This window comes from Pogoniulus pusillus, chromosome 19 (assembly GCF_015220805.1).
Source record: "Pogoniulus pusillus isolate bPogPus1 chromosome 19, bPogPus1.pri, whole genome shotgun sequence".
Taxonomy (NCBI): Eukaryota; Metazoa; Chordata; class Aves; order Piciformes; family Lybiidae; genus Pogoniulus; species Pogoniulus pusillus.
The window spans coordinates 13,064,335-13,116,714 of NC_087282.1; the positions used below are offsets into that span (position 1 = coordinate 13,064,335).

The window sequence follows — 52,380 nt, forward strand, 5'->3', positions numbered from 1 at the left end:
AAACACATAGTTGTTTGAGCATTACATCTTCAAGGTGGTTTAGTGCTCTGAGGTGGCTGTGGTCTCCCTTGCTGGGGGTTTGGTGACATCCCCCAGCTCCAGCTCTCCAGTTTCACTGGTGACACATGCAAAGCTTGTCTCACCAGGGCCTCCAGTCGCCTTGGCAGGGTGAGGGGATTATTGGTCTCTTGTCTCAAGTGACAAGTGACACAGTGAGAGGAAGCAGCCTCAAATTGCAGCAGTGGGTATTTGACACAAGGCACAATTTCTTCCTCCCTTTTGGGCTGTCAAGCCCTGAAACAAGCTGCCCAGGGCAGTGATGGAGCCCCTATTCCTGCAGTGGCCTCAAAGCCATGGAGATGTAGTGATGAGGGGCACGGTTTAGTGGTGACATGGCAGTGCTGGGTTAAGAGTTGGACTCTATTACATTACAGGTCTTTTCCAGCCAAAATGATTCTATGACTGAAGCACTTCTTGCCCACCACCATCTCCACAGTTGCAGAGACCAAGGCATCCGTAGCCCCATTTCAGCACAACCCAGCTTTGCAGTGACCCTGAGGGAGGCCTAGACCGATAGAGTCTCGCAGACTCCGACTCTCCGGGGTGGAGAAGAGCTCCGCGGCGAGGGAGGAGTGCTCGGAGCCAGCGGGCTCGAAGGCAGGAGGAACTCCGCAGCACTCATCGCGGCGCGCAGCCGGCGCCATTTGCGCACTGCACCGCCGTCGCCCGGCCCCATTTGGCCGCTGCGCCACCTGCGGCTCCGGCTGCCGCTGTCAGTTGGGCGGCTGCGTCCCAACATGGCGCCGGCGGCAGCGGGGGCGGCCGCGGGGCGCGGGGCCGCGTCGGGCGGATGGAAGTACTGATGACGGTCCGGAGACTCGCCTCCATCTGTACCATGGTGAGAGCAGCCTCCAGCCGGGCGCACCCGTGCCGGAGCCCCGGAGGCAAGGGGACGGACTGACCGGTGAGGGGCCCCGCTGGCGGGAGCGGCCCCGGCCCCGTGCTCAGGGGTGAGGAGGGCCCGCAGCGGCCGGGTGCAGGAGGAATTAGTAAAGTAATTAAAAGTGGAGGTTTGCGGGAGGCATCGCTGCTTGTCCGGTAGGAGTGTGTCTGCGGGAGGTAGCGGGACGCCCGCACTCCGCTGAGGGCAGGCATTGCCGGGCCGCCGCTGGGAGCCGGGCGAAGAGGCGGCAGCAGGGAGTCGCGGCGGGAGTGGCTGTGCCAGGCAAGGGGCGCAGAGGAGGGGCAGTAGGTGGAGGGAGGCTGAGCGTGAGGACCAGCCCGACTGCTCTGCGCCGGTGTTTGGAGGGGTTTGAAGGAATTTGGGCCTAATCCGGATGGGGAAAGGTGGCTGGGGGAGCAGAGAGCCCTCTGCGGAAAGCAGGACTGGCTGCCGTCGGGTGGGTGTGTCAGCTGCCGGCTGCTCGCAGAGATGTGTCAGGGGCAGGTGGATGCTTCCTTACAGAGGAACTAAGGGAGTTATCGAACAGTATTGTTTTATCTAGCACGGATCGCAGTCAGTTGTTGACAGCTAAACACAGTGTAATGGTTGTTCAGCTAATGTATGACAGCTCTGTAATCATTTCACATGAATACACATAACAGGGTATATCACCCATCAGAACCTAGCAAGGGGAAGGCTGGCAATTGCATGATTGGGCAGAATTTTTAATGAGGTTACATTGCTGCCTAAATAGAGGCCAGCAAGTGGTTTGTCTAGCACTGAAACACGGCTGACTCATAACAAAATAGCGCATCTTAGTGACACGCCACCAAGAACATTTCACAGACCTGTCTGCTCTGAGGAGATTCATCAATAGAAGTGATAGCAGGGGCTAAAATTGCCAGAATCCAATGTCAAATCAAACTGAGGGGATTCAGGGTTAGTATTTTGTTTTTTACAGCCCCATATTGTAATTGCTTCAAGTGGTCGAGATGCAGTTTTAAGTCTCATTTGAAACAGGAGCAGTCTTAAAAGGGGCTCTTGTATACCAGCTTAGAGGGATTGGTTTCATGGGTGTGTGAAGGGTGCAGAGTTTTTCTGCTTGTTTTCTGTGTAGGTACTAACTACCAGTTTCAATTAACTTCAGATTTAATTGAAGTGAACTACAGTGGTGCTGTGCAAAGCCAAGTGTTTGGAATCTCATACTGATACCCTTAACACGAGGGATTCATTCTTATTTTTAAATTTGTGGCAGTGGTTCCCTCATCTTAAAACTTTTGAAGTGCCACAGAAGATTTCCCAGAACTCCATTCTTCAGTAATCTCAACATGATTTATATTTTTAATTGCCCATCATCAACACAGGTGAAATTAAGGTCAGGAGAGGTGACTGAATCATGGTTTTGCTGTGGAGCTCTGCACCCCAGAGGCAAGCGATTGACTCAGTCCCAGATAATATTTTGGATACATTCCTGACATCAGATGAATGAGCCTCAGATTAAGAGGGCAAATGTAAGGCAGTGCTTTTTCTAGGAGTTTGTAGCCAGACCTGCACACAGCCATTCCAGCATCTGTGATTTGGTTTTAGAGACTTTGGCTATGCATACCAATTATGTCAGTCATGGATTCATTTTTGTTTCTGTGTTTACCTTGATTTTGCTTGGGGTGGTAGCAGAATGTGGAGCCAAATACAGGTCCTAATGTCCCTTCTGAAGTCCTGTGTCTGTTTTATTTTGCTTTTCCTAAGATTTATTATAGCTTTGGAGAAGCAGGTTCTCCTTAACTTTTTTTTTTGTTGTTGTTTCAAGAGAACCTTCTGTTTTGTTTCTCTGCAGAAAATTTTGAGCTGTGCTGCTGGCACTAAATGATTGTTTGAAACTTACTTCCTTCTTTCTATATATCTGTTTAGTCAAATGCTGTGTAGTTTTTCAGCATCACCGGTTTAGGTAATTTACCTAAACTTGCTGTTAATCTCACTTCTATTTTTCTTCCCCCCCCACCTTCATCTAGCCCAGGAAAATTAAGATCTGGTTGCTGTGTTTTATGATTGAATCAGTTTATTTGCATCTACTTCAGTTAATGTCCAGAGAATACAAATGCTGTGTGCTTTGTAGTAGTCTGAGTGTGAAAAACCTCAGCCTTCTTTATAAAAACATGTAATTATGTTAACAAAGTCCCTTTGGGAAATTGCTTTCTTCTGCATTATGCTACTATGTAGTGATGCCTTACTTCTGCTTAGTAAAATACACAGCTTTTGCAGCACTTCTAGTCATTACTTCAGGCTGGAAGCTGAAACACAGGTTTGTGGCATTCCCAGACCCCTCATCACAGTTAGTCACCATCACAGGGACTTGTGCTTCTGATTTTCCATCTCAGGCACTCCACTCTTCTGCAGTTTCTCTTTACAAATTAAATTCAATAGCAGTAATGTAGTTATAACTTCAATCGTATCCCCCTGCTTAAAGTAACTGGCAAGTTTTTGCACTGTGGGTCACCAATCCTGTGTCTCATGATCATCACATTTCATTTATGTGAGCACCATACCTTTTTCAGCAATTGCATAACTTTCATGTTATTAGATTAGAAACGGGGAGGAAAATTCTTGTGCATTTGACTATGATTCATTGCTTGGTAAGGCTGCTGACACCATATGGCAAGACACATCCATAGCCAAGAGCTGTTGACTAGAGCTCTGGTTCTGTGCTGTTCCCTTGACTTTATTTTGTCTCCCAGCCCTTACCTTTACCAAGGATTCTAGGTTTTGTTTTCTTTTTGCAAGCAACTTCAAAATCACCCTGCAGAGTGAAACAAAACACTTTGCTGCCCTTCATGAATAATATGTAACTCCTGTTTCAAAAATGTTTTGAAGTACTATCTTTGCAGTTCTGTGATTGTGGACAGTTGTGAAATCTCTCTTGTCAGCCTCTCTCTTGAGCAAGGAGAGCTGAATTTCCATGAGTCTGACTGCATCATTTTATCTAGGATCTGCCTGATGTGTTTCAATGGGACAAGACACTTGGCTGTAAACTGAGTTTTTGAGTTGAGAGTCAGAGGCTTTTTCTTGTACTGGCAATAAAGCACAGATCTGATCTTTCCCACTCTGGAAGCTGATTTTGTGAGAAGTCTGTAGTAAGCTGTTAGCAGAAATTATTGGTCTTCCTTGATCAACTAATTAGGGACACTTCCCCTACATCATGTGTAGTGGTTTGCTAAACCAGTAAGACATGCCTGAAGATCTCAAATCCAGTCTACAAATTGATGGTAGCCTTATTCTACTCTGAATCAGCGTGGTGTGGGTATAATTGTTAACTCCAGCGCTGGAGAAGAGATGACTGAGTCATTTGTAAGTAATACATTTCCATTTGCCAACTGAATAATTTACACATCTCAGTTCTAGCAGGGCTTTCATGTCCCTGGTGTGTAATGTTTGGCTTGCTGCTGTGTCACCTTGCTTGTAGCACTTTTTTTTTAGCATTATCAGAGAAATAGCATTTGTATCTGGGAAGGTATCATTGAGAGAGTGGAGGGGGGGAAAGTAGAGCTAGCTAAGGAGACTTCTGTTTCCAGCAGTACTTGATTGACCTAAGCTGAAGGACACAAATACTTCCCCTGGCACAACTTGAGGCCATTTCCTCTCATCCTGTTGGTTGCTACTTTGGAGAACAAAACACCACCCACCTCCCTCCAGCTTCCTTTGAGGGAGTTGTAAAGAAGTGTACTTCTTCCTCTTGATGCAGCATCCTTTCCATACATTTTTAGCTGGAGCCTAGTTTTACTATGTAATTTTAAGCAGTGTAAAATGACAGAATTTCATGAGTGTCTGCGACTTACTTTACCCTTATGAGATGCAAATCCTGTGGACCTTGCAAGACCAGCTCCTACTTGACTAAGCATTTACACAAAGCAGTTTACAAAGCATTCTCTATTAATTTATTTAAAAACACTAATGAAGACTGCAGATTTTGAACGCTTCCATAAGAGTAAACAGATTTTGAAATACAGCATTTTCTAATCTCGCTGTGAACTCCATGATACTGCTCCAAGAACAGGCAGAGCCAGCCTTTCCTCTTTGTGATTAAGAAGATGGTTCTGTAGTATTTGTTATTGTGGAGTCTTGAAAAGTCTGTGCCACTGTTACACCTGCTCCTTTCAAGATTATGAGTTTGTTTTACCTTCATAAGCGCTCAAAGTGCTGGAATCCAAAGTTCAATTTGCTGTCATTGGTTATGCCTCAAAGGGGAGCCTTCCTGGGTGCCTGAAAAGGGATCATTTATTGATGACCTGGACGAGGGGATTGAGTCCAGCATCAGTAAGTTTGCAGATGACACCAAGCTGGGAGCAGGTGTTGATCTGTTGGAAGGTAGGAGAGCCCTGCAGAGGGACCTGGACAGGCTGGATGGGTGGGCAGAGGCCAATGGGATGAGATTGAACAAGGCCAAGTGCAGGGTTCTGCAGTTTGGCCACAACAACCCCAAGCAGCGCTATAGGCTGGGGACTGAGTGGCTGGAGAGCAGCCAGGAGGAAAGGGACCTGGAGGTACTGATAGATAGTAGGCTGAAGATGACCCAGCAGTGTGCCCAGATGGCTAAGAGAACCAATGGCATCCTGGCCTGCATCAGGAACAGTGTGGCCAGTAGGTCAAGGGAGGTTATTCTTCCCCTGTACTCAACACTGGTCAGGCCACACCTTGAGTACTGTGTCCAGTTCTGGGCCACTCAATTCAAGAAAGATGTTGAGGTGCTGGAACATGTCCAGAGAAGGGCAACAAAGCTGGTGAAGGGCCTGGAACACAAAGCCTATGAGGAGAGACTGAGGGAGCTGGGCCTGTTTAGCCTGGAGAAGAGGAGGCTCAGGGGTGATCTTATTACTGTCTACAACTACCTGAAGGGACATTGTAGCCAGGTGGGGGGTGGCCTCTTCTCCCAGGCAACCACCAATAGAACAAGGGGACACAGCCTCAAGTTGTGCCAGGGTAGGTCTAGGCTGGATGTTAGGAGGAAGTTCTTCACAGAGAGAGTGATTTCCCATTGGAATGGGCTGCCCAGGGAGGTGGTGGAGGCACCATCCCTGGAGGTCTTCAAGAAAAGACTGGACGAGGCACTTAGTGCCATGGTCTGGTTGACTGGCTAGGGCTGGGTGCTAGGTTGGACTGGATGATCTTGGAAGTCTCTTCCAACTAGGTTGATTCTATGATTCTATGAAAACCATGAATCACAGAGTGATAGCTGAGCTGACAACTCTTTTTATCTGGTTTTGGTGCTCCACAACGCAGGAGTTTTTAAAGGATGGGGAAGCAACACCCAGTTCTCTGTTTAGAAAAAGCATGGCAGCATGTTCTGTAAATTTCAGCAATATACAACCCCAGTTCCTCTCCTTTCTGCACTCTCCAATGGGGTAATTTTAGTAGTTCTGAAGCTGAAACTATTATCACAGTCAATCCAACAGAGTGAGTGCCGGCAGGCTGCGTGGAATGCATCATCTGCAGCTTTTTTTCCTGGAAGGGTTTAAGTAGCTCTGGCTTGGCCAGCTTGTTCTTTCTCACTTTTTTGGTGTGGTTTGTTTTGTTTGTTCAGTCATTGAAAATCACCCTTCGGTCATGCTGCGTGTTTAAACAACTTTTCTAATCATGGGGACTGCTTCACTGGAGTGAAAACTGGCTTCTGGCCAGGCCCAAAAAGTGGTCAGGAATGGAGCTAAATCCAATTGGTGGCTGGTCACGAGTGGTGTTCCCCTGGGATCAGTACTGGCATCAGTTCTCTTTAATATCTTTCTTGAAGATCTGGGTGAGAGGATCAAGGGCACCCTCAGTAAGTTGCAGATGACACTAAGTTGGGTGGGAGTGTTGATCTGCTTGTGGATAGGGAGGCTCTGCGGAGGGATCTGGACAGGCTGGGTGAGTGGGCCAAGGTCAGTGGTATGACCTTCAACAAGGCCAAGTGCAGAGTCCTGCACCTGGGTCACAACAACCACGTGAATGCTCCAGCTTGGAACAGTGTGGCTGTAAATTGCCCAACAGAAAAGGACCTGGGGTGCTGGTTGACAGCAGATGAAGATAAACCAGCAATGTGGTCAGGAGGGCCACCAATATCCTTGCTTGGATCAGCAGTAGTGTGGACATCAGGATCAGGGCAGGGATCATGCCCGTGTATTCAGCACTGACGAGAACACAACTTGAATCTTGGGTTCGATTTTGAACCCCTCACTTCAAGGACATTGAGGTGCTGAAGTGTGTCCAGAGAAGGGCAACAAAGCTGATGAAGGTTGTAAAGCACAGGTCTTGTGAGGAGTGGCTGAGAGTACTGGGGTTGTTCAGCGTGGAGGAAAAGAAGCTTGGGGAAGACCTTGTGTTTCTCTACAACTTTGTGATAGGAGGTTGGAGCTAGGTAGGGTTGATCTCATCTCTCAAGAAATAGAGTTACAGGATGATAAAAAACAGCCTCAAGTTGCACCAGAGGCAGTTTAGGGTGGACATTAGGATTTTTTTTTCCCAGAAAAGGCTGTCAAGCTCTGGATGAGGCTGCCCAGTGCAATGATGGAGTCCCCAGCAGGATTTAAAAGATGTGCAGACATGCTGCTGCTGGACATGGTTTAGTGGTGGACTTGGTGATCTTAAAGGTGGGATCTCCATTACTGGAGACATTCAAAACCATCTGCTTGCCATCCTGTGCAACCTGCTCTGGGTCAACCTGCCTTGGCAGGGGGCTTGGACTAGATGACTTCCAGAGGTACTTTCCAACTCCTATCTTTCTGTGACTCGGTGAATTTTGGAAGTTATTATCCTTTTTGGAAGTTCTTATCCTTTTTCTTGTACTTTTCATCTTTGTTATCTTAAAAAGCCAAATAGCATTGTTTTGCCACATGTTCTATCTCTTGAGGTCTCTAAATGTTCATGTCCTCCTAAAAAAATAAACAAATCTTGAGTATCTTGTCTCATTCAGTTGAGCTAGTGGTGAATGGTTATAGAATGGTTATGAATCCATTGATAATCTGCTGCTGCATGGATTTTCCTGTATAATTAGAGTAAAATGCTGCTTGCACTGCAGCCAACTTTAATGATTATTTTAATGGCTGTAATTTTGTCTGTAGCTTCACCACTTCTTCTTCCATCATGAGGTTCTTGAGTTTTCTTTTTTACATTACTTCTTCCTGTCTTCCAGCCTGTCCCATGAAGATGTTCCATTTCCACCTCAATAGTTCAGTTGCTAATAGCTAGTGGGTTTTGCTAATGTGAGACACTGCAGTGGTCAATCAAAGCAGATGTGAAACCAGCACCCCCCAAGGCTTGCAGGACAGCTGCCTGACTTGAGCCCTCCTTGTGTCCTGGCTTTAATCCTTGTTAGAATTAGAGCTTAGCAACAGTAAATGTCATAAACTTCTTGGCTTCCCATTGCCAAATCCCAAGGTTGTTGAGGGAGCATAGTGGGATCTTCCTGCTTGTAACCCTTTCCCATCATCTGCTTTGTGATTTTTCCCCCCTTCATTTTATAGCTTCGTTGCCTCTCTGCTCACTGTTTCCTTAAGCTGCAGTACAGCATTGACCTGATTATTTTTGACAAGTGCTCTGAATAACATTGAGGACACTGACCCAATGTTGTGCTGATTTTGAGCCTTTTCATGCTGAAGCAGTAGCTGTTTCATGCTCAGAAGGTCTACTTGCATGCTTATCATGATAGTTCCACATTGCTTTTATAACTGTTCCCATGTCCACAAAACTACCTTCATCAAAACAAAACCTAGATACTTGTAAATGGTAGTGTGAATTCCTCCCAAGCATGAGAGCGTGTTAGCTCAGGATAAAAATTGGTGACTGGTAGTGTTGGTTAGTCTGTCATGGGGTCACATCACCCCATTAATGCTCCAGGCTTGGGGCAAAGTGAGTGGAAACTGCCCAGCAGGGAAAGACCTGAGGGTATTGGTCCACAGCAGCTGAAGATGAGCCAATGTGTGCCTGGATGGCCAAGAAGACCACCAGCATTCTGGCTTGAATCAGCAATAATTTGGCCAGCAGGACCAGAGTCCCCTATACTGAGCACTGATGAGGCTGCACCTTGGATGGCAGGCTTGGTTTTGGGCCCCTCGTGCCAAGGAGGACATTGAGGTACTGGAACAGGTTCAGAGAAGGGCAGCAATGCTGGGAAAGGATCTGGAGAACAGGAGGCTCCCCTGAGGGAACTGGGGTTGTTCAGCCTGGAGAAGAGGAGGCTGATGGGAGACCTTGTAGCTCTCTACAACTCACTGAAAGAAGGTTGGAGTGAGGTGGGGGTTGGTCTCTTCTCCCAGGTAACAAGGGCAAACAGCCTCAAGCTGCACCAGGGGAGGTAGTCCACTTAACCAGGTTTTGCAGAGTCAGGATTTCACTAAAACTCAGTAAAATTCATAGTGCTAAAAAGGGTAGAAGTGCTAAGTTGAGGCAAGAACCATGGGGATGCTGGGCATGGATTTCTCATTAGCTGACTGCAGGTCATGTTCTGATCTGCACAGTTGCTATTAATCATTTGTTCTTCTTTTCATCAATAGCTTCAGAAGAACTCTTCAGCTCTGAGCCTTATTATCCTTTCTACCCTAATGATATTTCTGTGTAGTGACTTTCCCTCATCTTCCAGCAGTAATTTCTTCTCCTGATTCTTGTCAGATAAGTGGATACAATGTATGAGCTCTTTGTCTATAAGAGCAATTACAAATTCTAACACGTTTAAGGGTGTAGAAGTATTTAAGCTCCTAGAAACTTGATAGATTTCCAGTTTCTGAAATCAATTAGTGCTAGACCAGGCAAAATGCTCCTTGGGTTTGCAGGAGTAGTGACATATGGTTTGTAGAGCTCCTAAGAGACCATAATGCCTAAGCATACTTCTTTCTTGTCTTGTTTTGGTGGTCCAGTGAGTTAAGAGAGTAATCTGGTTAAGTTGGAAGGCTGTTACTACTTTTTTCCACTTGAATGGTGTAATGAACTGGAAATAAGTCTTTAAGTCTTTTCTACTGGGCAAAAAGGACTCACACTTAGGTGCTGGAGAAATTGTTTTTCAGTTAAACTTCATCTGTACTGTGGGATCGTCTCCTCTAGGGTGACTTGGCTAAATGGCTGCCTCAAGTAAGAGTGTTGAAACTGATCTTTTCACATCCCTTTTCATTTTATCACCTTTTTATTTTATCAAACTCAGCAAAACTTGCATTGGAGACCTGGCTAAAGAATGATTTTGCTCAGTCTTGTCTGCCATATATATCTACTGTTGGTGTTATGGCCCTGGCTGAGTTGGAAGGAAACATGGAGGAAAGCTTGGATGTTAACAATTCCCTGTCTCTGTCAGATGCTTTAAACTCGAGTATATGGGATTTTTCTTTCAAAGGGTGTTCTTTGTCTTTTCTGGTGGAATTCAGTGAGCATAAATGTTCTTTGAATCACAGAATCATTAAGTCCTTTTGTTTGTAAAAGGCCTTCAAGGTCATCAAGTTCAACCATTACCTAACTCTACCGAGTGTGGTGCTAAATGGTGGCCCTCAACACCACCTTTCTGTGTCTTTTAAACAGGTCCAGGGATGTGGATTCAGTCTCCTCCCTTGGGAGACTGATTCAGTGTTTGAGAATCCTTTCCACAAAGAAGTTTCTTTTAATGTCTAACCTAAACTTCCCCTGGTGGAACTTGAGGCCATTTTCTCTTGTCCTGTCACCTGTTACTAGGAGGAAGAGACCAATACCTATCTGTCTCCAACCTCCTTTCAGAGAGCTGTAGAGAGCCCGAATGTCTCCCCTCAACCTCCTTTACTTGAGACCAAACAACCACAGTTGCATCAGCTGCTCCTCACAGGGCTTGTGCTCTAGACCCTTCACCAGCTTTGTTGCTCTTCTCTAGACCCACTCCAGCTCCTCAGCATCCTTGGAGTGAGTGGCTTAAAATTGAACCCCGTGTCTGGGGTACTAATAGAATAACTTACACTAAAGTACAGCTAAATATCAAGCTTAATACATGAGATAAGAATTGACTTCTCATTGCTAGCCCAAGTAAATCTATCCTATAAAAACCTCAGGGGTACATCCTTGAGACTCCTAGGAGGCCCACGAAAGTGCTCTCAAGGAACCACTGTGCTACTCCATTTCAGGAATAGATGATCAAGCTTTCTGCTCACGACTGCATGAGCAGGAAGCAAACACAGATTTATTCAACCAACACATAATTACCCAGGGAGGGAGTCATCCCCCCAGTTTAAAGTGGCAATACTGGTTTACTTACATAATTAAGACTCCCTGAGAGCTGTGGATTTCACACTTCCGTATTGGTGGGGGAGGTGACAACTCAAGTTTCAGCAAACTTCTAATCAGGATTTGTAATTTTCTAGAAATTACTGTGGCTTAAAATGTCCTCTCAGAGGTTGGGTGCACATTGCAAGAGCTTCTCTGTCATTTTCATTCTAAATGTCTGCTGTTTGGAGAAATTTAAACTGAATTTACAAACCTGTGGATTTTACAGTTACTTCTTTCTTAATCTTGAAACATGCAGCAGTTCTTTCTTGCAGATAGCTCTTCTGTGTCTAGGTCTGGTTTGGGATTTTGGAGGGAGAGATAGTGGAGGGAAAACAAAGAGGTACCTAGAAGCAGGGGATGGATGTAGAGAAACGAGAGGAGCTGTCTGAACTGGCACTGATGCCTCAAAAATTTCTGTGTAATTGCTGCTTGCAGAGTCTTGCTTGTAAATCTGTCAGCATCTAGTCAATGTTGCTGTGATTTGTATAGACTCTAGTTTTGAGCCTTCCTTGTTTTCTGTCTTTTTTGATATATGTAATTCACTGTAACTCTGATGTGGGAGATCAAACTACAGGTTTCCATTACTCATTTTCAGCTATTTTTTTTTTGTTTCTTGCCTGTTTCTCAGGAAAAAAAGAAAGCTGTTTCTTTATTGAAGATCATTAGATGCTTGAGTGTGTCCAGAGAAGGGCGACGAGGCTGGTGAGAGGCCTTGAGCACAGCCCTACAAGGAGAGGCTGAGGGAGCTGGGATTGGTTAGCCTGGAGAAGAGGAGGCTCAGGGGAGACCTTATTGCTGTCTACAACTATCTGAGGTGTGGTTGTGGCCAGGAGGAGGTTGCTCTCTTCTCTCAGGTGGCCAGCACCAGAACAAGAGGACACAGCCTCAAGCTACGTCAGGGGAAATTTAGGCTTGAGGTGAGGAGAAAGTTCTTCACTGAGAGAGTCATTGGACACTGGAATGGGCTGCCCGGGGAGGTGGTGGAGTCGCTGTCCCTGGGGCTGTTCAAGGCAAGGTTGGATGTGGCACTTGGTGCCATGGTCTAGCCTTGAGCTCTGTGGTAAAGGGTTGGACTTGATGATCTGTGAGGTGTTTTCCAACCTTGTTGATACTGTGATCATCCAGATGGAACTTTCTACAGGCTCTGTTTGTCTGTGGTTTGTAGCAGTGGCAGAGTGCTAAGGGAATGATGGAAATATTTGCTCAGCAATTAAAAAAGCATTAATAGCTTCAGGGAATTAGATGGATTGAGTTTTGCTGGACTGTAATTTTGGGTTGTTTAGTGCTTTTCTGAGGTGTTATAAGATGGCTCACTTTTGATTAAGGGTTTCTGTTCTATTTACACAAGATTGTAGGTAGGGTGACCTAGGTAACCTTGCTTTAGAAAGGGGGTTGAACTAAATCATCTCCAGAGGTCACTTCCCCCTCCTTGCCATAGAATCATAGAATGGTTTGGGTTGGAAGGAAGCTTTAAAGATCATCTAGTTCTAACCCCCTGCCATGGGCAGAGTCACCTCCTAAAAGACCAGGTTGCTCAAGGCCCCCTCCAAACTGGCTTTGAACACTGCCAGGGTTGGAACCTCCACAGATTCTCGACGCACGGTTCCAGTGTTTCACCACCCTATGGGGAAGAATTTCTTCCTAATGTCTAATTGAAATTCATCGTCTTCTAGTTGAAAGCCATCATCTCTCCTCCTGTGAGTCTGTGTGACTTGGATATTTAAAACAGAAGTCAGGAATCCATGGTGCTTGGATTTTGCACTGAATAACAGTAACTCCTTAGATAACCATGGATGCAGCTTAGGGCTGTTGGAAGATCAGCAAGAAACAACAGAGAACGAGTTGAAGTGATGTGAGAGAAGGTACTAAATCTCAAGTGAGAGCTCAGCTATAAGGTGTTGGTAGAATTAAAAAAAAAAAAAAAAAGGAAAATTAGAAAGAGATTTATCAATCATTTAGGAGTGGATGAAGTTAAAATTGAAACAACTGTTGGTATGCTCTAGTTCTTGGTTTATGTGACAAACAAGACCACATGGATGTGCAGTGGTATTTTTCAGTTGTATCTAAAATAGTAACTTCTGTTCTCATTATACTGTTGGAGACTCAAGGATGTAGGAAGCTGCATGGTAAGCTTCTTGCATTGTGCCTCAGTGAAAGGTAAAAAAGCCAAGGAAGGTCTAGATGGGTGATCTGAGTTTGAGAAATAGCTGAGACAATTCTTCTTTCCATTATTTTTTGTAGTCATGCTGTAGAGAAATTAAGTTAGAAGATTATATTATTTCTAATATAGAATGTTAGTGAAGGTTAAGACCTTATCAAGAATTCTGCATATGAGATGCAAACAATAAGCAGGCACCTCAAACCTTTTGTGCAGTCCCCACCACAAGATGGTTTTTCTTCTAAGGGACTTGTAGCCCACACATTTTTTTTGTCCTCTAGGTTTAGAACTTCCCTCTGATATTTTTTGCAGTGTGTTCTTGGCTAAATTTAAATTGGTGCTTCTAGGTCACTGTGACTAACTTGAAGTCTTGTTAACTTCAATTTCTTGTTAACTTGCAAATGAATTCAGATGCCACAAACCTTTCTGTTAGTTCAGACGGCTCTTAATTCTAGCTGGTGAAGTTGAGTTTAAGTGAGACCACAATTTCTTTTACACTAAAAAAGCATCATCTTGATTTCATTTTGAACCCCACAGCAATCACTAGACACTAGTTCTCAATACAAGTGAACTTGTTTTCTTACCTTCTTTGCTTTTCCAGAAGCAGTGTGAATTCTGTTGGATTTCTTTAGCAAGTTTTATTTTCTCTAACAAAGATTCTGTTTCTTTTTAGGGCGCCAATGCCTCTGCTTTGGAGAAAGAGATTGGTCCTGAACAGTTCCCTGTGAATGAGCATTATTTTGGCTTGGTCAATGTAAGTGATTTTTTTGTGCTTGAAATGCTGTTTTGTTAATTCATATCCAAATTTTGAATTTCAGAGAATTCATTGTTAGACTTTTATCTGTGAGCATTCTGAGTGGGAATCTGCATAGACCCTACATCCTGCATTATGGTGCTGTAGCTTGTTATTAACCAAAATATACATTTGGTCTTAAATACAGAAAAATAAGTACATTCATAATCAAATCTTTGAAGGAGAGCTTCCTACTCAGGTACATTTCTAGTTGCAGGATTTTAATAGTTAGCTGGAAAGGACGTGGACTAATAAAGAGGCTTTATTAACAATGTGTGGCTAGCAGGTCAAGGTTCTCACCCTGTGCTCTAAGGAAGTCACATCTGGAGTACTATATCCAGTTCTGGGCTCCCCAGTACAAGACAGGGAGCTACTTGGGAGAGCCCAAGGAAGGTTACAAATGTGCTGAGGGGGCTGGCACATCTCTGAGGAGGAAAGGCTGAGAGACCTGGAGCTGTCGAGCCCAGAGAGGAGCAGCCTGAGAGGGGACCTATGTGGGGCAAGAGGGTAGGGACAGACTCTTCCCAGTGGTGCCCGGCAACAGCACAAGGGGCAATGAGTACAAACTGGAACCCAAGAGATTGCATCTGCTTTGGTGTGAGGGTGCTGGAGCCCTGGAGCAGGCTGCCCAGAGAGGTTGTGGATTCTTCTCTGAAGAGATTTGAAGCCCACCTGGACATTGTGATCCTGGGCAAAATGCTGTGGGTGCCCCCAGTTCTAGCATGGGTCTTGGACTCGATCTCCAGAGGTCCCTTCCATCATGTACCATGCTTGAGTTTTGTAATGAAATGTGGGCATCGTTTATATGCTCTTCTAGAGAAGTCGGATTTGATTTTACACTGAAGCTGCAGTGGGTGGGAGCCTTGAGGTTTTAAAATGAAAATGTTATTTTCTAAAACCATGTTACTCATGAGGTTAGTGGGCACTCATCTTTGCAAGGACATAGCCAGGAAATGAAAGACATTGACTTGGTCAATAATTTTCTTACATGTGGTAATACTCCTTTTCTATTTCATTTTTTGACAGCCTTGTGTAATAGTGAACCCTTCTAGTGTAACAGTGAACCCTTCTAAAATGATATTTTTTGGTGTCTGTCAATTTGTGTAGATCTGACATGACTGGAATCTGTTGGGCAATGAGAGTTGTCTACCTAAATTAACTGTGCACAGAATGGAGTGCTGCTGGTGATCTTGCCAGAGCTTCTGGAGCAGAGGGGCAGCTGTTGCTGCTGTGACAGCTTTTACCCATGAATAGAGGAAGTTGGTCAATAGAAACAGTGGTTCTGCAGCATTGTGTTTGAGATGTAGGAGTAACCACACTTCTGCTTGCTGCTCATCTAGGTGTTTTTTGTTGAAAATTGAAAGATAATTTGTCTTTTGACACACCAAATAATGTTGAAGTAATGATTGAAGTTTTACTTGTCACAGCTCATTACAAACTCATTTAATTAGGAGAGAAAGTCATGAAGGTCAAAGGCAAGTATAGAGTGCTGCACCTGGGGAGCAATAATTCGCTGCACCAGTACAGCTCAGGAGTTAACCTGCTGGGAAGCAGCTCCATGGTGAAGCACATGAGCATCCTGGTGGACAGTAAGTTCACCGTGAACCAGCAATATGCTCTTGTGGTTAAGAAGACCAGTGGTCTCTTGGGGTACATGAAGAAGAGTGGGGGCAACAGGTCAAAGGAGGTTCTCCCCACCCACTGCTCTAAGAAGGCCACATCTGGAGTACTATGTCCAGTTCTGGGCTCCTCAGTACAAGACAGAGAACTACTGGAAAGAGCCCAGCAGAGGCTACAAAGATGGCATGGGCCCTGAAGCATCTCTGTGAGGAGGAAAGGCTGAGAGGCCTGGAGAAGAGCAGCCTGAAAGGGGATCTTCTCAATGCTCAGCAAGAGCTAAAGATTGGGGGGGCAAGAGGATTGGGCCAGCCAACAGTGGTGCCCAGTGATGGAACATGGGGCAACAGGCACCAACTGGAACCCAGGATGTTCCATCTGAACAGGAAGAGAAACTTCTTTGGTGTGAGGGTGCTGGAGCTCTGAAGTGGGCTGCCCAGGGAGGCTGTAGAGTCTCCTTCTCTGCAGAGATTCCAAACCTGCCTGGACATTGTGATGCTGGGAAGCTGCTCTGGTGCTCCTGCTTGAGCAGATTGGTTGGTTTTAGATGATCTCCAGATATCCCATCCAACCATCACAGTTTTGGGATTCCGTAATTGACTTCTGTGTGGGTTTCTAGCAGTTTGTGTTCTTGGACATCAAACCATCTAAAGACATAGACTCCTCACTCAGTGAATTAATAGCCATTCCAAAGCTGCTGAGGTTTGCACCATAAAGAGAAAAATGGGAGGCATCTCCCATTGTAACATAAATAACAGAGCACTAAGCAGTATGCAGAGGAAAAACAGCATCCTAAAAATAACCAGAATTAGTATAACTGCACTCAGTCACTGTTTTGAAAGACAGAATATGACTAATACTATTGTGCTGTATTCCTTGCAAGCAGTTTCTCTAGGATGATTGTTTTCATGCTGTTGTTTGGCAAAGCTTTTTCCTAAGTTATTTTAGTTCTTTTATGGTTTGAAGTTAATTGGAGCACTTCAAAGAAGGCAGTTTCCTGGCTTAAGCGACCATAGTAGTGAATGTGTGGTTGCACTGCAGATGATAGAATCAAGTGTTGAACCCATGGACAATAGAGGCTTTAAAACTGATTTGAAATAGTTCTTTTTGCTTTGGATCAGTGAGCTGAGCCAGCTTGCCTGCAGCCAAATTGTTGCTAAAGCCAGTGCAGAGTGTATTGGAGAAAGGTCTGGCTGCTCCTTCTGACAGCCTGTTAAAATAGATTACATGTATTGTTGAACTGGAGTGCAGGAGGCATGGAGCAATGCTTTCATTCCACAGTTCCATCTCAGTTTTCATTTTAAGAAGCTTCTATCTTTAAGCCTTCAAGCTTTATTTTTACATTCAAATGTAAAATTCTACAAGTTAGGCAATGCTGCCTCTCAATACAGCCAGTTTTGAGTGAAACCCTCTCTGTTTTGTCGTTAATTGTACACAATTATTTATACCAGAGAGGCCTTGGCAATAACTTTTTAAAACCTACATGTTTGTACCTGCATTTTGTTTATGTTTTAGGTCACATTAAGTTTATACACTGTTTGTGTATTTGATCTGTGCATGTAGTTCCAGGTTTGGAAATAATCAGCCCATTAAGAACCTGCCAGTCTGGTTTTTTGGAGTTCAGTCAAAGACAACTACTTAGATCTCATGTTGGTTTGGTTTTTGTTTTGCTTGTCTTTGCTAGACAATTTCTAACAAAGTCAAGGTCATGACTGGAAAGAGCTGACTATTTGTGCTTCTGAACAGAAACTGATTGTAGTGTGGCACTGCTGTTTGTAGAGAATGATGATATGGAGAAGTGTAGATCAATAATTGAGATATTCAGAAATTTCCCAATGCCCTGAATTACTTAAAAGTTGGAAGGATTTTGTTCCAACATGAAAAAAAGTCAGAATTGCTGAAATGAAGTACTTGGCTTGCAGTAAAATATCTAGACAAGGGGCAACAGGCACAAACTGGACCCCAGGAGCTTCTGTTTGCACATCAGGAGAAACTTCTTTGCTATCAGGGTGCTGGAGCCCTGGAGCAGGCTGCCCAGAGAGGTTGTGGAGTCGTCTCCTTTGCAGAGATTCCAAACCCACCTGGACGTTGTGATCCCGGGCAAGCTGCTGTGGGTGACCCTGCTTCAGCAAGGGGGTTTAGTTGAATGATCTCCAGATGTCTCTTCCAAACCCTGTCATGCTGCGATTCTAACATGCAAGATGCTGATCTCGGGATTAAAGTCCTTCCACATAGGAGGAAGCAAACAGAGTGGAAACGCTGTTTAGGAGAAGATGTTTAAAACCTAAAGCAAGCCAATAAAGGTAATTTTTCTCCATATCACTTTGCTCTCTGTGAAGTGTCTTTCATCTTAGTGTAAAGAATTTTTAATACTGGGTGGAATGTTTATTCTTCAACTCTTCCAATTAGTTTGTCTCTAATAATGTCTCTCTGTGTGAGCTACATCAAGCAGGACATGTATAATCAGTTGGCTTCATGCTTTTTTGACATGATTTCTCCATAAATACAGTCCTGAAATCTCATTAGCTAGTTGCTGCATAAACCTTTTGGACTTAAATTGTTTGGATTTGAAGGGACCTTGAAGATCACCTAGTTCAAATCCCCTTCCATGGCCATGGACACCTTTGCCTAGACTGGGTTGTTCCAGGCACTATCCAGCCTAGCTTTGAACATCTCTAGGCTCGGATGAGCCTCCACAACTTCTCTGGCTATGACTTTTTTTCCTTAAAGATTACTAATTCCTGGTTTCCTCTCTCTCTTAATTTTCTAGGATTATGGTAGACAAATATCTATTTGATACCTCATCTAAACAATATTTAATCAGACTTTTCGTTATCCTCTTGCCTGTTTTGTCCTGTATGCAGGCTTGGTTAGTATGATACTTATTTATCTTCCAAGGTCATTACTAAGTGCCTGGGTTTGGTTCTCTCCTCATTCGCATTTGTTCAGCTTGCATATTTGTTTTTTCTCACATCAGCAAGCTTTAACCGTAGTTCTGTGTGCAGATAGCATAAATTCATGTTAATGCAACTACAATGCTGTGACCTTTTGGGCTGTTTGAATTTAACAGTTAATTTTCTTGATTTTTAAATCATTCTACAACAGTAATGACACCATATATTAGTGAACAGTAGTAGCTGTGTCCTCTGAGTGCCAATTAACAAAATTAGGATAAGTTTCTTTTCTGCGAGAGTGGATCAGGCTGCCCAGGGAGGAAGTGGAGTTACCATCCCTCGAGGTGTTCCAGAAACATGTGGACATAGCACCTGAGGACGTGGTTTAATGGCTGTGGTGGTGTTGGGTTGATGGTTAGCCTTCATCTTAGAGGTCTTTTCCAACAAAACCAATTTGATGATTCTATCTGTGCTCTGTAGTCAGATCTGTGTCCTATTTTTGCTTATTCAATGTTTTGCGCCCGGTGCTCATTACCAGAATATCTGGGGGCTGGCAAACACAGGATTTGTTTGCCTTTTTAATGTACAATGCAGTTGCACAATAAATTGCAAAGAAACAGCTCAAAACCCTGTGGTGCCTGTTCTTGTGGATGAGACATTAATACCTCATCAGTCTGAGTGTTGTTTCTTGTTCAGCAATGTGGAACACTGCCTCTGGAAGTTATCGCTGGCCTCCTTTCTCTGAAGTGACACTGCCTTCAGACAGGGCAGATGTAAGCCAGCTGCTCCTTGAATTTGCCTGCATTATCTACTTCTCATAATAGTTCATTATAAACAGGAAGTATTTACCATTTACTGTGCTAAGTAGCCCTAAAAAGTGCTCTGTGTATCTGTCCCTGCCTATGGCAGGGAGGGTGGAATTAGAGGTGGAACTCAGGCTGTTCTATGATATGAGCTCATGTGCTGAGCTCTTGCTACTGTTGTGCCATTGAGACATTGCTGTGGGATGCTGTCTCCTCCTTTTTCTGTTTTCTTGTCCCACTGTTCTGCTGTATCTTTGGCACCTCTCCACATCAGCAGGTTCTCCCCTATTAGGATTAGCAGCATGCTGTGTCTGTGCAACTTTTCATTTTGTGATGAGCCTTCAGTTGGATTCTTTTTGTGTCAGTGGTTTCCTGCTTTTTCTGTGCCCAATACCGTTGTGATTGTTGCCCTCTCTTTGTTTTCATGCTGTTACCAGCTGTAGCAATACAAGGCTGAGTCTTTTACATCATGCCTACTAGTGTTTCACCAGAATCAGAGAATGAAGCAGACCTCTGGAGATCAAGTCCAACCCCTCTACCAGAGCAGGATCACCTAGGGCAAGCCACACAGGAATGTGTCCAGATGGATTTTGAAAGTCTCCAGAGAAGGAGACTCCACAGGCTCTCTGGGCAGCCTGTTCCAGGGTTCCAGCACTCTCACAGTAAAGTTTTTCCTCATGCTGAGGTGGAACTTCCTGTGTTTTGGTTTGTATCCATTGCCCCTTGTCCTATCACAGGACATCACTGAAAAGAGTCTTAGCACCGCCTTCTTGATGCTCACCCTTCAGATATTTATAAACATTAATAAGATCTCCTCTCAGTCTTCTCTTTTCTGGACTAAACAGTCCCAGGTCTCTCATCTTTCCCTCATCAGCCAGATGTTCCAGTCTCTTCGTCATCCTCATAGCCTCTGTTAGATACTCTATAGTACATCTTTGTCTCTTTCACTGGGAAGCCCAGAACTGGACCCAATACCCCAGAGTGGTCTCACCAGGGCAGAGGGGATGGAGAGCCTCCCTTGACCTGCCGGCCACACTCTTCTTTACACACCTGTGGCTGTTTGGGCTGATCCTCTAGCTCAGACATAGGGGAGAGATGAACATTCCAGGGATAGGCCACATAAATGGCAACAATAGATAAATTAATATAATTTCATTGGAGCATCAAGAACTTAATGTCTAGAAGCACAGTTTGTTCTCCCCCTTCTCCCGCTGGCTTCAGCTGCTTCAGCTTCGCCTATCTTCCCCAGCTGCTGTTTTGGCTACTGCTGCTTCTGCTGCTTCGCCGCCGCTTGACCCCTCCCCCATCTCCCTTAAGGTTATTGTATTGTTTTTTTTTCCCTTCCTTCCTTCTCTAGTTATTATCTCTCTTTACATTGTTATACTATAAGAAAATACAATTTCAACTTTCCCTGACTTTCAAAAAAGAAGGGTTTTGTGTTGTGCTGAGTCCTCTTCTCCCCGGGGGGAACCTCCCCCAACCCGGGACAACACCTTAGGATGCCATTGGCCTTCTTGGCCACAAGGGCACATTGTTGGCACTAGGACACCAGAGCTCTTCAGTGACCTCTGTCAGACATCATTTACATTTGGAGTCTGTGACATTCTTCATGAGCAACCTCTTTCTGTCGTTAGTGGTTTTTTGTTTTGCCAGAGCTAACCTGCACACGTCTGTTTCCCTGTCTGTTTTCTACCCAGTTCGGCAATACCTGCTACTGCAACTCAGTCTTACAAGCACTTTATTTCTGTCGGCCGTTTCGGGAGAAAGTGTTGGCATACAAAGTGCAGCCTCGAAAGAAGGAAAGCCTCCTGACATGCCTCTCTGACCTCTTCAACAGTATTGCTACGCAAAAGAAGAAGGTGGGGGTCATCCCACCCAAGAAATTTATCTCCCGATTGAGGAAAGAAAATGGTAAATGAATTGATTGTGGTTTTTGTTTATGCAGGTTTAAGCATTGGAGATGGAAGTGTGTAAAACATAAATGCAGCTTCCTTGTTAAAGGAGTCCAAATTGTCAAGTTTTAACATTTCAGGAAGATTTTTGGTGTCATTTGTGGTGTGAATTTCACTACTTCTGTAGCACAGGTACAAAGATATGATAGAACTGTACTGTGTCATAAAGAGATTATTTGGATCTTGCTGTTTCTGTGCTTGTCTAGACCAAGTTATGGCCTGAAACTGTGCCAGGGAATGTTTAGGTTGGATATTAGGAACGATTTCTTCCCCTGTAAGAGGGGTCAGACATTGGAACAGGCTGCCCAGGAGGTGATGGAGTCACCATCCCTGGAGGTGTTCAAGAAATGTGTGTGCCACTTTGGGACATGGATTAATGACTGTGATGGTGTTGGGTTGACAGCTGGACTTGATGCTATCTTAGTTGCCTTCTCCAACTGAAATAACTCTTTGATTCTATAAGTAAGTCTTAGACAACAGAGGAGATTCTTACAATGAGGGTGGTGAAATTCTGGAGCATGTTACCCAGAGAGGTGGAAGCAGCTCCACTCCTCAAGATGTTCCAGGTCAAACTTGATAGGGTCCCAAGCAGCCTCCTCTATTTGCAGGTATCCCTGCTGACTGCAGGGCGATTGGACGAGATGGCCTTTGAGAGTCCCTTCCAACCTGATGCATATCATTCTAAGTACAGAGCATGAGCATAAGTCTCAGTGCTGCAGTTGTCCCACACTGGCATCATGCTCTGCTGCAAGTCAGCACACTTCAAGTCATGGTTAGAAATGGTCATGGGCTCAGTGGTCAAAGTTGAACTCTCTAGGGAGACTCAACGACGCTTAGCCTGCTCTTGTACATTTGTGGTAGGATAAATTCCTTATGATGAGAACTGGAGGTTGTTTCCCAGGGCTGCTTTGTGATAACAAACTAAGAGTAGGGGAGTTTTACCCCTTGATACTGAACTTAATGAATTAATGGTCCAAGGTAATGCATCCAAATTTTTGTATTTCTCTCTCTTCCTGAAGGATAGCAGAAACAACAAAAACAAACAAATCCCAGCCACAAAACCAGTCGTGGGTATGTTCAGTTCCAAGAAGTGTCCAAACTCATTTATTTTTCAGCTGCCTGTTTCTTGCATGCTGAGGAATAGCTGAGAGTAGCCTAACATCCATTTTGAGAACAACCAAGTAGAATTCTTCAGAGGCTCTTAACAATTCAGCCCACAGTTTTACAACGGGGTAGGGAAAGGGGAAGAGCTGGCACTGATGGCTTAAAACTTGATTTTTATGAAGCAGCCTGTATTTCTTCACTCTCCTTGCTCTCTTCCTTTCCAGAGTTATTTGATAATTACATGCAGCAGGATGCACATGAATTCCTAAACTACCTACTTAACACTATTGCTGACTTACTGCAAGAAGAGAAAAAGCAGGAGAAGCAGAATGGCAAACTCCAGAATGGCAGCATTGAGAGTGAAGAAGGAGACAAGACTGAACTGACGTGGGTCCATGAAATCTTCCAAGGAACACTAACCAATGAAACCAGATGTCTTAACTGTGAGGCTGTACGTTTAAACCACAACCAAACCTCTTAGATTTTTCACAGGTTTTGGATTGTTTTCCCTAATACTAAGCACCCTTTTTCATTTATTAGGATAGATGAAATTGCACTCTCTCTATTAAAATATGGAGCATAGCCTATTTTAGGACTGTATCACCTCTATGTTCAATACTCATGAAGGTATGTTTCTCAGAAAAAGCATAGTGGTTTTTCTGTTCCTCCTCCCTGTTTCCATCAAGACAGTCTGCACCTGGCTGATACAAGCAGCCTTTTTGTCTTCATGTTATTTCCTGTGTCAGTGATTGATAGTTTATGTTGTGTTTCTACATTAGAGGTGCTCACAGTTTTATTTAACTACTGGATTAACTGATTTTCTTGAAGTGAAAGTCTGTGCTTCTCTAGAGCTACTCTGAGAGCAGAAGTGCCACCACGTCTAGAATTAGAAGAACCACACCACCTTCAGACCAGGAATTTGTAGTTAGTCATATGCTGTGTCTGATTTAATAGTTCTATAAAAAATGAAAACCCAGATGGGAAGAGAAGGGGAAAAAAAGGATAAGTGATTACAACTGAAATGCCTGTTCTTGGCATTTTAAAGCTAAAGTTGTGGCTCTGCGGTGAACAGAAGTGCTAAAAATGACATTAATAAGATTCTGTCTCAAGAAGCTTGAAATTAAATGTGACTTGTTCCACAAATGGCAAGATGGTTTTCCTAACTGCTAACCCATTTAATTGAAAACCCATCTGCCTGTTTCTGCTTTTCCTCTAAGTATTTACTGTTAAACTCTGAAATGCAGCAGGAAGCTGTGTCAGTCTGCGGAGCAGAGTAGAACATGGTTAAAGCTTCTCCCAGCTCTGAGTTTGGTTTTCCCAGTGAAGTAAGCAGATGTGGCTTGAAGTCCCATGGGGGAGAGATGTTTTGCAAGCAGTGGGTTTTGGGTTTGGTCTTTTTTTTTTGTGGTGTTTTTGTTTGGGTTTTTATGCTTTGTTTTCTTTTAAATATTGCTCTCTGGATTGTAGCAACACATCAGGTTATTTTTTTTTATCCAGTTCTGCTTTACCTCAAGAAAGTCCCTTTCTGTGTGTCACAGATTTATTTTTCATCATGGAACTCTTTACCTGCAAGAAGGACATTGCACCATTCCAGAAATGGTTAGAAGAAACCTGCCAGTTCTAAACTGTTAGGAAATAATGGGGTTTATTTTTCTTTTAATATTTTTTTCAAGGTTAGTAGCAAAGATGAGGACTTTCTGGATCTCTCGGTTGACGTGGAACAAAATACATCAATTACACACTGTCTAAGGTAAATGAAAATATTTGGGAATGGAAGAATTACCTCCCCACAGTCACAAGGAAGGAGCTTTAGTTGCTCTGTTGTGCAATGATGGTAGGCTTTAAGTTATGGTAAAATATATTCTGTTCATAGTGTAGTTCATTTTATCTTTATCACAGGGTTTTGAAGCTGTTAATTTCGTAGTAGTTAAGGAGTGTGATGATTTCTCCTTGCCATGTGAGATTGATTTTTCCCTTCTTCATAGGGAGTGTACTTTGTTATGTCGTATAGTCACATTTAATCCAAACTGAACATGGTATGTTTGGTTGCACAATAAATTCTTGCTTCTTTTAGTATTCTTATTGCATTTCAGTTTTCTGCTCCTGAGGTTTGTGGGCAAGTTGTTGTGCATTGTTTTTTTTTCTGATAGAAGTTTGCTCCATGTATTTGACTGCTTAATCCAAGGCTTATCAGCTGCTAGGCTACCACAAGTTGCATATTGCATCTGGCTTTTAAATAGTTGATAATGGATGTGTAATTACTCAGAGCTGAAAGATAATCCAGACTTTGGCTGGTCAGTGGTTGATGGATGTAGTTCTTGGCATTAAATGTCTGCAACCAAAGAAAACATGAAGTGGCTGCCTCTGGAAACAAAATACAGTCACCTCACTGCTGTTCATTACCTATCAGGTTTGATTCCTCCTCAGCAAATCTGCAGTTAATACTTAAGGGTGTAATTTCCACAATTTTTCCATCTGCATATTGATTCTGCATCCCAAGACTGGGACAAATACACCTAAAATGTGTTTGGGAAGTAGAAGCAATATGAGTAAGAGGAATTTCATCTTCTGTCTAGGTTTTCTCAGCATTATTAGCAGTGGCTTTTGACTGAATCTATCCCTGCTTCTCTGACTTTTCTTTCATTTCCACAGGGGATTTAGTAATACTGAAACTCTATGCAGTGAATATAAATACTATTGTGAGCAGTGCCGCAGTAAACAGGAAGCACAGAAGAGGTGAGGTTCAAATATTTCAGCTAATAGTAATCTTCTCCTAAAATGGGCAGCTGATGGAAAAAGGCACCTTGTGAATTCAGTCAAAGGAAAGGATTTAGGTCTGTGTGTAGTGGAGAAGGGAATAAGGAAGAGCAGAGCGACCAAAGTAACTTTGTGGTAGCCTTATCAGAGAGAAATGAAGAGCTTAATTTTGTATTCCTCCCAGAAGAGCTTATATCTGGTGCTTCCAGACATTCCCATTTTCCCCAGTTAGCATTAATCAGCTTAAAGCCACTGCAAACCATCCCTTCTGCTTTCACTCTGAATACCACATACAACAATCTTATTTCTCACCTCACAATTGGTCACAGCCAGAGTGGCAAGACAGATTTATTCCATCTCTTTCTTCCTACTGAGGTGATGAAAAATTGATGTTTTCAACATAGGTAGTTATCCTGCATTCAGCTGTCAGTTGTGTAGTTAATCTTTCAGAATAAATGTTGCCTGTTCTCACTGGGATGTGGATGAAAAAAGGAGCTTTTCGAAAAGTCCTCAACATTTTAGGTGCCTTTTAAGAAGCTCCTTCATATTAAAACCATTCTTGAGGAAAACATTGTTTTAGGTGGTCTGCTAAATACCTCGTTCTGTGTTTAATTTTTTTTTTTTTTTAATTCAGAATGAGAGTGAAAAAGTTGCCCATGATTTTAGCTCTGCACTTAAAAAGGTTCAAATACATGGACCAGCTGCATCGATACACCAAACTCTCCTACCGTGTAGTCTTTCCCTTGGAGCTCCGGCTCTTCAATACTTCAGGAGATGCTACAAATCCTGACAGAATGTATGACCTTGTTGCTGTAGTTGTTCACTGTGGCAGGTATGTTGAGTTTGTTCTTTCTGGGCCTTGAGTTTGTGCTTTCTGGTGACACAATCTAAGGTTTGCTCTTTTACCTGCTTCCAGATCTGTTGGCAAGTCAGACGAGTTGGTTCTTTGAGCTATAGCAAAGTAAGAGGAAGCTCTAAAAAGCCCCCAGAATAACAAGAAACCCCTCCACTCCTAATCTTACTTTCCAGGAAAGCTAAATTAAATAGAAGCAGATCTTGGAATCCACTAAAACAGAATTAATTTACAGTTTTCATTTTGCTACTTGCTAAAAGCATGGAAGGTTTTTTAGAAGCTGATGCCACCGTGTGGAATAAACTCTGTACTGCCAACCTTCTAAAAATAGTTTTATTCTATTTATTAACTATTTTTTGTGATTGCAGTGGATTCCATTCCACTTTTAAAAGTGAGGAGGACAAATTTTACAGCATTTCTTGAACAAAAGCAATCATAGCAGCAAAAGATATTTATAACTGCCTTCTGGAGGTGTGACTTCTAAAGCAAGACAATACAATCACACTAATACTGTATAGATTCAGTATAAACTACCTATAACTCTAAATGATTTCTGCTGTGATACATTTCTGCTCTTTTTCTCTTACCTTTATCATTTTAAGATCTCACCCTGTGCATTTTCTGTAGATTCTTAATTTGCTGTACTTGTGACTACAATGTTTTAACAATGGTGATTGATAATCCAGATGTATTAAATGGATTTGCTTTTTCTTCTCTGTATGGAGCTTTTAGCAGTCCTCTGACTATTCTGGTTTCATATTTTTCTAGGAACTCACCAAAGATTTAAGATAGATAATGTTGTCTAATTATATGAGATCTCAGGACTTGTGTTAAATATTTTGCCCTTTGTAGTTTTACTTTTAATTCAGGTTCTTTAAGTAAATACATTCCCTGTCACAGAATGAAGCATCTTTAAGTATATCAGTAATTCTGGAAGGACAAGGGAAGTGCTTTCTTACCTGAGGCTGATGTGAATATAGGTTGTTCTAAAGCCTTGTGTAGATCCAGAGTAAAAAAGAAATCCAAATTCCACCTCCGTAGATTATTTTGGGTTTTTTACTGTGTCCCTGAACTGTCTCAGAATTTGAGGTTTGTAGATTGATATCTTGTAGTTTTCCATCAAACCACTATTTTCAGGGCAGTCTGCCTGCCTTTCCTCTGCAGATCCACCTCTCCTTGAGATAGGTCCTTTCAAGGTAAGCCCTCAGGATATAGGTGATAAAATGAGACTGGAAAACTGCCACTGGAAAAGTGGTAACAGTGGACACAGAAAGCCTGTCTTCAATCAGCCACAAGCTAATGCAAACTGAGAACTGGAAAAATAAGTAAAATAGTAAACACAGTAAACTTTTTGAGCAATGGTCAGAATTCTCAGCAGTGGTGAAAGCACCAAATCAGTGATGGAAATAACTGCCTTTTGTTTTCATATATGAATGACTCTGAAATATGAGCAAAATAGGTCTTTTGAACATACTGTATTTGGCAAGTAGCAGAGACAGACCTCTGAATTCACACAATATGACTTTGACAAAATCTGAGTTGTTTTGAACAGTGTCAAGAGCCAGGAAATCAAACTTTCCCAGTAGCAGCTAGGATCATGTAGAAGAGCAGTGAATCTGTCTTTGTGGGCACAACAATGATGTGTCTTCATCCCTTTTGTTTCCTTTTTCTGGCAGTGGTCCAAATCGTGGACATTATATCACCATTGTGAAGAGCCATGGCTTCTGGTTGCTGTTTGATGATGATATTGTAGAGGTAGGTATACTGGTGGGTGAGAAAATCACTCCTCGGCTGTTTTTATGTCTGAGATTAGCTTTTGCACATGAAAATATTTCAGCAAAATATGCTTCAGAAGTAAACTTCAGCATTTTTTTACATCTTTGAGTATAGAGAGGGGCAAATGAACGCGAGTGCTATATTGACACCTCTGACATGAGGTGCTGTGCACCTGCTCAGGCTGAGATACCACATGTCTTATTCAAGACCTGAAATACTCTTATCTCAGCTCACCTTTTGGTGTCCTTTTTGTTGTTGACTTGATTCGTGCTAGTTGCATTTCATTGATCCATTTAAAAACTTCTAACCCTTTCTCCCCCCCCCCCCCCAGCAGTTTTCCCCAACACATCAAATTGTAGAAAAACTGTAATTATTAAGCAAATGTCAAAGAGTAGAACAGATACCACAGTGGAACTGCATTTTGAAGAGATGTAAATGTACTGTTTGCTTCTGAGATCTCATGGTCGAGGGTAATACCTGATGGTAGAGTAGAATCCTTTCTTACGTTGAAATAAACTATCATAGAATCATTAAGGTTGGAAAAGACCTCTGAGATTATCAAGTCAGAGTGTAAATGTTGTACATTCTTCAATTAGTTTTAAAATCTTTTTTAGCTTTGAGTGTCAGGAATGACTTCCTGGCCATTTGGATGACTTGTATGGCTATGGACTGTTGTCTTTCTCTAGTTATTGTATTTCGAGGGTTATTTTCCTCTGTTTCTGTCATGGATGAAGTATATAATTGTCAGCTAATTTTGGCATACTGGCTCCAGATCTGGGATCATCAGTTCAAGAGCACTGGGGAATTAGATGACACCAAGTTAGGAGGAATTGTTGATCTGTTTGAGGGAAAGAGAGCCCTGCAGAGGGACTTCGACAAGCTGGATGGGTGGGCAGAGGCCAATGGGATGAGATTTAACAAGGCTAAGTGCAGGGTTTTACGCTTCAGCCACAACAACCCCAAACAACTCTACAGGCTGGGGACAGAGTGGCTGGAGAGCAGCCAGGCAGAAAAGGACCTGGGGATACTGGTAGATAGTAGCTTAACCTGCTGAGCAAGCAGTGTACCCAGGTGGGCTGGAGAGCCAGTAGCATCCTGGACTGGATCAGGAACAGTGTGGCCAGCAGGACAAGGGAGGTTATTCTGCTCCTGTACTCAGCACTGGTCAGGCCACACCTTGAATCCTATGTCCATTTCTGGGCTACTCAGTTCAAGAGATATGTTGAAGTGCTGGAAGGTGTCCACAGGAGGGCGACAAAGCTGGTGAGGGGCCTGGAGCACAGCCCTGTGAGGAGAGGCTGAGGGAGCTGAGATTCTTTAGCCTGGAGAAGAGGAGGCTCAGGGGTGACCTCATTGCTGTCTACAACTACCTGAAGGGAGGTTGTAGCCGAGTAGGGGTTGGTCTCTTCTGCCAAGCAAGCAGCAACAGAACAACGGGACACAGTCTGAAGTTGTGCAGGGGAGGTTTGGGGTGGGTGTTAGGAGGGAATTCTTCCCAGAGAGAGTGATTTATTGCCCAGGAATGGACTGCCCAGGGAGGTGGTGGAGTCAATGTCCTTGGAAGTGTTCAGGTGTCCAGACTAGATGAGACACTTAGTGCCATGGTCTAGTTGATTGAATAGGGCTGGGTGATAGGTTGAACTGGATGATCTTGGAGGTCATTTCCAACCTGGTTGATTCTATGATTCCACTGTACAAAGTCCAGGAGAGGCTACAAAAGTGCTTGGGGGCTGGAGCATCTCTGACAAGGAGAGGCTGAGAGTCCTCTGTCTAAGCAATACCACCCTTTCATTTTCCTCAGCCTTCTAGAACTCACCTGAATTTCTGACGATTCCATGATTCAGAACAGGATAGTGGAGAGTGCTGTTCCTCTCCTTGTGCTGGATGAAGTAGCTGCAGTTTCACTCACCTGTTCTTTCTTCCTGCTTACTCACCAGCTCTTGAGAGTTAGTTTTTAACTGGTGCTGGAGCTATTCACTGAAAAAATAAGTCATAGCTGCTGCCTGAAGAGGTTTAATTACCTACCCTGAACTTGTCTAAGTGCCGTTGTCAAACTGCTGGTGATTGGCCATAAGGGGACAGGAAGTACATTGCTGTGTATGACATCACAAGAGGTTTTCCCCCAAAATAGTGTCAAAACCTCCCAGATACCCTAAAATATGAATTCTGCACTATTTTCTGGGTTTAGGGCTTTCTGCTCTCCAGGGAGTGTTAAGAACCTGAAAAAAGGTTGATATTTTTGCATGCATATAATTTTTATTTATATATATATACTTATTTTAAGCTTTAGAGTTAATGTTATAGGTGTGAACTACAGGATTTCTGTAAACAGATATCAGTCAGCAAACTTCAGATGAGTCCTGTATACAGATTCTGCAGCTGAAAGAACGCAGAGAAAGCTTTTCCCTTTTAAACAGAGTTAAAAAGCTTTGTTGCATTTTTGGCAAGTGATATGAATTAATAGCTCTGAATTATCAGTAGGAAGTAGTTTATCCTTATTAGCCACTAAATGTCAGAAGTGGTGAAGTCATATTTATTTATCTGTTTGGATCTGCTTGGAAGACCAACTTGCAATTAAAATGAAGATAGATGATAATCAAACATACTACAGCATGTGTGGAAAGCAACTGCATCAAATCCAGGAGGCAAATCAGTCCAAGTGGGATACTGTGCCAAGCAGAATTAATTGAGAAACCTGAGGAAATGATCTCTGGCTAATTTGACATGTTGTCATTAGAACAGCTAAGTGATACATCACTGTGACAGTGTTTATCTGAAACAGAGAGGGGGAAAATGTCCTTCCAAGGCATTTTCTACGTTGAGAAGAAGGGAAGAGTGGTTGTAAGTCTTCAGTGTTTGCTCAGAGAATTGCCGTATTCACTTGAATGCTGCAAGTGGTGTGAGGAAAAGGATTTGGTTTGGGGAGTCAGAGTAGTTGTCTGGGAGTGAGCCAAGGATATTTAAGCTCAGTTAAGAAAAAAAAATGTCTTTAATGATAGGTGAAGAGGAGTCCAAGGAGAGATCTCATTAATGCTTATGAATACCTAAAGGATGAGTGTCAGGAGGATGGGGCCAGGATCTCTTCAGTGGTGTCCAGTGACAAGACAAGGGGCAGTGGGCACAAACTGGAACCCAGGAAGTTCCTTGTAAACATGGATTAAAAATTCTCAAATATTCTTCACTTTGAGGGTGGCAGAGCATTGGGGACAGGCTGCCCAGAGAGGTTGTGCAGTCTCCATCTCTGGAGGGATCCAGAACCTGCAAGGAGATGTTCTGAAGCTCTCCAGGCTGAGGAAAGGAAGATTGAGGAGAGGCCTTCTGTCTCTCTACAACTCCATGAAAGGAGATTTGAGCTAGGTGGGGGTTGATATCTTCTCCCAAGTAACAAATGATAGGACAAGAGGAAACATCCTCAAGCTGCACCAGGGGAGGTTTAGGTTGCACATGAGGATCAGTTTCTTTCCCAAAAGGGAAAGCTGCCCAAGGCTGTGGTGGAGTCAACAATTCTAGAGGAATTGGAAAGCTGTGGAGATGTAGTGCTGAGGTTTAGTGGTGACCTGACAGTGCTGGATTAATGGCTGGACTTGGTGATCTTAAAGATCTCTTCCAGCTAAAACAATTCTGTCATTCTGTGTGATTTACTCTCAGTGATCCTGCTCTAGGAAGGGGCTTGGATTACATGATCCCTTCCAACCCCCACCATGCTGGGATTCTGGGAAGCTGCAGAATCCTAGAAGTAGTGCTGAACTCATCAACTAGTGTCTCTAAAGCCTCAACTGAATAAAACTTCACTGTCCACAGTATATGTGGTCAGCTTAGGGTGGGAAGGACAGAGTCTATAGAGCCTTCTTCCAATTCCATTGTCTTTTTTGTGGATAGTGAAATTAAAGAAGGAAGTCAGTTTTGCCATGATGAAACTAAAAATATCTGTAGGGTGAATTAATCCCTATCAAATGCTTGAGTTGCATTCAAAATGAGGAGTGGAAATAGACTTGATTGCATGGCAAGTTGGTTGGCACCTAAAATAAATCGTGTTTGTCTGCTAAATATATTCCAAGGGCTGAAGAATGTTCTTTTGCTCTTTCCCTGTTAAAATGTGGATCTAGCAGTTTGTGGTAGACTTTCTGTTAATAAATTGTGTGAAAACACAAAAGCCCTCAGTACAGTATTTCAGCAAGTCCTTGAATGGAGAAGTGAGAAAGACAAGACATCTGTTTTGTTGGTTTTTTCCCCCTCCAGATGTGTGGGGGTTTTTTAACAGAAAGTGTTAAACAAAACTATTGAAGGGAGAAATTCTGCAGCTCTGGGGAGAAAGACCTGGGAATCCTGGTGGATGACAGGATGACCATGAGCTAGCAATGTGCCCTTGTGGCCAAGGCTGATAGCATCCTGGGGTACATCAAGAAGACTGTGGCCAGCTGGTCAAGGGAGGTTCTTCTCCTCTATTCTGCCCTGGTGAGGCCACATCTGGAGTACTGTGTCCAGTCTGGGGCTCCACAGTTCAAGAAGGCCAGAGACTTGCTGAAGAGGTTAGGGAAGGACAACAAAGATGCTGAAGGGACTGGAACATCTCTCTTATGAGGGAAAAACTGAGAGAATTGAAGCTTTGTAGTTTGGAAAAGAGAAGACTCAGAGGGGATCTCATCAGTGCTGATCAGGACTTAAAGGGTGAGTGTCAGGGGGATGGGACCAGGATTTTTTCAGTGATACTCAGTGACAGGACAAAGGGTCATGGGCACAAACTTGAACATGAGAAGCTCCATTCAAACATGAGGAGGAACTTCTTTACTTTAGAGGTGCTGGAGCCTTGGAGCAGACTGCCCAGAGAGGTGGTGGAGTCTCCATATCTGGAGACAATAAAATCCTCTCTGGACATGTTTCTGTATAACCTTCTTTAGGTGAACAAGCTTTGGTGAGGTGGTTTGACTCAATCTCCAGAGGTCCCTTCCAACCTTTACCATTCTGTGATGTATCTTCTGGAAACTTACTGCCTATGTCTGTCCCCTTTGTGCTTCAAATAGGCTGGGAAAAGGATGGCCTTAACTTGCAGGTTGTTTGGCAGTGCCCTGTAGAGAAACCAGGGCTTGTGTTTGCTGGTGGTGCTGAAGTCTGCTCAGTCAGCAGTGATTTAACAGATTCTGCAGCTGAGGAGGCTCTTGATGGGAGTCAGCGTGGTCCCTTTCTTTTAGGATGTAAGCAGAAGACAGTTTGTGCTATTCCCTTTCACATTGAAAGCCAGTATTCAACTCAGATCCTCCTGGGTTCTGAATGTTTCTTTTCTTCCTGGACTTTATTCCATGGGGAATAAAGGAAAGCATTAGGCTAGGCTCTCTTTGATCTTCCATGACAAGTTCAGGCTGCTTCAGCCTCTCATGTCTGTGAATCGAGAATCCTAAAAGTACTTTAAAATACCAGACCAGAGTGAAGTGCTAAGCAGTTCATTTCACTGGGAGTATTTCATTTCAGTGGTTTGTACTCTGACTGCAGGCTCAGTTGTAGTTGTGTGAAGCCAGTCATTCTCAGGAGCAGGATCTCCTGTGTGTAAGTAGAACTTGTATCTTTAAAAGCCCTTTAAAATGTCCTACAGGCCTTCCTGATTGGAGTATAAAGTGAGATCTACTTTTCTGCACGTGGTCCACAGCTTTACCTGCAAGCAGACCATTTAATTCAGTTGCTACCACTAAGAATGTATACCTCTGCAAACACAAATCTTGTAATGATCATAGAATCATAGAATCAACCAGGTTGAAAGAGACCTCCAAGATCATCCAGTCCAACCTAGCACCCAGCCCTAGCCAGTCAACTAGACCATGGCACCAAGTGCCTCATCCAGTCTTTTCTTGAACACCTCCAGGGACAGTGCCTCCACCACCTCCCTGGGCAGCCCATTCCAATGCCAATGACTCTCTCTGTGAAGAACTTCCTCCTAACATCCAGCCTATACTTTCCCCGGCACAACTTGAGACTGTGTCCCCTTGTTCTACTGCTGGTTGCCTGGGAGAAGAGGCTGCCCCCTACCTGTCTACAATGTCCCTTCAGGTAGCTGTAGACAGCAATGAGGTCACCCCTGAGCCTCCTCTAGGCTAAACAACCCCAGCTCCCTCAGCCTCTCCTCATAGGCTTTGTGTTCCAGGCCTTTCACCAGCTTTGTTGCCCTTCTCTGGACACCTTCCAGCACCTCAACATCTCTCGAATTGAGGGGCCCCGAACTGGACACAGTACTCAAGGTGTGGCCTGACCAGTGCTGAGTACAGGGGAAGAATAACCTCCCTTGTCCTAGTAAGCTTTGTATTAGTGTGTCCAGAGAAGGGCCATGAGGATGGTCAGAGGGATGGAGCACCTCTCCTGTGGAGACAAAAAGAGAGTTGGGGCTGTTTGGTCTGGAGAATAGAAGGCTCCAAGGAGACCTTATTGTGGCCTTCCAGTATCTGAAGGGGGCATACAAGAAATGTGGTGTTTGACTTTTTAGGATATCAGGCAGTGATAGGACTAGGGGGAATGGAGCTAAACTAGAAGTGGATAGATTCAGATTGGAGATTAGGAAGAAGTTCTTCACCATGGTGAGGTACTGGAACAGTTTGCCCAAGGGGGTGCTGAAGGATCATCCCTTTTAAGGCCAGGCTGGATGGGGCTCCGGGCAACCTGGTCTAGTGTGAGGTGTTCCTGCTCATGGTAGGAGGATTGGAACTGCATGACCTTTGAGGTCCCTTCCAGCCCTTCTGTGATTCTGTAACTCCTAAGGAAGGAAAGCTCTGTAAGACTAGATCACAATCAGATGAGATCCAAAGATTTAATGGTATAATTACCAGTAGCACTTGCAGGACATATCTCTCAAAGAAGGTGATGAGAACCTTAAAATCTGAATGTTACATCTACTAATTAGCATTTAGCTAAATGTTAAATCTGCTCAAGATGGTCCTTATGTCCTCCCAGCTGTACAGAAATCTTCTCTGCAGCTCAGTGGCTGCTTTATTTTCATTATCTTCCAAACCCATGCTCGGGAAAGGCAGCACCAGTCTGAATGAGGAAAGAAGTATGAACCTGTTGTGGACTTTTTTACAGCTGTTGTCATGAATCTCTTCTTTTGTAGCCCATCTTAAGAGTGCCTCACTTCTGAGAGGTTATTTCCTCTTGATTTCCTTTTTTTTTAATTCCAATGGTGAATTAATGGGAAAATTGTGTGGCTGTGTTTACTTAAATTCAGTGATATTGAAATGTCCTGTGTGGCTTTCCAGCATCACCCCCAAGAGTGCTTCGTCTGGGAAAAGGATTCTTAGTGTGGTGTTTTGTGACTGAGGCAAATTATAACTAATAATTATAACTAACTATAACTCTCCTTAATTTCCAGAAAATTGATGCCCAGGCCATTGAAGAATTTTATGGGTTAACATCAGACATTTCCAAAAACTCAGAGTCTGGATACATCCTCTTCTACCAGTCAAGAGACTAAGGCAAAAGATACATGTATACAAATAAAAGATTAAAAAAGGGATCAAGAGATGTCCAAATGGAACATATTTGTGACAGCAGAAGCAGCTCCTCATTGTTGCTGTAGGACCAGGACAGACTCAGCAGGGTGACTCGAGCCTTCTCCCTGCCATTTTGTGGAGGATTAGTGCTGACTGCCGTAACAAGAAGAGCTTTTGTTCCAGTTTTCTTTCTGGGCTTTTTTTCATACGTGCTATCTTCCAAAATCTGTGTTACCTCTACTTGAAACCTGGCTGCTTATTTGTTCATGAACTGAAGAAAAGATTTAAAAGTAGCATTGTAGAATTTTTACCATTTATTGTTGGCCTGAGGCTATACCTTGGTTTCTGCCATCGTCGTTTTTCTGTATTTTAGCAGAATGATTTCAATATTCAGTGTCAGCTGAAGGCATATTTTAGGATATGAACAGCAGCTGGTTGCTGGATATTTTTGGTGACTCAGACTTGAGAAGCAGTACAAAGCTAAGACATATTGGAAATGTCAAGTCTATAATTTTTATTAAAAAAAAAACCACACACAACAGACAAAAAAACCTCTCTGCAGCATTGTAAATTTGCCTGTTATGGTTTAGATAACACTACCAGCACTGTTTCTTTTTTATACTTTTCCTGTTCTGTCTCTTCCTCAGAAGGTATAGAACTTAATCCATATTCTTTTGAAGCAGTAGTTATTTTTGCCTCAAAGCCACATTTACTGCAACTTGAAGTGGAGCAGGAAAGCAGTTACCTTTTTGAAGAATCTTGTCTGGTAACCAGTTGCTGTAGAGATTGTGAAGTTAAAGCATTTCTTGGAGCTTTTTGTGTAAACCAAAAGTGCCCTCATTCTGAAACGGGATCTGTTCAACATTTCATTCAATGCAATGAGCATTTTGAATCTATGCTAATCCACAGGAACAGCGCTAATTGGGAAGGGTTGGCCGAGGGAAACTAATCCAGACAATCCACCCCTGTCTACTTCGCTCAGAGTATCGCTGAGAATTATCTGATCTAATCTAAACCAATATTTACACCAATGAATATTACAAGTTCAGTTTACACTTCATTCCAGCTATCTCAGATGTAGGTGTTTCAAAAGCTCAGAACAGAGTAACGCTCCAACCAAATACAATAGCTGCGTTATTAGCTTCATTTTGATTCCCAGAGTTAATTAACAGTCACTCAACTGAATTTGCCCCACGTTGGGTGCCAAATAAAAGATGTGGTGGTTTGGCTTCTATCCCGCCCCCCTCCCCCCCACTTTTTAGAAACACCCAGCTAACTCAGACAGGCTCTGGGAATATAAATGAAGCTATTTCTTTACAGCTATCACAGTATACAAGCAGATATGTACAATATATACAGTTATATCCAGAAATATACAAAGTAAAAATAATACAGAAGCACAACTCCCCTCCCAGAAACCTGAGTCCCCAGGAGGGGCTCTCAACCACCCCTGCACCTCCCCCTACCCCTCTCAACCTTACCCCAGTTCTCAGGAAAGAAAAGAGGTGCAGCCAAGAGCTTAAGGAGCAAGGTTAGTGGCAGTGAGGTTAGGGAGATGCAGTCCAGTCTGAAGGCAGAAGCAGAGTGAAGACAAAATGGCGAATGTTATCTAATGTTTACTTTCTTGTTCCCATAGCTCTCAGCGAGACTGTGAGAGAAGGAGACACAAACATTGTTTTCCTTTTTCAGCCAATTATCTAATTCTTTTCACCAGAACATTCTAGCCTGCTTCAAACTAGCACAGCCTTCAAGGTGATAAACATGTAAGAAGGAAAAGCAACCAACCCATCCTGACGTTGCCTTGCTAAATGTTCCTCCTCATCTTGTTGTGTCCATTTGGGAAACATAACACACCCCACCCCTAAAAATGCTTCTTGTTTTACCTCTCTAGGCCTTGCTTAACAGGGGAAATGATTAGCCTTTTGAAGACTGAAACGGAGGCGTTCTCTCTTACGTGTGTATATAAGATAATCTCAAGGGTAACCTGAAAGGAAAGACTAAGGTTGTAAGAAGCTTCAGAAAATCTCATGGTTTTGAGAAGTCCTGTTGCTGTGCCAAAGCTTGTCACAGCTGACTCTAAACTACCAGTGTAGTCAAGTATTTTCCTGTCCTCATCTTGCTAGGTGACACAAGAGCCTGTCCCCTGTGTGGTTGTTCCCAGTGCAGCTGTTCATGGTAATCGACCAGTGATTGTTGTTCTCCAGGACATTGAACTTATGCAATTCTGTGGCTTGTGCAGGATATCCAATATTTTACCAAAATATTGTCCTCAGGAAAACAGCATTTCACAAACAGTTCCTCGTGGTGGTTGTATGTATCTTGTCTCTTCTTGTCTTGACCACAAATGTAATGTTAGCGATTAACTCCTGTCTTCAAAGCGCAAATTAATCATTACCATTGTGCTGCAACAGGGTTACAGGTTCCATCTCCTCTTCCAGAAGATAAATCATGGACTTTGGCTTTTTAAATTATTTTTTATTATACAGAGTACTGTCATTTTCAGGGACACATTCAGTAACAGCGAGTTCTCTTCTCACCTCCTTCCTGTCATGTGGAAATCCTTCCTGGCTTCAGAGTCCTCTCCCCTCGGTCACACACAAGCTGAGTCTTCTCCTGATGACATTATCAGAAGACTGTCATCACTTTAATCTTGCAAAAAAAGGAAACAAAAGGACAAAAAGAAAAAAAAAAAAAAAAAAGAAAAGAAAAAGAGAGCACTGAGTTAAGAATAATCTAAACAGTAAGTACAGAATTGATGTAGTCCACTAGACCTGTATTTTGTATATCTGGTGAAAACGTTTTTAACAGATGAAATACCTGAGAGAGAGTATTGAAAGATATATGCTATAGATTAAAACCTGTTCCAAGTGCACTTTTGCTACAGATTTATAAGGAGACTAAAAGGAATTAAATTGGAAGAGAATGGTGTGATGTTGCTTCTGTATAATAAATGACCCCACCTGTCTCCAATAAAGGTTGTGTATGATCAAATGCACAGGGCCCAAGTGCTTCTCCTTGCATTTCAGCCCAAAGCAGAATGGAAAAGACAGTGCTTAGTGGCTAAGTCTCCTTAGCTTCTCCTTCCACGCTGGCTGGTGAAGTCTTTCTGACCTCACTTCACAGAATCACAGAATTGTAGGGGAGGAGAGGTCACCAGGGGCTGTTCCCCATCTCACTGCTGGTATCCCTGCATCTCTTTGTCATCTAAAGCTCTGCTGCTGCCTTTTCCTGTGATTTCCTTTCTCCTCCCTTTTTCACCCCTTGGTGCCAGGCTCCGTAAGACTTAGTCACAAATATTATCTGACTAATCTGGAACAGAGAGATTTTAGAGCAAAAATAGTACTGTATCCTTGGAGCTGCTCAGGTTCACTGCAGGACAGGTCTTTGCTGCTGTGTGGCTCATTGGAGTTCAGTTCTCTGTAGAGAAAATTGGATCAGAGGCTGCTTGTGTGAGCAGGAATTTGTGGGATTAGGTCAAAACGTTGATAGAAGACCACAAATGAGATTCGAAAGTGAGAGCTGCTCTGTAAAAATCACATTCTACCTCCAAAATATTGCCTGGGTCTTGTCCTCCTGGGTCATGCATTAGCAGTGAAGAGATGGAGCTAATTTTAGCTCTAGTGAGCATGAGTTTGACTTTCAGTACCTTTAGACAGAGTATTGCTCAGAATTAATTTTGTGGAGGGCAAACAACCATGCTCAGAACATCTGAGAACAATGTGTGTTTGCCTTTGAGTACCATAAGTTACAACTAATGTTAGGATTTGAGGGTTGGTCTTATCACTTCAGGTCTTCCAAACATCAGGAAGAGCTTATTTAAGGGTGGAACAGGCTGCCTGGAGAGGTGATGGAGTCTCCATCTGTGGAAGCATTCAGAATCCTCCCCTTGTTCCTGTGTGACCTTTTCTAGATAAACCGGCTTTGGCAGGGAGCTTGGACTCCTGATCTCCAGAGGTCCTTTCCAGCCCCTACTATTCTGTGATTCTCCAGCCACTGGAATGAGGATAAAGACCATCCCATAGTGATAGTCTCTGCTAACCAGCACACACACACAGTGCTGCTGTTTTGCTTCTCATTCAGAAGATCCCACAGTGTGTGTGGAGAGACTCTGCCCTTTTGACTCCAAAATCAGAGGTTGTTTATGAGTTGATGAGTGTTCTAGTTACCAGCAGGAGCTTTTAAAGTCACCATGCCAGCTTGGTTTAGTATGTGTTTAAAGCAAATCACATTTGATTGGTAGAAGAAAGAAAATAGAGTAACAAGGGCCCCTGAGACAAGTCAAACTTTCCCATTATGGTCCGCAGTGCTCGTCAGAAGGAAGCAATCCCCTGGAACCAGTGGATGTCCAACATGTGAAGTCCTGCTGGCGTTTGCTGCTGCTGCTGCACTAATGAGCCTCGAGGCTACTTCTGCCCGTGTCCCTCACACAGAATCAGCCCCATCTACTGAGTTTGTTTTCACCTCCCCAGCCAGCCTGATTCAGTTCCTGGAAGCACCATTGAGGTGGTGGCAGTGGAATAGCAGGAGGGGTCATCTTGTCTTCTATTCTGAAGACAACACTTTGCAAAGTAAAATGATCCTTTTTACCTTCTGTTCGTTTTAACTGGTCTTTGTGTCAGCATGTTCAGCCTGGAGAAAAGAAGGCTGAGTTCAGACCCTCTCACTCTACAACTCCCTGGAAGGACATTGGAGCCAGGTAAGCATCAGTCTCTTCTCCCAGGGAACAAGTAATAGAAGAAGCCACAGCCTCAGGTTGCACCAGGGGAGGTCTAGGTTGGACATAAGGAACATTTTTTTTCCCTAAAAGGATTGCCAAGCCCTGGCCCAAGCTGCCCAGGGCAGTGGTGGAGGGCTTTGAAAGCCATAGAGATGTGATACTGAAGGACATGGTTTAGTAGTGACCTGGCAGCCCTTCATCAGAGCACCTTGTGATATGTTGGTCTCGGGGGGTGGATGTGGTACATGGGAGATGATGGATGTAGGAAGAGATGTTCTCTGAGACCCATGTGGCATACTAGGGCCTGGAGCCAAGAGCCAGTGGCAGCTTGGACAAGTGAAACACAGGGGCCTAGAAATTGAGCGTGGTTTAGAAACCACAAAGGGAGGAGATGGACTTGAAGGGCAGAGCTAAGAAAGGATTTGTGAAGGCCTTAAAATATCAGAGCCCCTTAAGTATTACTCTAGGTGTGTTGGCCTAGATTTATTGAGGGCAAAATGCTTTTGGTGTCATACTTCTGAGAATTGTCTTCTGCAGCTGGATCCAGCTCTGGGAACTGCACCAAATCCAAAGCCAGGGCTCATGGTGGAGACAGAGGTGACACTGCAAGCTGTGTACAAGCCCCTCAGTCCTATCTGTGTCTTTCCTGGTGATTGCCAAGTCACAGACAGGGTGTGAGGGGAAGCTGCACAGGAAACAGAGAAGAGCAAGGATGAGGGCTGGGAGCTGCCTTTGGAGCTGTCAATCTCCCAAGATCCTCCAAGATCAGGAAGCTGAGGGGACACCTCACTCTGCAACTCCTGGAAAGGAGGTTGGAGTGGGGTGGGGGCCATTCTCTTTTCCCAAGGAACAAGTGACAGGACAAGAGGAAGTGGTCTCAAGTAGTGCCAGGGAGATTTAGGTTGGACATGATGAACTATTTCTTCCACAAGAGGATTGTCAAGTCCTGGACCAGGCTGCCCAGGGCAGTGGAGTCCTCATCCCAGGGTGGGTTTAAAAGCCATGGAGATGTGGCATTGAGGGACATAGATTAGCAGTGACCTGGCAGTGGTGCTGAGTTAGTGTTTGGACTTGATATTAAAGGCTTCTTCCAACCAAAACCATACTATGATATCTGGAAAGCATCAGATCTGCAGTAGTGTCTTTACTCCAAGTGTTTGGGGGGTGGTGGCAGGTGAAAAGTCTCATCTCAGCAGTACATCTCATTGCCACAGTGGGCAACAAAACCCAAATGGGTGAGTGTTTGACTGGGGCTGAGACACCAGCCTGTTGCCACCTGGTATTCGAGTCCAAGCCAAACTTGTAGGCCCCCATTCCCATCACCTGGACAAGCTGAGGTGAAGTACATCTGCTCCATTACAAAGCACTTCCAGGTCCTTTTTCTTCCACCTTTGTGCCAGCAAACCCTTAGCTCCCCCCTAACATGGGGACAGCAAATTGCATGAGAGTGTACATGGTGGTGGTGATGAGGAGAAGGGAAGGATTGCCACAAATAACCCCAAGTCCTCTTTTTGAATCCCTTTCTTAAAGTCTTCTTTTCAGGTTTTGAGTCACAATGTTTCTCCAAGCAAAAGGCCAGAAGTTTGGAAAACATCCAGGTTATGCCTGCAGAATTCTTTGCCATCACTTAAGCATCAAAAAGCCAAACCATGCTGGTACCTGCCGCCAACATGGATGGAAGAACAGCCTCAGCACCTTCATACCTCCATCCTTCTCTTCTGAGAGTGTTTGCTGGCACCTTCCAAAGCCTCCAAGCCAGGTGCATAGGATGTGTGGGGACAAGCTTGGGGTGGTGAGGATCAGAGAGCAAGTTGTCAGGCCAGGAAGGGGCAGTGAAGGAGGCGTGCAGCTGCCAGACTTCCACCATGCTGGAAATGTTTTCCTAAGGCACTAGCACTTTCCAACTGGAAGAGGAGATTTAAATCAGAGATGGGGAAGAAATTGTTACTGTGAGGGTGGTGAGACACTGGCATAGTTTGCCCAGAGAGATGGTAGATGGAAACACTCTGATTCAAAGTCACCATTAGGGCCACAGCAGTGAGGAAATGGCCTCAGGTTGCCCCAGGGGAGGTTTAGGTTAGATATTAGGGAAAATTTATTTTCTGCAAGAGTAGTCAGGCATTGGAGTTGTCAGGCACAGGGATGTGGTGGAGTCACCATCCCTGGAGGTCTTCAAGAAGTGCATGGCTGTGACACTTTGGGACATGGTTTAGTGGGCATAATGGTGTTGGGCTGATAGTTGAACTTTGTCTTGGAGGTCTTTTCCAGCCTTGATTCTGTGATTTGTGTTGTGTCAACATTGCTGCAGAGCAGCTGTGTCTCGCAACCCCTCAGTGACTCCCACCACCCCAGCTGCGGCTCTGAACATCTTCCTGCACCCAGCCTCACTGCTGGGTGGCTCACACGTCCCTCCTCCAGCACTGTCAAAGTTTACTCTGCTCTCTGGGGCTGTGAAGTGGGGGATGGGGTTCCCCTCCCCCTTTTTTTTTATTTCTGTGGAGGAAAAAAACCCCAAGCCCCAACCTCCAATTCACTTCCTCCTCCTCCTCCTCCTTCCCTGAGCGTGTTTAATCACTTGCCAGTTAGTCATCTTCCTAAGAAAAGCAAAGGCTGCGTGATGGCGAGTGACAGCTTCTGAAGACCTGGCACTAATTATAGCTCAGTGCTGTAAAATGTAACACACAGGGCCAGTGAATCTGGCTGGGAAGGAGCTGACTCTCCTCATGGAGGATCTGGGATGCCCCAAAATCCCCAAGCAGCTGCTCTCCTGTCCCTCAGACCCCTTCTCCCTCTCTGCCTTGTTTAGGGATGATTAACACCATCTTGGTTTGGATTTCATCTCATCCACTTCCACCCTGATTTTCCTCCAAGCCTGGTGAGAATGTTTAGGGAGATCTCTCTAACTTGTGCATCTTTGGTGGATTCAATTTCACCCCCTCGGCAGCCAGTGCTCTCCAAATTGTCTCTGTCGGCTCCTGCCTTCCCTGGAACCATGCAGGCAGCATCTCCTCTTCCTCAGGTGTGGGGAGAAGCCAGGCATTTCCTTTTTCTCCTCCCCTTCCACATCCACTCAAGCTTTTAGCTAGGCACCAGTTAATGCCACAGCACCCATGTAGGACCTGGACTGTGCACTGGGTAGCAACTCTGAGTCTGTCAGGGTGTTTGCCTCCCTGTTTGAACATTAGGATGAAATTCTTCACACTGAGGGTAGTGAAATAGTGGAACAGGTTGCTTAGGGATGTGTTGGAAGCTTCATCTTTGGAGACATCAATGGTCCAACTTGACGGGGTCCTGAGCAACCTAATGGAAATGTCCCTGCTGACTGCAGGGGGTTTGGACAAAATAACCTTTGAAGGTCCCTTCCAAAGTAGTGCATTCTGTGCTAAAGCTGGGTGTAATCCTGCTTTAGCAGGAGGGTTGGACTAGGTGATCTCCAGAGCTCCCTTCTAACTCCTACCAGTCTGGGATTTGGTGTCATATCTATGAACTGCAGGCTGTGATTCTGTGACCCCTGTGGAAAAAGTCCTGATGAAGGGATGTGTGCCAGGCTGGGCATCACCCTGGGAGCCTTGCCCAGATAGCAAACCAAGGCATTGGCCATGCCTTCAAAGGTCTCTTCTAACCAAATGCATTCTGTGATTCTGTGGTTCTAAGCTGACCTTTCAACCTGATGCATGCTAAGATTCCACAATCTTATTCCCACTTAAGGAGAGACAAAAAATCCATGTAGGGCCTGCCTTTGGCTCAAATCCTCTCAATCTCCCTAAATTTGCAGGGGCCAGGGCTGGGAGTCTGGTCCCCAACTCAGCACCCATGGACACAGAAGGGTGCAGCGATGGTCCCAAAAAGCAGGATCAGGGCTGGGCTGATTTTTCCCAGTGTATCAAGAGTGTTTTTTCCTGGATGGGGTTTTGTTTTCTTAAAAAGCCAAGCAGCTAAAAATAGCCCTGTGGTCGCTCACCTGCGGTATCTCGACGGGGAGCCGGCACTGGAGTGTGTGGAGCTGACCTTCCAAGCTGCAGCTCTAGCAGCATGGTCGCCTCTTGCTTCCACCTCTTGTGCTGGGCTATTTAAAGAAGCTGCTTTGCCTCTTGTGTGTCTCAAGAGTCACCTGATGGGGAAAGCAGGAGGTTGGTTTTGTTTTCTTTCCTTGCTGAAATAACCACCTGGCCACAGATGGTCCCAAGCTCTGGGGTTTTGGATCAGTTTTCCTTGAGTGGTCATTTAGTTACAGGATTACAGGATGCATCTGGTTGGAAGGGACCATCATAGGTCACTTGGTCCGACCGAGGTCATCTGGTCCAACTGAGTGGCATGGCCATAGAGCATCTCCCTCTTTGTCTAGGTCAGAGGGGATGTGAGTGTGGCTGTCCTCTCGGGGTTCATGAGCCTTGGGGTACAGGGACACCGTGAGACAAGATCTGAAGGTCAGAGACTTGCTGACACAGGATCTGGGCAGGTTTGGACTCAACAGGGTGGGATTTGGGAGGCAGACACTCAAAAAGGCAGGATTTGGGATGCAGAGATTCAACAGGGCAGAATTTGTGGGGCTCAGGCACCCAGTGAGGCAGATCTAGGGACAGACAGCCTATGAAGCCAATGGAGAACCACTGATCCCTTCTCAAAGTACAGAGGTTTGGGGTTTCCAGGGTGATTTTGGCCACAGCAGCCCTCCTGGCCCTAGGGACAGTGCAGTCTTCAGAGGGGGAGCATGGAGAAAACATTGCAGGAGAGGTTGTGCAGAGCCGAAGCTCATGTAGTGGGCAAAATATCAAAGTGGCCTTGACCCTGCTTTCTGCAGCTGGGACTGTAGGTGGCTGCTGCAACGCGCAGGGTAGCTTTCATGAGGACAACCCCCACCAGGGCTGCTGGCACTGGGCGCTGTGAGTGCCTAACAAGGTTGCCTGCAGCTCACCCCAGCCCTGGCTCTCAGCTGTCAGCTCTGCAGCACTTTGGCCAGATAAACAAGTGGTGAGCTCCAGGCTGTGCATTACCCTGATGCTGGCTGAGCCTCCTCCTGCTTGCTTCCTGCCTCTTGGGTATTCCTGTTGGGTCAGAGGCAGTTAAGTGGGGAAGGAAAGGGATGTGTCCCAAACAAAGGGCTTATCATGGAATTGTAGAATCATTAGGGTTGGAAAAGACCTCTAAGATCATCAAGTCCAACCTTCTACCCAGCACTTCTGTGGCCACTAGACCATGTCCCAAATTGACACATCTGCTCATTCTTTGAACATCTCCTGGGGTGGTGACTCCACCCCCTGCCTGGGCAGCCTGCTCCAATGCCTGACCACTCTTTGAGTAAAGAGATTCTTTCTAATATCTAATGTAAACCCTCCATCACTTGGTGACATTGCAGGCAGGAATGGCTGGACCAAACCCTCCACTAAGCCCAGGAAGAAGAGGAGCAGCACCCATCCTGCTCCTGGGTGCACCCAGCTGCATCACACCAGCAGCAGCAGCAGGTCCTGGAGCCACATGTGACTTGTGCTGTACCTCGGCATATGCTGCCATCCACACCAGCCTGTCTGCAAGGCAGACAGAAGAGAGGCTGGGAGCAGCTGCTTGGGAAGACTTGGCAAAGGTGGAGGCCCCAATGAGCCCCCACAGCCACTGTGCAAGGTTCAGGGTCTGTGCGCAGAGCTGGAGCCAGTGCCACCAGGGATTGATGGTGAGTGCCTGCACTGATACCCAGTGGGTTGGGCAGACAGGACTGGGGTGCTCGATGTATTGCTTCAGCCATGAGGCCATCACTCATCTCCTCTGGTGACAGCTGCTCCTCCCACTGTCCCCAGCCCCAGAGCTGCTCTGGGACCAGCTGTGTTAGAGGTTTTCTTGTGCAGAGGAAAGCTGTGGACTCCACAAAGCTTGCACCAGGCAGCTGAGGGAGCAGGGGGGTCAACAGCCTAGTAATTTCCCCTTCAAGAACATAGTGGTGCCAGCAGGAGTAATGCCCAAAATGCTTGTTCACTGTGAGAAGAGACCAAGCCCTACCTGTCTCTAACTTCTTTTCAGGGAATTGGAGAGTGGAAAGATCTCCCAAGAGCAATGAGGTTTCCTCATCATACCCAAGTTCTGCACTGAGAGAATTATGGAATGATAGGGATTGGAAGGGAGCTCTGAAGATTGAGTCCAACCAGTCTGCCAGAGCAGGATATCCCTCTCTGACAGAACCACCCCTAATCACAGCCTTGTGGCGTCCCCAGAATCAAAATTGTCCCAGGCTCAAGGTCCTGCCTGGACATCCCTCTAGCTCCACAGCCAGGGAACAAGCCCAGCATATCAAACCATGTCAAAAAGTTGGAGTGAAGCTTGGCCTGGAACAATTTGGGATGGTATTTTCTCCATCAGAAGCAGTGATCAGGGTGATGAGGGATCCTCTTCCCCCTGCTGCCATCCCTATAGCAACCAGCAGCCTCTTCCCGTTGAACAAGTGACTCATCAAACACAATTACACTGGGATCGGGGAAGCTGGTTGTGACTTCTTGTTCTGCCAAGAGAGCTGACCTCTGGGGGAGAAAAGTCTTGGAGGAGGGGAGAAAGGGAAATAGATGGGGAGGTGCAGTCCCATGTCTCACACCCTCCATCCATCCTACCACCCTCACCCTGCTTGGGGACTCCCAGGAGGTAAAGGCAGGCAGAGCAGATGAATAGTCAGGTGTAAGTCCCTTGAGGCTCTCTGCTGCTGGTGGGAGACAGAATGTGTGATGGGAGTCCAGCCATGAGCTCAGCACTGCCAGGTCACCACTGACAATCCTTCTGGGGAAGAAGTTGTTCCTCCTGTCAAACTTAAATCTCCCCTGGTGCAACCTGAGGCTATTTCCTCTTGTCCTGTTGCTTGTTGCTTGAGAGAAGAGTCCAAGTCTTGTCTATCTCCCACCTCCTTTCAGGGAGCTGCAGAGAGCCGCAAGGTCTCCTCTCAGCCTCCTTTTCTCCTGCATGAGCATCCCAACTTCCCTCAGCTGGTCCTTACCAGACCTGTTTTCCAGGCTCTTCACCAGCTTCATTACCCTTCCCTGGACACACTCCAGCACCTCAATGTCCTTGAAGTGAGGGACCCAAAAGTCACCCCAGTATTTGAGGTGTGGCCTCACCGGTGCCCAGTACAAGGGGACAATCCCTGCCCTGCTCCTGCTGGCCACACTGTTGGTGATCCAAGCCAGGATGCTGTTGGCCTTCTTGGCCGCCTGGACACACACTGGCTCATCTTCAGCTGCTATCAACCAGTACCTCCAGGTCCTTTTCAGCTGGGCAGTTTCCAGCCACTCTACCCCAAGCCTGAAGCGTTCACAGGCTTGTTGTGACCCAAGGGCAGGACCCAGCACTTAGCCTTGCTGAACTTCAATCCCCAGTCCTTGGCCCATCAATCCAGATCCGTGACAAGGAACTGCTCTGGGCAGTGGTGCTGAAGGAGAAAACAATGCCCAGAGGGGAAAAATACCTCCCCAGACCCCAGGTGTGAGTGTGTGGGGCTCAGGCTGAAGGTTGGGGAGAGACCCAGGATGCCAGCAAGCTCAGTGCCTGCGGTGGCTGTGGTGGTGCTTACACATGCCACCCTGCTCTCGGGGAAAGTCAGGGAGCCTTCCCCACTCCTGCTGAAATATTCTGAGGCAGAAATAGCATCTCCTGCATAATTGATGAGGAGAGGACCTCGTGTCTGTGCCCTGAGCTGGGAGAGCAAAACAGAGCCTGATGGCTGTGGGTGGCTGAAATCTGCCTTTGCCATGTTGTCTCTGTTATGAAGAATATTGGATCAGCTGGACAATTTGAGCTCCTCCTGGGTCCCATCCTGCTGGGCTGAGCATGATACAAGTGCAGGCAGTGGGATCTTCTGCTGTTATCTCCTGGGACTTGTCTTACCACCATTATATCTCATCCTCAGGGAATGTGTCCAAGCTCAGGAGATGCTCAAAAGGGAGCCCAGCACCATGACTCCACATAGGGTCCTGGAGTCTGGGCTTTGAATATCAGAAGCCAAATGTGAAATCAGCAGCTAGAGGGGACTGGCTGTGCCTGGGTGAGGGGATGTCAGAGCTGCCTTTTGCTTGACTTCAAAGCAGAGAATTTGTTCCCCAGCTCTGATGAAACCAAACATCCTTCCTGCTCAGCAGAAAAGGAACTGGGAAGGCTGGAGGCCCTTTGAGTGCTTCCACAAGGGGCTTTTCCCTGCTGGGTGGGCTGCCTGATGCCCCACCCTGTGCTAGCACATCAGGAGAGATTAGCACATCAGGAGGGATCAGCACAGGGTTTTAGGGCTTGGGACAGAGCACTAAATCCATCCCCATCAGCACACAGTGGATGCAGGTTTCTTTCAGTGCTGATGTATCACAGGGCAGCTGGTGGATTTTCTGCATGGACTTGGGGTCTTCCTGGTCCTGAGACCTACATCTGCTGAGCATCGGTGGTTATGGTGGTCTCAGAAATGTTGTGGTGATCCCAGAAGTGCTATGGTGTTCCCAGGGCAGGTACTGCCATCAAATTCCTCTGGAGCTAGTAGCTCCAAGCCTGGTTTCAGAGCACTGATGATGATGGATGGCCAGGAAACCCACAGGAGGGGAAGGCTGCTTGAAGGCTATCATTTCTTTTTAAAGTCTTTCTGGTTTTGCCCCTTCCAAAGGCACAGGAAACCTTCCTTACCCCTGTGCCACATCACATACGTTAAACTAGCAGGGAATCATTTTGGTAGGAAGAGGCCTTGGAGATTATTCAAGTCCAACCATTAACCCAGTACTGCCAGGTCACCACTAAACCATGTCCCCCATCACCGCACCTACATGGCTTTGAAACCTTTCCAGGGATGGGGACTCCACAACCGCCCTGGCAGCCTGGGCCAGGCTCTTCAACCCTTGAAAACCCTTTTGGAGAAGGATTTATTCCTTGTGTCCAACTTAAACCTCCTCTGGCACAACTTGAGGCCATTTCATGGAATCAAATTATTGTTATTTATTCATTATTATCACAATCATTTGCCTTAATATTTCACTTCTCATCGTGTGTTCCCTATGGCTTGATGAGTGGTGGTGTGGAGGGAATGCAGTCCCAGCTGCTGAGGTAGCCAGTGAACCACAGACAGCCTAAGAGGAGGAAAACATGGTGCAGAAGCTCTTTGTTTGAGAACAAACCACCTTCCCCCAGAAGCTCTGCTCACCAGAGCTGAGCTGACATATGGTGACACAACGTGTGCCAGCAAAGGTGCTCCAAAACGTCGTCCTCTGGCTCAGGCAAGTGGTGAAGCTTAAGCACTTGGAACAAAATCATTCTGGGTGGGAATCACAGCACTGAAGGAAGGAGGAAAAAAATCCTCCCTGTGGTTTAGCCTCAGTGTTTGGTGAGAATTGGGAGGGGAAGACAAAGCAAGCCTTCAAATCATATAGTGTTGCTCCTTCCCTCCTGGCACAGCTTGGCATTGCCCTTCTCACAGAACCGCAGAATGGTTTGGGTTGGAAGGGATCTTAAAAGTCATCTAGTTCCAACCAGGTCATCTAGTTCCACTAGGTCAGGTTGCTCAAAGCTCCTGGCCTTGAACACCTCCAGGGATGGAGCATCCACAGCTTTCCTGGTCAACTCAGAGAGGTACCTGTCTCCATGCATGTTCAGTTTGGGTTCTGTCCTCATGCAGGTTCCCGTGTGATGCAGGGATGCAGACTGTCCTCAAGCAGGGGTGGCCAAGCATGCCTCCAGAGCGTGACTTAGCTTGGGTTTGATGTGAACCCAAACAGCCTCAGTGTCCTTTTGGAGCAAGGGGCCCAAAACTGAACCAGTATTTGAGGTGTGGCCTCCCCAGTGCTGAGTACAGGGTGATGATCCCTGCCCTGGTCTCGCTGGCCACCCTTTTGCTGATCCAAGTCACGATGTTGTTAGCCACCTTGGACACCTGAGCAAACACTGCCTTATCTTCACTCAGTTCTGTGGTCCAACATCCCCAGGTTCTTTCCCATCAAGTAGCTTTCCACTGTATCCCTACAGTCCTCACACTAGGCAACCCAGAGATGTCTCCTTGTGCCATGGGAGCATCTTGCACATCTCCACAGCATGAGGTAGGCTGGGACCTGTGTACTTCAGTGCTGGAAGAGTCAACCATCATCCGCAGTTCTCCGAGAGGCACAAATAGGGTTGAATGGTGGTGCTGCAGAAGGGTGTTTGAGGTCATTTCTGCAAGAATGGCCCTCAAATGCACCCATTCCAGCTACTCCTGAGAGAGCTCTTTCAGCCAAAACTGCTTCTCAGCAAAGTCAGGTGATTTTATAAGCCAGACTCCTGCCTGCTTGCCACCACCTCCTCTGCCTTTTGGGTTTACATCACCACTTCCACCACCTAAACCCATCATAGAACCCTAGTCCTTCCTACTGCCAGGCTGGGGAGGCTAGAGAGCAGAATCCAAAGCAGCACCTGGAAAAGCCCCCAGCCTCTGAAGTCAGCAGCAGCGGTGAGAAAGTGGCCTCATTTCCACCTCATGTTCAGGGAGATTATGCAAAGCTCTTGAATGCAGGCCTTGACGTGCTCCCCAGCGGCGCGCAGCCCCCGACGGCCCCGTTTCGGGGAGGCTGACAGGTGCAGCACGCTTGTTTGCTACCCTGATTAGTCAGCACTGCTAATTATAGCCACGCTGGTCCTTCGTGGAGCTCCTCAAGCACTGCTGGAGTAATAGGGAACAGCAGAGGTGCTGCAATAAGGCTGCACCCACTCCCTGCAGAGAAGATGCTGGGGTAAATCTGGGCATGGATTTTCCTTGGGGTGTCTCAAGGCATTGAGCTTGGTTTGCTACATCAAGGCTTGCCACCTCAGCCATGGGATGCTCTGGCAGGGTGGGAAAAACTCATGTAATGCAGGGAGGTAGTGATGTTTCCCAAGGAAAAGGAATGAAGTGAGGGGGTTGGGGGGGGGGGGATGAGGGAGAATTGCAGCACATCGATTTTACTGTGGTTTTATGGCAGCCCATGTCGGAGAGTGGAGGATGCCCAGGTGGGTCGTTGCTGAGGAGCCAGGGAAGTGCCTCTGATGCCCCCACTCCCAGGGTGTTATCAGTCATTGGTGATGCTGTGGGGTGGCCTTCCAGTACCTAAGGGGGGTCTGCATGAAAGCTGGAGAGGTACTGCTTAGAAAGTCTTTCAGTGACATGAGGAGCAGAAACTGTTTGAAACTAGAGCAGGGTAGATTTAGACTGGGCATTAGGAAGTTCTTTACTATGAGGGTGATGGAACATTGGAACAGTTTGTCCAGGGAGGTGGTATGAGACCCCCACCCCTGGAGACATTCAAAGCCAGGCTTGATGTGGCTCTGAGCAACCTGATCTAGTTGGGGATGTTCCTGCTGACTGCAGGGGGGTTGGACTAGATGACTTTTTAGAGGTCCCTTCTCTGATCTCCTCTGCCACATCAGCCCAGCCCATCATCTCCCTCCCTCCCTCAGCTCGTGGCAGACGCAGCCAGCTATGGGAGTCAGTCAGAGCTGCTTGCCCGCCTCCCTTTCCCAGGCAGTGCGTAATTCCCGGGAGTGGGAGCGAATTCATTCAGCTTTTGTGGCTCAGCCTCCCTCCGCCCATCGCACGCTGCTCATGTCACTCGGCACCACCGCGGCGCGGTCACGCGGCCCCAGGTAGATGACGACTCAGGTCCCCCGGGACGGGGCTTGGCCTGATTACCAACCCAGATGCTCCAAACTGGGGCGATGGGGTTCAGCCAAAACCACCGAGCATCACCTAAATATCTTTGAACAGGAGCTGGAGATCCTTGCCGGCACGGAGCTCGCTGCACTGTGTAGCTGCAGCCTGGCAAGAGAGAGGGGGGATGAGAGAGTAAAACTGGAGTGTTATGAAACCAGCAGGAAAAGGGGGGAGAAGGTGTCACTGGAATACTGCAGATCCGGGAGCTGAGCATCCCTGCTTTGAAGATCCTGCTCCTGTGCTGAATCACAGAGATGGGAAAATCATTGTGGCTTTGGGATCGACTCCTTTTCCAGGCTGCTCCTTCTCCAAGAAGTCTGGATGGAAGGCTTGGGATGGGTTTTGTATAGTGGGGAAAAGGACAGACCCCCCACACCACCCATTTTTGGGCCCCCATGAGGGAAGATGGATAGCCCACGAAAAGCTCCCAAATGCTGATCCTCCCTCCTCATCCCAGCTTTTACACTGGATGGAAGTCCCAAAAGTTTGTCCCCTCTATCCCAGCTTTTGCACTGGCTAGAGGGAAGCCCATGTGGGGTAAAGGCTCTGGGTTGTACCGTGGGGTGGTACATCTGCTCTAGCTTGGCTGGACAAAGACCCTCTGAGCCCCACTGACTGCCATCTCCTGGGGGTGCAGGGAGACCTGCAC

The 52,380-nt window shown here is 45.5% G+C and overlaps 1 protein-coding gene across 1 annotated transcript; it reads left to right on the forward strand.

The window, feature by feature from the left end:
* The first annotated feature begins 747 nt into the window (after nucleotides 1-747).
* LOC135183961 (ubiquitin carboxyl-terminal hydrolase 12-like) lies at nucleotides 748-38,346 on the forward strand. The gene is made up of 9 exons (XM_064159352.1): nucleotides 748-898; nucleotides 14,011-14,091; nucleotides 21,142-21,355; nucleotides 22,725-22,951; nucleotides 24,174-24,250; nucleotides 25,153-25,236; nucleotides 25,892-26,089; nucleotides 27,787-27,865; nucleotides 35,235-38,346. The coding sequence occupies exons 1-9, from the start codon at nucleotides 851-853 to the stop codon at nucleotides 35,334-35,336; spliced, it is 1,110 nt and encodes a 369-aa protein (XP_064015422.1). The 5' UTR covers nucleotides 748-850; the 3' UTR covers nucleotides 35,337-38,346.
* Nucleotides 38,347-52,380: the final 14,034 nt, after the last annotated feature.

Bases quoted from the DNA above. Each gene is read 5' to 3' on its own strand.
- LOC135183961 (XM_064159352.1), top strand. From the start codon at position 851: ATGGAAGTACTGATGACGGTCCGGAGACTCGCCTCCATCTGTACCATG. The intron at 21,356-22,724 runs GTAAATGAATTG...CTTCCTTTCCAG, and splicing joins CCGATTGAGGAAAGAAAATG to AGTTATTTGATAATTACATG. The intron at 24,251-25,152 runs GTAAATGAAAAT...TCATTTCCACAG, and splicing joins TCAATTACACACTGTCTAAG to GGGATTTAGTAATACTGAAA.